The sequence below is a fragment of the Phascolarctos cinereus genome, unplaced genomic scaffold (genome assembly GCF_003287225.1).
Source record: "Phascolarctos cinereus isolate Bilbo 61053 unplaced genomic scaffold, phaCin_HiC Scaffold_5;HRSCAF=322, whole genome shotgun sequence".
NCBI classification, from domain to species: Eukaryota; Metazoa; Chordata; class Mammalia; order Diprotodontia; family Phascolarctidae; genus Phascolarctos; species Phascolarctos cinereus.
This window is the reverse complement of record NW_027555958.1, coordinates 259,676,968-259,749,056: the sequence shown is the minus strand read 5'-3', so window position 1 is coordinate 259,749,056 and position 72,089 is coordinate 259,676,968. Positions and strand designations below refer to the sequence as shown.

Here is a 72,089-nt window from a genome sequence, read left to right as displayed (position 1 = left end):
TGAAAGAGTTCTTCCATTAGGAGCAAGGTAACTCAACTCAATCAAAAGAGAGGGAGTCCCAGATCTCACCCAAGAAGAATTTCCCCAAAATCCCTAGGGTAGCAATCTGTGGATAGGAACATGATAGAAACTGCCAGCTCCTTTCGTATTGGCTTCTTGCCATAGTCTTATTTTCCCTTCAACAACCTGAAGTGGAATTGGCATCATCCATCTTCCCTCTTAAAGCACCCAAAACACAAAGAGATGCTTGAGCTTGAGAAGGGTCTGAAGAAAACTGAAGAACTCTTATCTCTCTCCCTCTCACTAAGAGAAAATAGAGGCTACCCCCACCCCTTAGATGCTCTCCCCAACCCTCACACAGACAAGGGCCATTGATCTCCACCAATAAGAAGAGAGTCCCCTGGCAATGGGCTTTGGGCCTGGGGGTACATTTAGAATCAAAATATGCCTTTCTGCCAACTTCCACCCACTGTTCCTAATACTTCTATCTGAAACCAAGAAAAACTAGCTTAATTCCTCTTTCATCTCACAATTTTTCAAGGCAAAGGGAAGGAAATAAGCATTTATATAGTGCCTATTGTGTGTCAGGCCCTGTGCTAAGTGCTGTACAAATATTATCTCATTTGATCCTCATAACAATCCTACAAGAAAGTGTTTTACAGTTCAGGAAACTGAGGCAAATAGAGGTTAAGTGACTTGCCCATGGTCACATAGCTAAGAGGTATCTGAGGCTGGATTTTAACTCAAGTCTCCCTGACTCCAGGTCCAATTCTGTATTTGCCTTATTTGCTCTATTTGCTGCACCACCTAGATGCCTTAGTTCTTAAAAACATCTGTCTTTTTGTAATCTCAAGGCTGGTCTAGGCATACCCATTTTGCCTTAGTATAGATCTTATGTTCCCTACCATGTGGGTTCAGGTAGCCTCCTTTGATTGGCTTCCTACATCTTTAAAATTGGTGAGACTTAGATATTTTGCTCTTTCTTCTTTTACCATCTTTCAGCTGCACTCTTTCCAGTGACTATCTGGGGTACACAGCACGTATACCATGAACTGAACCAGTAGGAGAGAAGGGTTTTGCCTTCCCTGCTTACCTCTCTTTTACCCCAGCTCTAAGAAACAGGGCTGGGAATGGAGGAAAGGGTTGTTTCTCTCCTGTGTTGTTTGTACTCAGGTGCCCAAGATGAATCTCATGGACTGAAAGTTTGAGCCAAGGAGTTTGACCTTGGAGCCAAGATTGCAGGTAGGGTAGTATAGCCAAATATGCTGGCATGGAAGCCCTGAGAAATCAGAGTGCCTAGGACTCAAATCCAATGTGGGATTTTTGTACTTGGACTTGGACTTGGAACTCTGCTTTGCTAAATCATGAACCTAATCCTCTTCCCCTCCTCAGAGACTGAGCTGGGGGAGATTGACAAGATTATACCTCCTATGCATAGGGGGAGAATCAGTTTGTACGTTCTTATTGCTTATACCTTTTGAAGTAATCCCTCTGTAAAAAGATCTTTTATTACAACCATAAGTTTTTTCTTCTTTGAGGTAAACATCCTCAATTCCTTAAACTTACCTCAACATGGCAAGTTTTCTAGACCCCTCACTACCCTAATTGCCCTTCTCTTCATATACTCCAGCTTGTCAATAACTTTTCTAAAGAGTAGCACTCAAACTGAACAAAATACTCCACAACCAAAAACGATACCACAATCAAGGCAAATATAACTGGAACTATTAAATCCCTTATGCTAGACACTGTGCTTCTTTTAATAGAACCTGTGTACACATTAGTTTTTATTTTCTATTTCACACATTGAATCAAACTGTTTGAAATCCATTTAAACCATTAGATCTTTTCAAACTATTTTCTAAACACTCCACTTATTATTTTGCAGTTGATTTTTAAGATGTTTTTATTAATGAATTTTATTATTTTTACATCACTGTATTTTCCCACAACATCTAACCTTCTTCCCTTCCCAGAGAGTCATTTCATATAACAAACAGCATTTTGAAAGATTAAAAAACAGTTACAAAAGGAAAATCAAGAAGATTCATAAATACCTAAAAAAAATCCTTGAAAATGTGTGCAATGCACAATACTTATGGACCTCCCACCCCTGTAAAGATGTAGGGTGAGTAGGGGTGTCTTTTCATATCTCTTCTTTTGGGCCATGGCTGTTCTTTACAGTTTTGCAAGATTCAGTTTTGATTTTTTCATGGTTGTTATTTACATTGTTGTAGGCATTGTGTATATTTTTCTAGCTCTGTTTATTTCACTTTGCATTGGTTCATGTAGATATTTGCACGCTTTTCTGTATACATTTTTCGCTTCTCACAGCATGGTCATATTCCATAACATTCATGGACCAAATTTTGTTTACCCATTCTCCAATCCATGAACTTCTGTTTTGTTTCTAATTCTTTGCTATCACAAAAGTGCTAGTATATTTTCGCATATATATGGGGACTTTCTCCTTATCAATGATCTTCTTGGGGTACTAGTAATAGAATCTCTGTGTCAAACAGTATGGATGTTTTAGTCATTTTATTTGCACAATTTCAAATTAATTTCAAAATGGTTGTTCTGATTCATAGATCCTTCTACAAAGCACTAGTGCTCCTGTCTTCCCACAATACATCCAATGTTAACTATTACCATTTGTTGTCATCTTAGCAATTTGCAGGGCATGAAGTGAAACCTTAAGGTTGTTTTAACACGCACTTCTCATATTATTAGTGATCTAGAGCATTTTTTCATATATTTGTCAATAGTTTGTAACAGGTCTTTTGAGAACTATTTGTTTATATCTTTTTATCATTTATCTTATCTATTGGGAAATGACTTGGTTTTATATGTATTTTTATGGTTCTATGTATATAATATGTGTTTTATGTGTATATGTATATGACAATTTAATGTATGTATTATGTATATACATATGCATCTACATACATATACATGCATACATATATATGTGAGCTATATATTATTAATTGTTTATGTATCTTGGATACCAAACCCTTATCAGAGAAATTTGATACAAAGATGTTTTTTCTCATTTGCTTGTCTTCCTATCCTAGGTGGATTAATTTTGTCTACAAGGGAGGTTTTCATTTTCATGCAATCAGTTATCTATTTTATTTTTTGTAAATGCCTCTATTTCTTATCCGGATAAGAATACATCTCCTACCCATAAGTGTGAAAGATATATGATGTGCTTTTCTTTGGATTTTTTTAATAGTATGATCTTTAACATTAAGGTCACATATTCATTAGGAATGTATTGTGGACTATGGTGTAAGGTTTTGGTCTAAAGACTCAGAGGTTTTCAAAGTCAGGAATATCACCCCCTGGAAAGTGCTGGAATAATCCAGGGGGGGCGGTAGTAACCTCAAGTGAAATAGGGAGGGCACTGAATATAAATAAGGGGGTGGTGGAAGCATAAGGAAAGAAGAGAAGATAGAGAAAGAAGAGAAAATTTTGAAAAACCATTCACACATGTTTTATCTGTGTGTAACAGGGTCTTGGTGATTACATTATTTTCCAAATAAACACACAAAATGCAAGTTATATACAATTAGTGGCCAAGTCCGCTGACAGATCTTAACAAGCAAGTGTCAGCAGGCAAATGTGTTGTACATTGTCAGGAAGTCCAGCATGCATTGGCAGGAATATGTGCATGTAATGACTTGTTTACAATACAATGCTAAATAGTTACATGACACAATATTGCATCATTGAAATTTCAATGCAGGAAAAAACCCACAAATTCACAATAAATTATTAAATTTAAGATGCATCATTTTAAAAAATATTTTATATTTTTTTGAAATGACCCAAATTTTTTTTTAAAAGTTAAAGGGTTAAAGTAGATTTCCAGGATGGTGGGGGGAGGGCACTAAGAAATTTTTTTTTTAAAAAAGGAGTGGTAGGCCAAATAAGTTTGGGAACCTCTGGTCTAAACCTTAATTCTCCCAGACTGGTTTCCAGTTTTCCACTTCATTTTTCTTTAAATCAAATAAGGAGTTCTTTCCTAAGTAATTTGTTTTTCAGTTTACTGAACACTGGTTTATTGAATTCTATTGTTCCTGATTCTCTCTTGTCCAGTCTATTCCATTGATCTGTCTTTCTATTTTTTAACCAATATCAGATAGTTTCAATGATCACTGAGGTCTGGAAAGGCTTTTCCCATTTTATTCCTATCTCTTTTCATCATTTCCATTTGAGAAAATAAAATTGAATATATTTTGTAATTGATTCTATCCTGTACAATTGCCAACATTTTATGTAGCCGCCTGCCAAGTTTTCTTTGTCAGTGACTTAAGTTCAGAAGTTCATGAGTTCAGAAGCTCAGTTTTTCTATCTGAATTAAGTTTAAAAGTTCAGTTTCCCTATAAATCACTTTAATTAAAAGAAAACCTGTTATTTCTATACCAATAGCTGTCCTTGTATAATAAGAAATCTGTTATCTATATGCCACTAGTTATTCTTGTAGGTGAACTAAATCAATCAAAATTTGCTAGACAGAAGGAGGGATTGTTACTAGTCCACATTCTCAATTTCCAGCCAATCATATGGTCCTCCATGTTTGTGATGCTTCAGACTTTGTAACCAATCATTGATTTCCCCACATAAGATGTGGCAGATTTTGTAACCAATTTGTTGTTTTCTCCAGTTATGATACTGCCTTCTAGTTTTGGTATACTCCTCCTTTTGTCCATAAAAATAATCTGTCAGCCCTCTTTAGGATCTTTTGGCTTGCTGAGGACCTGAGAGACCCTTTTTATTGCTAATTGCTAGCCTTACCAATAAATTGATTATGCTCAGAGCATTGTGCTTCAGTCTAAATTAATTTCACTTGCAATACATTGATACTTTAGACCTTTCATTTTTCCAAATGAATTCTATTATTATTTTACCAAGTTTTGTAAAGCATCTCTTTGATGATTGCTATAGAATTAAAATAATAAATTAATTTTGTTTTCATTTTCATTATTCTTGTATTGGCATTGTCTAGCACTGAATATTCCTCTAGCTATTTAAAATGATCTTATTTCTTTAAAGAGCAGCTTATAATTGAATTTATACAAATATTTTGTGTGCTTTGGTAGAATGATCCCCACACACTTTGTGAATTTTATAATTATTTGGAATCAAACTTCTCTATTATTACTTCCTTGGTTTTGTTTTTTGGGTTTTTTTAGAAATGCAACTGATGTTTTGAAAGTTTATTTTGTAGACTGCAACTTTGCTAAAACTATTAATTGTATCAATCAGTACCTTTGCTGATTCCTTAGCATTTCTAAGTAAACCATCATGTCATCAGCAAATAGAAATCTTTATATCTTTATGTTTTTATACATATTTTGTTTTAGTTTTTTATTTTAAAATACATATATTTTAATTTCTTATGTGTGAGAAAATTATCATGGTCAGAAGCTCACTTTCAGATATATTGGATGCCAGGTAAAAGTCTACACTCTTAACAAGTGCAAGAAGAACCAACAAGGTTATTGTACTGTGCTCCAATTTATAGTCATTAATTGAGTCAATAATCCCAACAAATATGGCACCTCTTGAGGTACTTTGTCCTGTGAAGAGGTTTTGTATACCACTCATCATATCAAAAGGGAATTCTCTGTCTTCTTCCATGCTTATTTTGGAAGATTTCCAGATAGCCACTGAGGGTCAGCATTCAGAAGTCATTGATTTTGTACTGCCCACTGAAGACATAGATAGTAATTTGAATAAGAATCTGAACAGAGAACTGAAAATGAGAACAGAAAGGAAGCTGACATAGGACAAGTCCTTCAGGAAATAAGACATAATGAAATTAGTTACAAAACCAGTATTTGGATGCCCCTTAGATATTTTTAACAAAGGTAGTAGAAAAATCAAAAAGAGAAATTGATAATAATATTTTAAATAAACTTGAGCACCACCAAACAATTCTTTCAATCCACAGCCATCTGATTTTCAAAGAAAATGGATTGAAAATTTTAGGAATTATAAAAACAGACCAAACTTTCAAAAGAATCTGTCAGTTTTCTCAAAAAGTGCAGGGTGACTTTAAATGCAATAATTCTCAGATAAAATTTCAGGCTAAAACATTAAAGTATATGGAAGAAGCACCTAATTACAGAGATTAAGACTTTGTACTTACAAAAAAACAACTCATGAGGTGTCATGAGCATATCAGATCACAACAAAAATTTTACATGAAAATTTTGAAGAAGTATTTGGATTCAGTAATGATGGGGTGATGGAACCTAGACCCCTAAAAGGAAAAGACCATGTCTTTGAGAGCAACTAGTCTCTGAATTTTCCCATACATTTCAGCAGCCCAAATCAATGGTGCCTCCACCCAAGGCAACTGACGCACCCAAGCCCACCTAGATCACCAAATTAGTTTACTTGACATTCCTTTCACTGTGCTCTAGATCCACTTCAAACTATTTGCATGTATTTACCACTCCTTAATTTCATCCAGATCCTTTCAAGGTCCTTTTTGTATACAAGCATCAGTCTCACTCCCATTAAGTTGCAGGTTCACCAGGAACACTTCCCACTTTTATAAACCTTGTCATGTGACTGGAAGAAGGTTTGAGTGCATGAATTCATTCCAGACAGATGCTGCCCTGTACCTTGACATTTTGGGGTTCCCAACAACCCCAAACCTCATCAGTGCCACTTTCCCCATAATTTTATATGAAGTAGTACCATGGTATGATACTCCAGCTGATGTAAGAAGTTCATTCCAGGATCCATTTACTCCTACTGAAGTATAAGCTCACCTGAGGCATTGCAATAACACAGCTACTGGACCAGATGGCCCTAGGTATCGGATGTATCAAAAATTGATCCAGAGGGATATACTGTCAACACTTATTACAGAATAAAACTGAAGTTCCTTAGAGATCAAAGGAGCAGTATAAGGTTGGGCAAATAGAGACTGTTTTCAGTTTACAAATTATTCTTTATTCCTATCTTGAAGGAAATCCCTATTATTTTAAGAGATTTCCTGTCCTACCCTCCTGCCTCAGGTGCCAGACCTCCATAACTTCTCAGAATTTTTCCTCACAGAAGCAAAATCCATTCCAATCTATTTTTATTTGTAATTTACCTAGACAGTGTTTAATTATTTACAACAGAAAAGTGAAAGTTTTCCTCTAGAATTAAATTTTGTATACACCAGATAAGAATTTTTTTTTCTTTTCTCTGGAGAGTTTTCTAGAAAAGAATATCTCTGGAGAATGAGAAGTGTCAAAAGAGGGGTATTTTGTATAACAAAAGATCCCCTTGCCCCCAAAATCCCATCAGGATATGTCAGAGTTTTCAAACCAAGTTTTCAGGAGTAATTAATGCATGAGAGACCAATTCTTTTTAGTTAATTTCTACAAAGAGTAAATCTTCCTTTTTTCTCATCCTCACCCCTTACACCACTCCTTGAACTCCAGAATCAGCCACAAGGATGAGAAGAGTCCCAGTCTTTCCTGCCAGTTCTCAAACTATATCTCCTACTAAAAAGTTTAACCAAGGGAACAGTGGAAGTCCCTGTTTTGCAGAAAAGTGAGGTCAGCATTAGATTTGCAATAATCACAGACAATTCCTGCTAATTTGGATATGAAGCTTCAGCAATTAAGTTTATGCAAGATTTCAATTTCAAAAGATCTTCACAGGGCCAAGGATGTTGTATTTTGGCTATTTCTACAGTTTGTACTGGCAACTGGCAACTGACACCAGAGGCTTGTTCAAAAAGAACAAACAGAATGGGGTTCACTCTTAACCAGAGCCTTGAGCAAAGAACAAACAGAATTAGGTTGCATGTATATGGTTATTTCTCTCAAAGCAGGTGATACGTCTGCATCCATACATGGGAGTCATTTGAAACGTATTCAAGGAAAGACAATTGAAGAGGACCTTATATCTTCAGAGCAATTCTGACTCAGGATGCCTGTCAGCCAAAAATATAGTCTTCATATGTGTTAATCATAATATGACAAAGGAATTTCTTAATATGATAGATTCGTAAAACATGGATGTCATAACAGCATATAACATAACAGTGTCCTGGGACAGCTAGGTGGTACAGTGGATAGAGCACCAGCCCTGGAGTCAGGAGGATCTGAATTCAAATGTGGCCTCAGACACTTACTAGCTGTGTGACTCTGGGCAAGTCACTTAACCCCAATTGCTTTTAAAAAAAAAAACCATAAGTGTCCATAAAATACCAAGATAAGAAAAGTCCCATTATTCAAGACAGTGTGTGGTTCAAGGTGCCTATTCCTTGTCAGTCATAAACAGAAGAATGCTCCTGGTCAGCTTCATCTGGCCTTATAGCTATCGACACAAGAGGCATTTTGGGTTCACTCAGAGAACAAAGAAAAGCATGTCTGTTATGCTAGAGGATGCAAAGCATTATGGTAGGTTAAGCTCAGAGTGGGCCAAAAATGTCTTTCTCCTGGCCAATGCAGGTTTTAGGCCTTTCTCAGGTTAGGAGGGCTCAAGCTGGTATGGGGAGGGGGCAAGCTGTTTCATAGTACATTTTTTTTCTTTTTCTCAGAATTAAGCAAGCTGGAGCTTGAGTATCAGGAGTAAATTAAACCGGGAACAATTTTAACTTCCAAATCTGCAGATGATTGCCACAAACCAGAATTATGAAACAACCCAAAGGAGTTTCTTTGGAAGACAGAGACTGACCAGGTCCCTTACTGGGAGTTAATTTAATCAGGAATAATCAGAACAGAAGGCGAAGGATTCAAAAATTATTTTTGGACCAAATTACCAGACCAGAATTACTCAAATTGCCTGAGAAATCCCTCAAAAAATTATTGTTGACTACAAATTTTCTTATCAGTCCCAAAGTAGACCAGAAAAAAAAATGTATGGTCACAGCAACAAATAAATTGACAATCAGATCTGAGAGATTCCCCCCAAATTATGTCTCACACCCAATAAAATTGAGGCTTATGTCAGATTTGTACTATTGTTACCAGACCAGATTAGATTGTAAAGGGATCTTAAAATTGATCACTGACCACTTGAATCAGAGTTTTATATCAGACTTTATCTTTAAACAACAGACCTATAAGTAGCCAAGACAGTACAGTACTGATAAATGACAGGTAAACCAGTCTCTTGCTTATTTGCCTGTCAGAAAATGGGGTGAAAGGGCACAGGGTTTGGAAAATACCCAGTCTCACCTGTTAAGATCCCAGAGTTTCTTAGCTCAAAGCTCGCTTTCCGCTAACAGTGCTCTTGCAATGCCATACTCATCAGAGATTGATGTGGCTGTCAGTCTGAGCACTCTCAAATTCAATAGTTTATAAATAATTAATTATTCAAGTGCAAGAGACAATACAGAGAAGTACACAATTCTCTAACCAGTCTCTGCAATTTTCTAGAAGAAACAGTAACTTTACCAGTTAGTCGTGTTTTCCTGCTCAGAAACTTCCTTAGGTAAATTTTACCTGATGTGCCCTGGAGGACTTCTAGATTGATAAACTCAATCCTTCTGACATATTGGTGACCTTTGTGGCTCAGCAATTTGATATGGAAAGACCTAAGGATTCATTCATAGGTACTACTGGCAATCATATTTCTCAACATGCAGAGACATTTCAATAACAAATTTATTATATGCTTGAAGAATAGAGTTAGGGTATCTAAATAACCAGTGAATAACAAATAGATTTTTTTAGAATTCTTATACAGCCTTTAGCTACATCAGCAAGAAAGATATGGTGGCATTTTACAGTGGCCTGAAAAAAGGTAAAATTTTTATTTCAAAGATAAACTTGTAAATTTTACAGCAGGCAAAGTAGAGAGGAAAGGGGTTTCAAAGTAAACCTAGTATCAAGGATAGCAGGAAGGGAAAATTTACATCAGGTCAATTTGTAAATTGATCATAAAGACAGAGGGATCTGTTCTGGAATATACAACTAGCCAGAAAATGCTCATCATGAATAAAGTTAATAAAGCTGAGCCAGAAATTCTTTTATCCTTAACTTGTTAATCACCTGAGTTAAGCTTCTGAAGGTCCAAAAAGCTTCAGCTAAATATATGACCTGCTGTCTCAGGCAAAATAGCAGCTTTATTAAAATTCTCTTATTACATTGTATTATCTTGTCTGAGGTATTTAAAAAACAAATAATTTTTTCAAATATAGTTTGCTTCCTAGGAGTGTTTTGAATGCTTTTTTGTTGAACTCTATCTTTTTTTAAATTAAGAATTAGGCTCAAATTTTCAAGGTAGGTCACCTTGGGTTGCATATTGAGCACCTTTGCTCTTCAAAATACATTATTCCATTCCTTCCTGCTCTCCATGGTAGGTGAAGAATACACGCATGATATTAAATTTTCCATTTCTTTATATTTGACTCCTACTTGCTTGGCAGATCTGGTATTTATCAACTGAATTCTCAAATTTAACCATCTTGTATATTGATTTTTGCAACAGAGAGTTCTATGTTTCTTTTTTTTTCTCTGAAAAACCTACGGATTTTTATCTACTAGCACTTTGTTTTCTTTGTTCAAAAGTTTTGTGCAGTTTTCTTGTATTATTTCTTGCATTATAGTGTTCAAATTTTTTAAAACCTTTTGTTTTCTTCTGGAAGACATATGATCATTAAGTTGTCTGTACTCATCCTGTCTTCAAAATCAATATGTTTTACCTGTATGGAGACCATATTTTCTTTTAATTAATTTTATTTAATTTTTCTTTTAATGAAGAGGAGCTCTTTGTTTTTCTTCTTCCAGATTGTCCCCTTCCATCTATTTGCATTCCCATTAAGTTATTCTCTCTTTTGTTTCTTTGGTGAGACTTGCCACCATGGTTTCAAATTTTCCTACTCTGGCAATTATATAGGCCATACATTCTGCACTCACAATTCTTACTTCTGTTGTAAACCATTCAGGAATATACTTCTGTGGTTCTATGCTCTCTTGGGAATCCACAGGTGTTCTGCCTCAGTAGGTATTGATTCATTTTCCTTTGTCTTGTAATATTCAGTCATAGATAACTGGACTTTTACCTGATCTGGAAGCCTTACTCCCTTCTAGTTTTAATATGCTGGCTTATCTGCACACACTCAAAGTCTTTAATTGATTTTTCTTCCTCCTTTCGGTAATTACAGTCTTTTCCCCCTTATTGTTCACCTTCTGATTCATTCCATTTGAATGTGGTTTTTCTGGATGCTGAACCTGAAAGTCATCTCAGCCTCTTTCCCACAGGCTTATTGTAGTGCTACACAGTCATATATGTATCACGTCCCAGTTAACAATAATAATTATAATTGTAATAGTTGTATAGAGCTTACTATGCACCAGGCTCTATGCTTTACAGTTATTAATTATCTCATTTGATTCTCACAGCAACCCTGGGAAATAAGTGCTATTATTATCCTCACTTATCAGATGAGGGACAAAAGGCAAATAGAAGTTGTGATTTGCCCAGGATCACACAGCTTGTGTCTGAGGCTCGATTTGATTCCAGACTCCATTGCTGTATCTTCTGCTCCACAGTTCCTTCTATTCCTCAATTCTTTGGCTTAGCTCTGTTGTTGCTGCCATGCCATTGAAGCCTGTGAATTCTTCAGACCTTTGGTTTTTCATGGTCCTGGGGGTAGGCAAGGGGTGGCAAATGTATAGAGTGGAAACCTGTTGGGTATCCAAGAATTGACTTGTACAGCCTTACTGTGAGAGTGCAGTATACATATGGGGAAGAGGAGCTGAGTGGGCACTTTAGGTCTTATCTGTTATTAGCTCATTGGTAGATGGAATGGGAGAAGGTGGTGAACTAGTCAGGATTAAACTGCAAATCAGATTGCATTATGGTCAAAGAGGTTGACCTATTAGAGTTAGAGAAAAGCTAGAAGTTGGATAAAATCCTCCTTTCAAGGAAAGGCAGGATAACAGACATCTCCTTTCTTTTTCCTAGTACTGCTAGGTACAGGAAACAAAAGTAGGATAGCAGAGAGGCAGGGAATCTTTGATCCAAGAAGTTACTTGTCAGGGCTATTGCAGAGGATTTTTTCTCAGGTAAAGGTTAGCTTAGAGAGCCTTAGGTCCTGCCCTACTCAGGGATCCTGTGATACTCCAAATCCTATCACTAACTTGATCTTTGACCTTGAGAACATCACTTCATTTATCTGGACCTCACCTATAAAATGGAGAGTTAGACTAGATGATCCTTATGGTCCCTTCTCATTCTAATAGTCTACAAATCCATGAAAAAGAGCTGATTTTTCCTTAGTAAAGCTCTCAGGTATTTTGTTTTTTTAGTGTACTGGGTTTTTTCTTCCAATTATATAAGAAGACAATTTTTAACATTCATTTTTATAAAATTTTTGGTTCTAAATTTTTCTTCTTCTCTCCCTCCCCTCCCTCTTCCTAAAATGGTAACCAATTTGATATAGGCTATATATGTGCAGTCATGTAAAATATTTACATATTAGTCATAGTTTGATTGGGTTTACCCAACACTAACCTTCAGATAATCATCAGTGATTTGTTGATTGATTAATCAAAAATTAGCATTGTCCTGTAGTAGTTTAAGTTCAAGGCTTGGAATGAAATCTTGTCTGGCATTTAGCTATGTGAACCTGGGCAAGTCACTTAACCAGTGTGTGCCTCAAGCAGCTTCCTAGAACTGATCCTTTCAATCTTTTCAGGTTTTAATCTACTGGTGGCAGTATGTCCTGTGTTTGCACTTATGATTGATTAGTCAAAGTGAAGTAAGAGTGTTGGAAGTGATCTAGAGATCATAGTTCAATGTCCTCATTTTAGAGAAACAGAGAAGCAAGGGGAGAAAGAAAAAGAGGTGAATGTGGTAGGAGAAGATAGAATGATGGCAATAAATATGAAGAAAAAAGCCATTCCATCAATACACAGTTACTGTGCTAAGTGCTGGGGATACAAAAAGAGGCAAAGACAGCCCCTGCCTTTAAGGACCAATCTAAGGAGGAAACAATAAACGCTTTTGTACAAACAAGCTAAATACAGGAAAAACAGGAAATAATTATAAGGGAATACATTAGAATTAGGAGAGATTGGGAAAGATAAGATAAGAAGGTAAGATTTTAATCGGCACTTCAAGGAAGCCAGGGAATTCAGGAGGCAGAGATGAGGCAGAGATGGAGAAAATTGCAGGCATGGAGGATAGTTAGAGAAAATGCCCAGAGCTGAGACATGGAACTTGTTCATGAAACAGCCAGTAGGCCAGTATCATTGCAATAGAAAGTACACGGTGGACTATAGGGTATAAGAAGATTGGAAAAGGGGAGAGGAGTGGTAGGTTATGAAAGACTATGAACACCAAACAGTATATTTTATATTTGATCCTGGAGGTGACAGAGAGTCACTAGAGTTCATTAAGTGGAGGGAGAGGGGGACATGGTTGGATCTGACCTTTAGGAAAATCACTTTAGTGGCTGAATGGAGAATGGATTAGAGTGGGGAGAGATTTAAGGCAGGCCAACCCACCAAAAGAATAATGCAATAGTTCAGGTGTGAGGTGAAGATGGCTTGCATCAAAGTAGTGGCAGTATCAGAGTAGAGAAGGGGGAACATTCAAGAGATGTTGCAAAGGTGAAATTGACAGTCCTTGGCAACTGATTGGATCTGGAGGGTGAGAAATAGTGAGGAGTCCAGAAAGACACCTAAGTTGCAAGCCTAAAGTAGGAGGGTAGTTTGGTCCTCTACAGCAATAGGAAAGTTAGGAGGTGGGGGAGAATTTAGGTGGAAAGACAATGTTTTGGACACCCTTAATTTAAAATGTCTACTAGATGCCCAGTTTAAGATGTCTGAAAGGCAGTCAGAGATAGAAGATTGGAGGTCAGAAATGAGGTTAGGGCAAGATAGGTAGATTTGGAAATCATCAGCTTAGAATAATTAAAATAAATGTAATTAAATACATGGGAGCTTATGAGATCACCAGGCAACATAGTAGAAAGATGAGAAAAGGGTCCAGGACCTGTGACTGGAGGGTATATCTGGAGGGCAATCCAGCAAAGGGACAGTGAAGGAGTAGTCAGATATATTGGAAGAGAACCAAGAGAGAGTGATATTCTCAAAACCTAGAGAGAAGAGAATACCAAGGAGAAGAGGGTGTTCAAGAATGTCAAAGGCTGCAGAGGACAAGGAAAATGAGGACTGAGAAAAGGCCATTGGATATGACAATTAAGAGATCACTAGTAACTGGGGAGAGAGCAGTTTTGGTGTAATGATGAGGTCTAAAGCCAGAATGCAAAGGGTTAAGAAGTGAGTAAGAGGAGAGAAAATAGAGGCATTTACCCAGATGGATTTTTCAAAGAGTTTAGCCACAAAAGGGCTGGTTGATACGCCAGTTATTTGTCACCCCTTCATGTGAATTAGTGGAGATATCCTGATTAAAGCTAATACTTTCATAGACAGAGACCTGAATCCTGTACTTCAATCAATAAATATTTATTAAGTATCTATTATGTGCCAAGCATTGTGCTAAGCACTGTGGATACAAAAAGAGTTGAAACATAGTCCCTACCTTCAAAGAGCTCATAATCTAATGGGGGAGACAACATTAAAGCAAACATATATAAATAAGGTATATACAGGAAAAATAGGGGGGAAAAATAAGTAAGAGAGAAGACATTAGAATTAAGAGAGCTAGGAAAAAGTTTGTGGTAGCAGATGAAATTTTAGCTGGAACTTAAAGGAAGCCAGGGAAGTCAGGAAGCAGAGTTGAGAAGGGAGAGCCTTCCAGACATAGGGGAGAACCAGAGAAAATGCCTGGAGCTGAGAGATGGAGTGTCTTGTTCATGGAACAGTCACAAGGCCAGTGACACTGGAATCGAAGAGTATGTGGTGGGGAGTAAGATATAAGAAGACTGAAAAGGTAGGAGGAAGCTAAATAATACAGGGAATTTTGTATTTGATCCTGGAGGTGATGGGGCCTCCTTATCATTGAAGTTTGTTGAGTAGGGAATGATATGGTCAGACTAATACTTTAGGAAAATCATATTAGTGGCTGAATGGAGAATGAATTGGAGTAGGGAGAGACTTGAGGCATGCCAACCCACTAACAGGATATTGCAGCAGTCAAGTTATGAGGTAGTAAGAGCCTACACTAGGTGGCAGTCTCGGAGAAGAGAAGGGGCCATATTCAAAAAATGCTGCAAAGGTTAAATCTACAGACCTTGGCAACAGATTGTACCTGGAGGGTAAGAGATTGTAAGGAGTCAAGAATGACATTCAGGTTGTGAGTCTGAGGGATTGGGAGGATGATGTGGCCCTCTAAAGTAATAGAGAAGGTAGTAGGATTTAGGGGGAAAGATAATGAGTTCTAGTTTGGACATGTTGAATTTAAGATGTCTACTAGACATTCAGTTTGAGATGTCTGAAAGGAAGTTGTAGATACAAGATTGGAAGTCAGCAGAGAGTTTGGGCAGAAGAAGTAGAACTGAAAATCATCAGCATAGAGATTGGAATTAAATCCATTGGATTTTATGAGATAACCAAGAGAAGTTGTATAGAAGAAGAGAGTTCAGGACAGAACCCTGAGGAACATCTACAGTTAGAGGACATGATGTGGAAGAGGATCCTGCAAAGGAGACAGAGGAGTTGTCAGGTAAGAGAAGAAGCAGAAGAGAGTGACATCCTGAAAACCTAGAGATAAGAGAGTATCAAGGAGGAGAATGAGGACTGAGAAAAAGCCATCGGATTTGGTACCAAAGAGATCATTAGTAACTTTGGAAAGAACAGTTTTGGTGAAGTGATAAGGTTGGAAGCCAGATAATAAGTCATTAAGAAGAGAGTAAGAGGAGAGAGAGTAGAGTAGAGGCATCTATTGTAGACAGCCTTTTTAAGAAGTTTAGCTACAAATGGCAGAGGAGATATAGGATGATAGTAGGGATAGAAGGGTCAGGCGAGGATTTTGGGGGAAAAAAAACATGGGCATGTTTGTAGGCAATGGGAAATGAGCCAAAAGAAAGATTGAAAATAAGTTAAAAAGTGGGATGACAGAGGGGGAGGAGATAGGATGGAATGGGATCACTTGAGCAAATAGAGGGGTTAAGAGTAAGGCTACCCCATAATGTAGAGGGACAGGTAGGTGACACAGTGGATACAGTGTCAGGCATGGAGTCAGGAAAATTCATCTTCCTGAATTCAAATCTGGCTTAAGACTATTAACTAGCTGTGTGACCCTGTGCAAGTCACTTAACCCTTTTTGCATCAGTTTCTCATCTGTAAAATGAAATGGAGGAATGGCAAACCACTCCAGGATCTTTGCCAAGAAAATCTCAAATAGAGTCACAAAGAGTTGGATACAACTGAGTAACATCACGTAACACTGGGGTGAAGGAGGAGATAATGGCAGAAGGCATTTGACTGACAGATCACTGAGTGATAGGAAGAAGAAGGGAGAAGAGGGAGCTCACAGCAAAGGGCCTCAACTTTTTCTGTAAAATATGAAGCAAGGTTCTTGGTTGAGAGGATGGGAGAAGGGAGAACCATAGGAGGCTTGAGGAGGAATAAAAAGATTTGGAAGAGCTACTGTGGAGAGTGGGATAGTGAGTTGATAAGGCAGGCAAAGAAGGATTGTCTAGCAACAGCGAAGACCCTGTTGAGGTTATTTAACATAAATTGGTAGTGTGCCCAGTCAGAATGGTTATGTGATTTTCTACATCTTTGTTCAGCAGTACATGTGTAGCATTGCAGGTGATGAATGGTGGGAAAAACTGAGAATTTGGCAGGGTTTAGTTGGCAAAATAAGCAAGCTAGGTATTCAAGAGAAGAAGACAGTATAGAGTTGAATTGGTTCACCAAGGGGTCAAGATGTGGGGAGAGTGGCTAGTTCAGGGGAGATAGCCTGAGAGAGAATTGAGGGATCAAGGGACTGGAGGTTACAGTGAAGATGAAAAATAGGTTTTTGCAAGCGAAAGCAGAGGGACAGGTGAAAAGCCAATTCATTATGGTTGGATGAGGTGATTTCAGAATTCTTGAACATGGAAGTGCTATATATACACAACATTTCCATGTTCAAGAATACATATATATATATATACATATATATGTATATATACATATATATGTATATATATATACGTGTATATATATGTATATACATATATATATACGTGTATATATACATACGTATATATATACATATATATATGTATATACATATATATATGTATATACATATATATGTATATACATATATATATGTGTATATATATACGTATGTATATATACACGTATATATATATGTATATACATATATATACACGTATATATATACATATATATATGTATATACATATATATGTATATACATATATATATACGTATATATACATATATATACGTATATACATATATATACGTATATATATACGTATTTTTATATATATATATATATATATATGTATATATATATATATATATATATGATGTCCTAGTAGGAGGGCAGGTGAGGATGAAGGAAAAATGCCATGTACCAAATACCAAACCCATTGAGGAAGAAAGAGGAGTGACTGGGGGGTAGAGTATAGCTACCAAGATTTTGATTGGACCATAAATATGAATAACATGAATCCCAAAGGAGAAGTTACTGAGTGATAGAGGTAGGGGAAGAATCTAGAAGTGGCAATAGGGAGCAAGTAGTATTTCAACTCTGCCATCTCAACCAGTGAGCCAAGGAGAGTTAGTGAAGGTATAAGTATAGTCAGTATTAGAAAGGCATCCAAGGAGGTTGTGTCATCTAAAGCAGCCATGTTTCAGTAATAGCTAATTCAAGAAAGGAGAGTAAAAGATTTAGGATGAAGGGAAGTTTGTTGCCTATGTCATTCCACATGGTGCAGAGGAAGGACTAGGTGGTGTCTGGTTGAAACTTTATTTCTATCCTACCAAGCAAGTGCTCAATAAATGTTAGTGGCATGAAGAAGAGGATGGAAAAAATTTAAATATAAATATGGACAAGGGATATTTTCAGGAGTGGAAGGCATGGGTAAGATGTCACAGTGAAGTATGGTTGGTAGGGAGCTTTCAACATCTAACTACTCAAATCTAGGCCCAAGAGATGAGTAAACCTACTTGAAAATTTTCCTGGAATTATTTTTAGGAGATTAATGTGGCAGAGCGTACAAAATAATTTGGGTAGATTAAAGTGGGTGTGTCCACAGGCTCCCACTCCATCTGAGTCATCTCAAAGTAGGCCTTCTAGTGAATGGATCCTTGAAATGCATAGCCACCACTCTAACTGGTCATTAGTGGGGAATAAGTAGTAAATAATACCTCACTGGGACTGGGGAAAAGGAGGAAAGAAATCTTAAACAACTCTCACAAATCCAGGGAGCTTTATTTCTCTGAAATGGAAATAATTTACCAGCCTAAAGATGATGGTGACTGTCAATCATAGTTAAAAAATTAAAATTAAAAAAAGGAAACATGAAAAAAATAAATCAAAATGTTTGACTCCATAAACTTCTCTCATAAGAAATTACTTCAAAATATACACTAAGCTTTTTACAAAGCATCGTTGTTAAAGTTTTATATCAGACCAAATACTACATCTTATGTTTTTTTAATGGTATTAAAAGATACAAAAGTAGTTTATCTAAAATATTCGAGTCTGTTTCTAATTAAAAATGCTTTAAAATATAATAACTTAGTTTGCATTTTTCAAGACTTCCAATTGGTTAAGCAAAACATTTGGGGTACATAGCATCCAATTTGGCTCGTACCTTTATTAGTATAACAGCTCCTGGTATTATAAAGAAATCCCATGGGACCTGCCTTCCAATTGTTAGTTCTTCTGGAAGCTGCTTTCCAATAAATTAATAGTATTCACTATGACAGTCAATTTGTCAGGCATAAGTGCAGGTGGAATGAGGTTTTCTTGGGAGGCAAAGGAGGATTTCTAATCTAACCGTTCATCTTCAGGCTGTGCCTATTTCACATGGATTCAGGCCCCTGTTCTCAGCATCTTTATACATCCTTAGGAAATCTTTGAAACGAGGAGCACAGCTTAATCTGGCCTCCCCAAAGTACATTCGGCCTGTGAAGAGGAAATCCCCATTTCCTGGTTTCACTCCACATTCTAATAGTGTCTTGATCTGTCCTTGCCAGCTCTCACTGCTTTCCATAAGCTGAAAGACTTTATTCTTCTGCCTGTACAGTTTGCTGACATGGATATCAATGATAGACTCTTGTTGTTCTGGCTCATTTGTTACATTCCGGATGGATCCCCTTACCACTAGAAGAGAAAAGGGAGAAAGGAGTCAAAAACATTAGAAACTCCTATAAGTAGGAACAATGACTTTATACCTGTTTGAAGACAAATCAAAAGTAAGTAAGACCTGGAAACTTGCATTGATAAAATCACTCATTTAGAACTGGAAGAGATCTTAGATAAAAGGCTATTAAGTCCAGCCAGCATTTTACAGATAAAGAAACTAAGGTGTAGAGTGGTTAAATGATTTGTCTAGAATGATATTATTAAGTGTTTGAGGTGGGATTTGAATCTAGGCCTGCCTGATTCCAAGTCCAGTATCCTGTCCACCATTAACTTTGTCTCATTCCAGAAATTTTCATGTAAAAGGGGTCTGGAACATGTGAAGATTGCCTCAGATATTGTCTTCACCTGCAGAATGCAAGGGAGAACATGGTGCCTCTTCAGATGAAGAATGCTAGGGAATTGCTTTCAGGAAAATAATGTACCTTGAAGAGACCAACTGAACAGCATATCTAGACATTTTATAACTTTAAACTGTTTAGGAGTTTTGGAAGGTCAGGAAAACTGCATGAATCTGGGAATCTGAGCCCAGGGTATTAAACATTTTATAAAACAACAAATGCAACATTCTGCAAAATCACCTCAGTAGAATTGACGTGTTAGGGAATACACACCAGAAAAAATGACTGGACTATTATAGCCTAAGTCCCCACCCCCATTTTTTTTTGGTATTTCTCAATGATCTCCAAAATTAGGGTAACACAAACTGAAAGTTCCAGATTGAGTGTCTCTCTTTTGTAAAGGCAAATGGCCCAATTTTATCTTGGATAAGCCCTCACATGTAGTGAGTATACGTTGGTCCTCTCTCTCAAGCTCAGGTGGGACATATTTTTTTCATGGTTCTAGAGTACCTTAAGAGGCTTGACCCATAATTTTCTCTACTGCCACTGGCTTGAGCTCCCACTGGTTGGGTCCCCTCCATAGTCAGAAGGCCAATGACTCAGTTCCATTTAACCACTCAACGTTGATTAGCGTTTACAAAAGAATATTTACTTTAAAGGTATAGTCAGAACAAATATACAAAGTCTAGGGATAGGGAACTTGCAGCCTCAAGGCCACATGTTGCCCACCACTGATACAAACATTTGTCCCAATACTTCCAGGGTATTTGTTTTTGTTGTTCACTCATTCATTCATGTATGACTGACTCTATGTGACCCTATGATTTTTGTCCATAAGGCTTTCTTGACAAAGATACCGGAGTAGTTTGCCATTTCCCTCTCCAGTGTGTCCCCATTTTACAGATGAGTAACTGAGGCAAAGAGAGGTTAAGTGACTTGCCCAGGGTCACATTGCTAGTAAGTGTCTGAAACAGATTTTTAACTCGGATCTTCCTGACTCCAGGCCCTGCTCTATTTACTGCACCACCTAGGTGCTCCAAGGTATATTTTCTCCTAAATCACATTAGTCTCTGCAGGCAAACAAGCTCAACTTAGCTCATTTCTACATAGCACAGGTCCCATTAAGTTCCCATCTATAAGTAGAATGTATGCTAGAAAAGTCCTCATCTCAGCTTCCATGGAGGGAGGGAGGAAGGGAGGTAAGAAGGAAGGAAGAAAGGAAGGAAGGAAGGAAGGAAGGAAGGAAGGAAGGAAGGAAGGAAGGAAGGAAGGAAGGAAGGAAGGAAGGATTCCTACTCACAAGAAGCTTACATTATAATGGGGGAGTAAACAAATATATATAAAAGTATTTGCAGAATAAATATAAAGCAATAAATACAACATTGTTAATTGGGAGAGAACATGCTAGTAGTTTAGGCAGATCAGGAAAAGCTTCATGTAGAAGGTAGTGCAGCTTAAGCTGCATCTTTACATGAGGCAGAGGTGAAGAGGAAGTGCATTCCAATTATGGAGGATGGTCAATGCAAAGACACAAGAAATGGATGACAATATGCATGGAATAGAAAGAAGGCTAGTTTGGCTATACTTTAAAGTGGAGAGAGGGTAGTGGGAGATAAAGTTAATGTTTAATGTGGCTGGCAAAGTAGGTTGAAGCAATATTTTGAAATATTTAAGAGCTAAACAGAGAAATTTATGTCTGATCCTGGAGGCAATGGAGTTGATTGAGTAATAGAGTAACATGATAAGACCTGCATTTAAAGAAAATTACTTTGGCAACAGTGTATAGGAGGTACTAGTGTTTGGAAAGACTTTGGGTAAGGTGACAAAGTTAGAAGGCTAGTGCAATAATCTATGTAAGAGATGATGAGCTTGAACTAATGTCATAGCTTTGTGAGTGCAGAGAAGCGGTTAGATGCATGCACTGTTATGAAGGCAGAAACAAGACTTAGCAACTGACTGGATATGTGAGGTGAAGGAGAGGAGAAGTCATAGGTAATGAAAAAGTTACAGACCTGGAAGCCTGGAAAAATGGTTCAACAGAAATAGGAAATTTGGGAATAGCAAAGGGGGAGGGATAATAAATTTGATTTTGGACATTTTGAGTTTGAGATGTCTCCAGGGTATCCAGTTCAAACTATCTAATAATCAGATGCAGGAATGAAATTTAGGGAAGAGACTGGAGCTGGTTATATAGATCTGTAAGTCATCTACACAGAAATGATAATTAAACCTATAAGAGCTGATGAGGTTATCAAGAAAGTATAAAAAGAGAAGAGAAGATGGTCTGGGATAGAAGCTTAGGGAACCACAGTTAGGGTATATGTGACATTTATAATGAAACAGTAAAGGAGATGGAGAAGAAGTTAAACAGTGTGTAAGAGAGAAATGAAGAGAAAGACAGTGTCAAAAAAAACAGAGGAAAGATTATGCAGGAGGGTAGTATAACCAACAGTGTCAAATGTGGCAGATAGGTCTTTGGGGACCGAGAAAACACTATAAGACTAGGCAATTGAGAGATCATTGATAATTTTGGAGAGAACAGTTTCAGTTGACTCATAATATGAGAAGATAGTTTTTAAAGGGTTGAGTGAGAAGAGAGGAGATAACATTTTTTAAAAATATATTTTTCATTGATTATTTAACATTCTTTTCTTTTTAAATTTTGAGTTCCAAATTCTATATCCCTCCCACACCCTTCTCTTCCCACTGAGAAGGCAAGCAATATTATATCAATTATTCATGTGAAATCATGCAAAACATATTTCTACACTAGCCAATTTTTTTTAAAAGCAAGAAAAATAAAATCAGAAAATTATACTTCAATTTGCACACAGAGGTCATTAGTTCTTCTGAGATGGAAAGCATTTATTCATCATGAGTCCTCTGGAATTGTCTTGGATCATTGTATTAATCAGAATAGCCAAGTTTTTCATAGTTGAACATCATTACATTACTGTTACAACACTGCACAATGATCTCCCAGTTCTTCTCACTTTACTTTGCATCAGTTCATATAGGTCTTTCTATGTTTTTCTGAACCTCCTTCCTCATCATTTCCAATAGCACGATTCCATCACAATCGTATGTCACAACTTTTTTAGTGTTTCTTTTTTTATTTATTTTTAGTTTTCAACATTCACTTTTGATAAATTTCATTTTTTTCAACATTAACTTTTATAAGATTTTGAGTTCTAAATTTTCATCCTTCCTCCCCATCCTCCTCCCCAAGATGGCATGCAATGTGATATTACATGTACAATCGTATTAAACATATTCCCACATTATTAATATTGTGAAAGAAGACTCAGAACAAATGGGAAAAACCAGAAGAAAAAAGAGAGAAAGAGAGAGAGAGAGAATAGTATGCTTCTATCTGCACTCAGACTCTATAGTTCCTTCTCTGGATGTGGATAGCATTTTCCATCATAAGTCTTTTGGAATTGCTTAGATCACTGTATCATTGAGAAGAGCTAAGTCTATCAAAGTTGGTCATTGCACAATGTTGCTGTTACTGTGTACAATGTTCTCCTGATTCTGTTCATTTCACTCAGCACCAGTTCATATAAGTCTTTCCAGGTTTTTCTGAAATCTGACTGCCCATCATTTCTTTTTTTTTTCTTTTTGCTAGGCAACTGGGGTTAAGTGACTTGCCCAGGGTCACATAGCTAGTACATGTTGTGTGTTGTGTGTCTGAGACCAGATTTGAACTCACGTCCTCCTGACTTCAAGGCCAGAGCTCCACCCACTGCACCACCTAGCTGCCCCCTCATCATTTCTTAATGTAACAATAGTATTCCATTACATTCATATACCACAACTTGTTCAGCCATTCACCAATTGATGGGTATCCCTTCAATTTCCAATTCCTTGTCACCACAAAAACAGCTGCTATAAATATTTTTGTACATGTGGGTCCTTTTCCTTTTTTATGATTTCTTTGGGATATAGACCTAGTAGTGGTATTGCTAGATCAAAAAGTATGCACAATTTTACGGCCCTTTGGGCATAGTTCCAAATTGCTCTCCAGAATGGTTGGATCAGTTCACAACTCCACAACAATGTATCAGTGTTCCATTTTTCCCTCATCTTCTCTAGCATTTATCATTTTCCAGTTTCACCATGTTAGCCAATCTGATAGTTATGATGTGGTATCTTAGGTACCACATTTTAATTTGCATTTCTCTAATCAAGAGTGATTTAGATCCTTTTTCATATGACTATAGATAGCTTTAATTTCTCCATCTGAAAACTTCCTGTTAATATCCTTTGACCATTTATCAATTGGGGAATAGCTCTTATTTTTATAATAAGCTTAGTTAGCATTTTTCAAGACCTCTGCTCCAAAATTTGAATTGAAGTATTAATTTAAGTCATTTGGAGGGGAATATTGAGAGAGTTCAGCTGGGTTGCTACTAGTCTGCCACGTAGGAGACAACATTTTCATGGAATTTGGCTGAGAATGGGAGAAGATACGTAGGATGATAATTTTAGGGGATTATAGGGCCAAAGGAAAATTTTTTAAGGATAGCAGCAACTTGGAAATGTTTGAAGGCTACTGCCTTCAAAGAGAAACAAGTAGACAGAGAAAGGTTGAAAATTCTACAGACAGAGGGCATGATTGAGATTACAATCTACTGGATAAGCCAGTAAATGGAATCAAGTGTACATGTGGCAGGATTGTCCTTGGCAAGAAGGACCATTTTATGGCCAGAGACTCCGAGAAAGGAGAAGTGGATCAGGGATAATGTCCAGGGGTTCTGAGATGAAGAGAAAGGGAGAAAACCAATCTCACATCAAATGCCCTAAATTTTCTCAGTAAAGTCAATGGTAAGGTCCACAGCTGAAAAAGAAGGAGAAGGGACAGGTCTGGGAGGCTTAAAGAGGAAAAAGAAGGTTTAGAATAGGAAGGAAGGAAACCAGAAAACAAACATTTATTGAGTACTTACTAATATGCCAGGCACTGTGCTAAGCCTCATTTGGTGTTCACAAAAACCCTGGGAGATAAGTGCTATTAGTATCTCCATTTTACAGTTGAAGTAACTGAGTCAGATAGCCACTTGTGACTCACCAGGATCATACAGTGTCTGAGTTTGGATTTGAATTCAAGACTTCTTAACTCCAGGCCCAGTGTTCTATCCACAGTACTATCTAGCTACTTAGCCTAGAATAGCTTCTGTGGGAAGTGAAATGAAAAATCAATTAAGTAGCACTAAATCTACAATCCTATAACTTCAACATTTGAAATACCTATTATTTTATTGTTGTGGATTCTCACCTCCAATGATGCAGATCACAGGATCATAGAATTGTATGATAGGATCACTTCCCTATGACTTAGTAAATGATTTTCCAAAGTTGCTATGACTCAAACTATCAATCATCCTGCCACCAACCTTGTGATAAGCTTCTCCAATTTAGCTAGCCTGATTCTTAGACAACAGATCATGTGCTTGGATAGACAGATACAGTATATTACTGAATCTATACTCAGATTTTTTTCCAGCTTGCTAGGATTTACCAGAGCTTGTGCTCTACTAGCATCATTTTCAAGAACTCTAGGCCACCTCCAAGCCATAACAAAGAGTTAAGACCTCAGTAGAGTACTAATTAGAACAAATACTATACATACACACATACATACATACACACACATAGAGAGAGAGAGAAATATGACCAGTTAAGGAAGAAGTAAAACCAGAGTGAAATACCTTGACCAAGAAATAACAGAAACAGGAAAAAAAATCTCACACTCAAAAATACTATTGCTTCAGAGAAGCATGGGAAGATATATGAACTGATGCAGAGAAAAGTAAGCATAACCAGGAAAACAATATCGATTATAAATACAAAGATGTAAACAGAAAAAAACCTTAAAACTTAAAAAAAACCACTAAACACTGTATAAACTAAATATTAACCAAACATCCCCAGAAAAGGACTGAGAAAATGCACTTCCCTCTCTTCATTTCAGAGATATAAGAATAAACCAGTCTTATTTCTTAAAGTGTAAGTTAGTTCCTTGACAACTAGAGCTAGATATATTATCAATGGATGCCACAATTCAACACTGGGTCAAATAATGCTTTTGAATTCTGTATAAATAACTTTGATACAAAGAAGTGACATCCATTCTATGCACCATGGGATGACTAAGATACAAAATCTTTTCTTAAGAACATTCATACAAATGTCACAAAAGTATGGTAAGAGAGTATGCTAGGAACAATATTTCCTAGAGCCTTGCCATGTAGAGTGATCTAGTTTTTTCCTAACACCCTACCTGACACAGGAAAGGCTAGCTTTTTCCTTAAAAGCTGTTGAAACTATTAGATTGGCTAACATGATGAAACAGGAAAATGATAAATGTTGGAAAAGATGTGAGGAAATTGAAATACTAATGCATTGTTGGTGAAGTTGTGAACTGATCCAACCATTCTGGAGAGCAATTTGGAACTATGCCCAAAGGGCTATAAAAATGTGCATACTCTTTGACCCAGCAATACTTCTTCTAGGGCTGTACCCCAAAGAGATCACAAAAACAGGAAAAGGACCCACATGTCCAAAATAATTTATAGCAGCTCTTTCTGTGGTGGCAAAGAATTGAAAATTGAGGGGATGCCCATCAATTGGGAAAAGGCTAAACAAGTTGTGGTGTATGAATGTAATGGAATACTATCATGCTATTTAAGAAATGATGAACAGGTTGACTTCAGAAAAACCTGGAGAGACTTGCATGGACTGATGCTGAGTGAAGTGAGCAGAACCAGGAGAATGTTGTATACAGAAACAGCCACATTGGACAATGACTAACTTTGATAGACTTAGCTCTTCTCAGCAATGCAAGTATCTAAGATATCTCCAAAAGTCTCATGATGGAAAATGTTATCCACATCCAGAAAAAGAATTATGGAGTCTGAATGCAGATCAAAGTATACTATTTGCTCTTTTTTTTCTTCTCTTTTGTTTCTTCTTTCTTGTGGTTCCTCCTATTTGTTCTAATTCTTCTTTACAACATGACTGATGTGAAACTATGTTTAATAGGAATGTATATGTAAAGCCTATATCAGATTGCATGCCATTTTGGGGAGGGAGGGGGAGAAAATTTAAAATTCAAAAGCTTATGGAATTGAATGTTGAAAACCAAAAATAAATTAATTTAAAAAATAAATTTTTTAAAAGTTACTGAAACTGCCCCCAAGACTTAATTGATTGGCTCAGGCAATTAAGGCTTGGACCAATGAAGTACTTCCCTGGTGACTAGGGAGCCAAAGAAAACTGCTCCACCCTCAAGATTTTAATCTGCAGGTCAGCATGGACTTGGACAATAGCAGGAAAGCTTCAATGCTATATCCTTACTGAATATCCTTTCTTTGCTGATAGTCAATCAGTCAACAGCATTGATTAAACACTTACTAGCCACTCTAAATAAACATACTTTTTTTAAAAACCTGGTAAAATTGTTAACAAAACTGGACAAAATGTTAACAAAATGGACAACTCTCATTTTGTTTTTTTTAAATAAGTCTTATTGTTTAAAATTAAAAACAAATCTTCTCTTTCTTATATCACCATGGTGTCTCATATATCCCTCTCCCTCCCAGAGAGGCATCCCATATGACAATTACTATTTTTTAGATAAGAAAAAGAAAAAAAATGTCACCACAACTGACTGATACATGTGCAATGTTTAACACCTGTGGACCTCCCACCTCCAAGAAGGGGTAGGGTTGGGTATGTCTTCTCATTTCTCTTCATTTGAGTCCTGATTGATCTTTATAATTTTGTTACATTTACTTTTGATTTTTTTTTTTTTGGTGTGTAGCTCTTTTCATGACATTGTTGTAACTACTGTGTATAACCTTGTCTTGACTCGGCTTACTTCACTTTGCATAGTTCACACAGAACTTTCCATGCTTCTTTGTATTCATCACACATCATTTCTTGATATTCCATTATGTTCATATACTACAATTTATTTAGCCATTCCTCAATTGATAGAGGTCTACTTTATTTCCAGTTTTCAGCTATCACAAAAAATGCTGCTATAAATAGACTTTAGTATATGGGGACTTTTTTCTTATCAAGGGCTTCCTTGAGGGATAAACTCAGTAATGGAATCTCTAGTTCAAAAGGTATGGACAGTTTAGTCACTTTATGTGCAATTCTCAATTGCTTTCGAAAATGGTTGTACTATTTCACAGTTCCACCAACAATGTATTGGTGTGCTTCTCTTTCTACAACCTCTCTAACATTGACTGTTGCCATTTTTGGGGGGGTCATTTTTGTCAATTTGCAGGCTGTGAGCTGAAACCTCAGGATTGTTTTGATTTGCACTTATCTTTACTATTGGCAATTTAGAGCATTTTTTTTCATGTGGTTGTGAGTACTTTGAAGTTCTTTTGAGAATTGTTTGCATTCTTAGACTATTTATCTATTGGGGCATGGCTATTAGTCATATGTGTGTATACACATACATACATATCAGATATAAAACTCTTATCAGGCAAATTTGATACAAATTTTTTTCCACATTCAACCACTTTACTCATTATCCTAGATGTATTTCTGCTATAAACTTTTCTGTTGAAAACACAGTGTTATGTTCCTTTAGTTACTTGAATTTTTTTAAAGATTATTCCTATTCCACCTGGCTCTTCTCCCCACACTCCTGGTCCCTCTTCTCGTTTGATATTCGCTCTTCCTCTGCTACCCTTCAGATAGTCCTGTTCCTTAGTTTTTAAAGTTCATTTTTTGTGCCCCTTTCCAATAAGGATTTCTTTCACCCTCTTCATTATCCATTTTCTCTTTCTGTTTACTCTAGAACCTAATTTTCTGATTCATGATCCCTCTTTTCTCTGTATTCACTTAATCAAAGCTTCCAAGGTATCCATTCTAGGCTCTTCCTGCCACTGACTGGTAGGGCTTGCTCTATGGATTCCCCTTTTCCACTGTGCCTCCTTTCCAGAACAATATTAATTATTACAGTTGTTACAGAAGGCACTGCTCCACTGTAGGGCTCCTCTCCCACCAAACCCCTGATTATGCCACTGATCTATAGCCTTTCTTGTTGATTTTTTCTCTACATTTGCCTGGAAATCTCCCTGTGTCTATGCCCTCCCAGTCCTCCAGGTGCCAAATGCCCCCACAGGTTCCAACTCCCCCCTGCCCAATACAAGTAGACTTTTCAAGCACTAAATCCCCCATGCTTCAGCCAGTGCAGGTCTTCATGTCCGTTTACCAACCATGTCTCTTCACTCTTAGGAGCATTTGTGAGTGGAATCATGTCCTACCTTCAAAGTAATGCCTCCTTCCTTTCCCCTCCCTTTGCAGTCTTTCCTTCCTCCTCATTACCCACTCCCCGGAAGTCTCTTTCTGAGACCACAGAAGTCATCTTCCTCTCATTGCTAGCCCTTAATTTGACCCTGATGCATCACTCATTTATCTCTATCACCTTGTTCTCTCTCTTCCCTTTTCTGTACTTTCCCATGTAATGCTGTCCTGAAAAAAGCAGTATTCCCCTATAGGCAGGGTGTCACCAATTTCTATCCATAACATAGCCTGCCTCTCCACAGTTACCTCTACCAGACTTCCTTCTTCACCCCATCATCCTGCATACATTTAGGAAGAAGTTTCTTATTGGTTTCCCTGTTGTTACTCTGTTACTGTTACTGGTTTTGCTGCTGCATTTATCCATTCCTCCTATATTTTTATTGCTTGGGGTGTTTGAGAAATAAATAACATCCACTTCTGATGTTGTTTCTAAAAATGTTTTAAACTCTTCTCTATTGTTGAATGTCCATCTTTTTCCTGTATGATTAAGCTCAGATTTGCAGGATAGGTCACTCTGGGCTACATCCTGAGCTTCACTGCTCTTCAGAACACATTATTCCATTCCGTATTATGTTTTCTAGTGGATGTAGAACAGTCTTGTGTTGTTCAAATGTCCTTTCTTTTGTATTTGAAGTTGTTTTCCCTGATGGCTTGTAGAACTTGTTCCTGAATTGAATTGTTCAATCAACCATTACATGTCTTGGAGTTTGCACTTTTAGTTTTTGATTTTGGTTGTTTTTGTTTGTTTTCTTCTGGAGGTTATCTGTGAATTCCTTTAATTGGAATTTCATTTTCTACGTTTAGAAGATTCTGGGAAGTTCTCTTCTGTTGTTTCCTTCATCATGTTGTTAAGGATTTTTGTCCTATCATATTGTTCTGGGAGACTTATGATACTTAGGTTGTCTCTGCATATCCTATCTTTCAGATGAGCATGTTTTGCGTGTATAATGAACATATTTTCATTTAATGTTATACTGTTCTTCTACTCTTCTAGGTTGTCTTTTCATTCCTCTGTATTTACATTCCCAATCCATTGTACCCTCTTGTCTCTTTGGTAAGATTCACCATTACAGATTCCAGTTTTTCTATTCTATTCATTATTTTTGCTCTGCAGGACATAAATTCTGCACTCATAATCCTTATCTCTCTTTTAAACCACTCAGGAATAGTGTGTTGTAGTTCCACGTTGTTCTCAGATTCTACTGAGTCCTCTGTCTCATCAAGTGCTGGATCATTTTGCGTTATTGCATAGTATTTATTCACAGATGCCTGGTCTCCTTTACTGACTACATTTCTTTCTGTTGTTACTGTTTTCTTGTAGGTTTGTCTTTATCTTCAAGGGCTGTGTATATTCTTCTTCCTGAAATATTTTGTATTTATTTTCCCCCCTTGTTTTTCCTACACCCACTTTCTGCCTCCCTTCCCTCCTTTTCCTTGGGGCATAGATCTCAATTCATCTCAGTCTCCTCCAACAATGGACCTTTCATAGTTCACTAGCCTAGGTCTCTGCCCCAAATTACTTTTGGGTGGCCAAAATGGAGCCCAGTTGAATGCTGTACTCTTTCCCCACCCCACTCACACACAGTGTCCTGTTTTGGTGATCTGACTTACTCCCTCTGTTCCTCAGTTCTCTGGCCCAGCACAGGCAGTACTGAGACTATTTATTCACTCTGATACTGGTAATTCAGAATTTTGAAGCACTGGTGCTTCCAGGTTGCACCCCCTGGCAGGATTTTGCTCCTGAAGGGTTGTGGCCAAGCTGTCTGTGAAGGCATAGGTAAACTTCCACAGCCTGGAGCCAGGTTTTCCACGTACTCCATACCAAATACTGTGGGAGGGTAGGAGAGAAGTGCTGAGTGAGCCCAGGGTAAGTGAGCCTCATTCTTGATTCTTTTCTGGTGAGGGCAGAGGGCAGTTCTTTACCTTCTTTTGGATTCTGGGTGTCCTAGACCATGAAGACAGCTGAAGTTGTTTTATATTTGGCACATAATTTCTGTTTTGAAGAGGTTTGAGAAGTTGTCAGGATTGGAGAAAATGTCTAGTCCACCATCTTGTTGCTCAGAAGGCCTGTCTAGTTTATTCTAATCTTGAACTTTAACTGTATAAGACCATCCTGAATACAGTGAGGCCACAGCTACATTTGATGTCTCTCTAGTTTTTTTTTTTATCCAGACCTGTGATTTCATTTAAACACGGAATCCATAGTGAGAAAACTCCATCAATGCAGGTGATCAACTGTTCTGTAATTGTAAGTCTTAGATAGTTGCATGGGAGCAGTAAGAGGTTAAATTTTTTGAGGGTCACTTAGTATTTATCAGAGATAAACCCAGGTCATCCTGCCCCTAAGACCAGCCCTCTAAGCACCACATTATGCTGTCTCTCTGTGCCCTTGAAGCCTCAAAATTTCAATCCTAGTTCTGTTATATGGTATTATAAGCACCTGGGTTATCTGGATAAGTAAGTAAGTAAGTGCCCTGAAGAGGTAGGAGCAATGCTAATATTTCATAAACACTAGCAAAGTCAGTGTTTACTTACCAAAGTCACTAGTGCAGACAGCTAAGAGGACTTCTGTGTCACTGCAAGGGCGACACGGAACTGTAAAAGAAAATAAATTAAGTAAACCCAAATAAAGCAATTTTAAGTTATCTAAAGGTATTTTCTGCATCAAGAGATTAGAAAGGGAAAGAAGAGTCTTAAGGACAACATAGTATACAAATCCTTCTTGGTTTTCTCCCAATTACCTTTAGAACAACCAGCAACATACTGCTAACTCCCTTCAATGTTTTTATGTTAATATTCATAGCTGAACAGATTGCAGAAATTAAATCCAAGTGAATATTTTGAAGATAAGGAGCAGTCAACAAAGTTGCAGAAAAACTAACAGTTTTTCTGGCCCTGTATCTCTAACAAAATATCAAAGATAGTTCAAAGGGATATATTCTAAAGGACGTCAAGGGGCAGCTAGGTGCCGCAGTGGATAGAGCATAGGTACTGGAGTCAGGAGGACCTGAGTTCAAATCTGGCCTCAGACACATAAACACTTACTTGCTGTATGACTCTGGGCAAGTCACTTAACCCCAATTGCCTCACCAAAAAAAAAAAAATGTGGGGGAAAAAAAGGATGTCAAGGCCCAGTGGGAAGCCTACAACAGCCATGACAAGTACAAGAATCTCATTTAACCAAAGGTACAACTTTTGGCAACTTCAATCATCCAGAATAGAGTCCAAATATGGAAGTGAAACAAATACTATAGGCTGTCAATGTCCTTCTAAAAACATGGCATCTCAAGTGTATTCTGATTTGGGCAGAGTAGTATAATTTAAGAACTTTATAAAGATCACGTATGGTCTTTATGAACACTACTTCTCTTAATATGGTCTAAGGTAATTTTAGCTTTTTTTGGATGCAGTGTTGCACTGTTATTTCATATCAAGCAATACATTTAATCCCCAGATCTAGAGCTATTGTCTAAACATGCCTTCCCAAGCTAAACTTTTTGAACCCAAGTGTAAGACTTTATATTTACCCCTATTAAGTTTTAACTGTGATTTAAGCTAGGCCCAATATTTTAGCCTGTCAAGGTCTTTTTAGATCTGAATCCTGTCATTTAACATCTTAGATATCCTTCCCAACTTCCTGTCATCTGAAACTGATAAGCATTTCTATGACTTCATCCAAATTGCTAATAAAAATGATTAAATATCACAAGGCCAAGCAGCACAGGTGTAGATGCCTGGGATACTTCACTATACACCCTTATCCAAGTTGACATCAACTCAGGGACTACTCTTATGATCTAATCATTGAACAAGTTCTGAGACCTTCAAACTATATTATTATCCAGAGCACACATCATATCTTGTCTAAAATATAAGATCTTTATTAAATGCTTACTGAAATCTACATATGCTACTGACTGCTGCAGTGGTGTCAAACTCAAATAAAAATGGGGGAAGCTGTCACATGTGAAATTTAACAAAAAAGGTAAACTGAGGCAATTCTCCAAGCAAGATAACAGCTTATTAAAATGGCACAAAACCTATTAATAAAGGCTTGCCTCCTTTTATGCCAAAGACCCAGAATTGAAACATCTCATCTTTATAAGCATAGAACAAAGAACAGCCAGCATCAAAGAGGTGAGGGATCATGATTGGTTACATTAAAGAAAGTAGACATATCCCCACATGGCATGAAGACCACCTCTCTCTATCTTTTGTAAATTTTGAGTCCCAGCCATATATGTATGCAGGTATGTAGACTCATTGGCAACTAGAGGGTAAGACTTCCTTTTAATTGCTAAAGATGGGAAAGTGTCCAGCTTCTCAAGGATAACACACAAACCTATGCTGAGGTAATGTTTTGTGAGAGTATTGAGAACAGAGTTTTTCTTTAACCAACAGTCAATGTGGGAAAGTTTAAGCCTTTGGTGTCTAATTTCAGAAAGAGGGATTCTGAACTTTTGCATACATGAGCTTCTTCACTCAAAGACAGAGAAGAGGCTCTAGGTCTATTACATAAAATACAAAATATGGTTACAGAATACAATCACTTACAAAATAAAAACAAATATAAAATCAATATTAATTTTCACAGAGCCATTATTCCATACATAAGGATCCCTGTGGGCTGCATATTGACTTTGTTTTAAAATGTAGTATTATCTATTTTTATTGATTTTGTTAAATATTTCTCAATTACATTTTAATCTGGTTCAGGCAAAATTTGAGAGTATTGTGGGCTATGTATTTGACACCTCTGGTCTATAGCATTGTCATAATCTCAGTTTCATTACTTCTCTTTACCTGCCACCCACCCCACTCATTTCTGGCTTCAATATGTGTTGTTTTTCCCCATTAGAAAGTAAGTTCCTTAAGGGTAGGGACTGTCTTGTTAGCTTGCATTTGTATCACCAGTGCTTAGCATGATATCTTGCACATAGAAAGCACTTAATAAATTTTATACATATATATATATATGTATATATATACACACACACACACATATACATATACATATATACATATATACATACACACACACACACACACATATATATATAATGTATATATATACACACACACACATATACATATACATATATACATATATACATACACACACACACACACACACACACACATATATATACATATATATCTTTGTGACAACAGATGCACGGAGTAAAGTGCTTCCAGGACTAAAAGTAAGACTAGGAATGTTCTTTGGCAAATAGAGACCTATCCCTGATAGGTAAATCCCAGATCAATCTGTGGAGACAAATATGAATGAGAGGTACTTAATCTACATATATTTCTTGGTTTTCTCTTTAATATCTGGGATAGTTCAATTTTCTTTTCAAGGCTTTTTTTTTCCTGATCACCTGTTCTCCCCTCAAACAGATCTTATTTAAGGGTATCCTATATTCCCAAATCCGGTACTTCCAAGTGATTACAGAATAATGAACACATGGGTAGTTTTGTCATGTTTCATTTAAAATGCCTACCACAAACCCAACTTACATTTTTGTAAATAGTAGGCATTTCATTATCTATCTTACCAAGTCCATCCTTGCAGGCCTGACAAATCAAAAAATTTCCAACTTCTTTTCTTAATTTGGGGCTATAGGGATAGGAGGGGAGAAGAAAAGAAGGAAGTTTATGTTTTGCTTTGTGTATGTGTGGGTTTTTTAAAGTGCTTTCTTAATGTAGGAGAACAAAGATCTGATGGAAAGCAATGATCTAACATGATGCAACCTGAATTTCCTGTTAGGGATGTGGCCTTAGTACAACAAGTATATTGCCTAACAGTCAGACTTACTGGGTGGAACATCAGCAAGTTTGCCATGACTCACTAGTTAGTTTTGCTTACTCATTGACTTCTATTAAGTTAGTAGGAAAAGGAAAAACACAAAATGTGAGTAACTTATTTGATTGCTTTCAACTTCAACAAGCAACATTTTACTGGATTACTCCAAAGCTCAAAAATCTTTAACTAGCCTAGTATTTTCATCTAGTATTCCTCTGAGCTAGATATTCAACTCTGCATTGAACTAATAAGTATATGAGGTTTCATAAAATACTCTGTCTATTGCCCTAAAGATGATGAAAGTTAGGGCCACTAGTCCAATCTCCTCCAAGATACTGAGTATTTCTTCTGTGGGGAGCTTGATGTCCATTCCACTGCAGTATTGGTTTGTCCATTGGTAAAATGAAAAAACTTTAATCATTAGTATAATTCTTCCTTCCCTCCCTCAATCAAAAAATGAAATATAATCTCAATTTACCCAGGAATCATTATAGACCATTCAACAAACATATTCCAAAAAATAGCGCTGAAGCCGCCAACACAACCTGGGTTGACTCACAAAATAAATACTGTCTTTTTAAAATTATCTTTAATAATTCACTGAATCTAATGAAAGGTTGCATAACCTTCAAACAGATTTCAGTATTCTATAATGGCAAATGAAGGCAAGAGGAGGAAAGTTATCTGCCCCATAAAATGATGATTGAAGATCTAAACAGGTGGAGAAAAAGGTTTCATAAGGGTGTGGCTGACTGTCGAACTAAGCAGACACAGACAAGAAGCTGCCCAAGATTAAGATTTCCATTGTTTCCTTTTCCCAGCATTCCCCAGAACTTTGTTCTACTGGCTATTAGTATACAATGTCAACTAGCCATTTTGAGAATCATCTCAGCTTTTTGAGTGGAGAAACTCGAAAAGTCATAGAAGAAATGGTTTACAGTCATTTACTCTGCCCTGCAATATTCAATTTTTCATAGGCTCAAAACTAGTCTGGTTATATAAAGGAGGGGATAAAAATGCAACACACTAGTGATAGAGTCATACATAGAAAATAGTTGTTAGCCAGGAGGTCATTCCTTCCAAGAGTCTACCAAATAAGATCTTTCCCTAACCATGGAGTTAATATTTTAAAATTGAGATTTAATAAATGAAAAATCTTTAGCCTTACATATAGCATACTCATCTGGGTATAAGTTACATTTTCTTCCCAAATGAAGCAGCCAAAATGAATAGAGTCCAGGATTCAAGGTTCAACCTCCCATACATACTGGCAATCATAGTGGCTAGGCAAGCCACACAATTTTTCAGTGCTTTAGTGCTTTTCTAAGACTACAACTTCCAGAGATGGTGTGACCTTTATTGGTAGAGGGAGTACATATGGGAGTTCCTCATATCAATAAAATCACAGTTTCAGACCGTATTCTGTTCCTCTTCTCTCCCTACACAATAAAACTTGCACAAAACCCAACTGTGGGTTTTTAAAGTGCTTACCTACATATATTTTTCTTTTCAAAAAGATCTCATTTTAGGAAGGTGCCCTATATTCAAATTAATACTGTAGTTTACTACTATATTCCTTATTTTTAAATTTCTTGCCACATAAAAGTGCAATTCCCAACTCTTAAAAGCCTAGTAGTTGCTATTTATGCTCCTATTTCTATTCTCAGAATATCTGCACATCTACTGAAGCAAGGAAATGAAAAATAGTTGCTCAGGACAGACAGACAGACATTGCCTCAACATCAACAGCATGATTATTGAGCAATAGGTGAAAAAGAGGCAAAATAAGTTGGTATTATGAAGAGGTATACTGGGCACTAAGAATGAAGCCACCTTGAAATCTCACCTATTAAGAGAAAGTTTCTGAGCAGCTTCTGAATAACCATTTCTAAGGAAATTAATGACAGTTATGAGGTATTTACTCCTCATGATAACATCACCAGAACAATCATATTAGCACATTTATGTATTATATCAGGACCCATTACATCATCCATCCCAATAGCTAGTGAGGGAATTGGTCCTCAACCAATGAAACTTTGTCATCATGTCTTCCATGACCTTCTCCCTTCCAAACTCATAACTAAGCCCATATGTATTTGATTGTCCCATGCTGCCAACTGTAATGCTAGATTTGACAGCAAGACCAACCTTCATCCAATTCTCCAGAATGTCTTTAATCAGTGCTCCAGGATTCTCTATAGGTTCCACATGAAAAGCGTATTGATTTGCTCCTACTATAGCTATTGACTTTGCCCATTGTTCTGGTCTAGAAACCATCAGGTGAATGTCAAAGAAAGAATCTTTCTACCATAGTGATCAAAGGTGATACTGGGAGCAAAATACACATAATGAATTTCATACGGGTAGCATTCAGGAAATAATTACTTATCAAAAACTAAGCTTACAAAGGTAAATAGAATAGTCCTTGCTTTGGCAATATATGTACTAAAAATTTTAACAATTAGCAAAACTCTTGTGCTAGGATGACACAAAAACTGATGAAGCATTCCATATTTTTTAAAAGTGGAGGGTGAGGGGACCTAGCAGTACATGTTCTCAAACTATTCTACAAAGTAATAATCATCAAAACAACTTGGTATCGGTTAAGAAATAGGGAAGCTGATCAGAGTGGAATAGATTAGATAAAAAATACATAGAAACAAATAAGCATATCAAATCAACAAAACATCAAACCATCAAAGGTGATGTCATAAACAATTTAGAGGAGCAAGAAATTATCTGGTAGCTCTATGGACAGGGAAAGAGTTCATGACCAAACAGGAGAAAGGGAAAAAACAAAAAGTAAAATGGACAGTTTTGACTACTAATAAAATTAAGAAGTTTTTATACAGGGCAGCTAGATGGCACAGTGAATAGAGCTCTGGCTTTGGAATCAGGAGGACTTGAGTTCAATCAGCCTCAGACACTTAACACTTACTAGCTGTGTGACTCTGGGCAAGTCACTTAACCCGATCACCTCACCAAAAAAAAAAGTTTTTGTACAAACAAAACCAATAAAATTAAAAGAGAAGCAAGCACCTGGGGGGAAATATTTGCAATAAGTTTCTCTGATAAACATTTCATTTCTAAGATATAGGTATAGAGAACTAATTTCTAAGATAAGATATAAGGAACTAATTCTAATTTATAAGAATATGAGCCATCCCCAAATGTTGTCAGAGGACATTGTGGTAGGAGGGCAGTTTCCTGACTCAGTTCTTCTTACTCTGACACAGCTTTCTCCCCAAACAACTTCCTTCTGCTCCAGCTCCTCTAGCAGTTTCCCTGGTAAAGCTTCCTCCTCTCACAAAACCTGATTTGCCTCAACTTCTCTGATGCAGCTTCCTCACCTAAAAACAATAAAAAGCCCAAGGCAGGTAGGCTTAGGGCCTCCTGAACTTGGTAGGTGCCAGAGACTGCATGAGTCACTATATCCTAATAACTGCCAGACATTTCCAAATGGAGATGATGGGAGGTGATATCCAGAGAAGCTAAGTGCCACTGTATCCTTCTTGTGTGTCTTTGTTGCATGTCTTTGCTGTGCGTCAGGGCCAAGTATATCTCTTTTGTTAAATGTTCAGTGTTTCTTTTCATCTCAATAGCAAACCTGAACTTTGGTGCAGATTAGACAAACAACTGGACAAACCTGTGGCTTTAAAGCCACATCTGTAACAGATATGAATAAATATTTTTAGAGGAAAAAATCCAAGCTGTATAAAAAAACACCTAAGCCAAATAGAAAAAAATGCTTGAAATCACTAATAAATAGAAGAACACAAGTAAAAATAATTGAGGTTCTACCTTCTGCTTCTCATACTGAAAGAGCTGTCCAAAAGAAAAGAAAATGACAAATTCTGGAGAGATTGTGGGAAAACAAGTATATTATACACTATTGGTGGAGTTATGAAATGGTCCAACTATTCTGGAAAAAGAATTTGGAACTATTTCCTCCAAAGCTAATAAATCATGTATATTTTTTTACCCAGATACACACACACACACACACACACACACACACACACACACACACACACACACCCCTATGTATGTATGTATGTATGTGTATATATGTGTGTATATATGTATGTGCATGTGTGTGTGTGTATACAATCTATACAATTACATCAATACTGTCATGACAAACAGCTTTGAAAGACTTAGGAACTCTGCTCAATACAAAGAACAACCACAATTCCAGAGGACTCAAGCTGAAACATGCTATCTGCCTCCTGAAAGAGAAGTGATGGACTCAGTATTGAGACTTTTTTTTTGGACATGGCCACTGGGGGAATTTATTTGTAACAGGGCTTTTGTTTGTTTGTACTTCATCAGCTGTTTGGTGAGGGAGGAGGGAAGGAAGAAAATAATACAGATGTGAAAATAAAACATAATTTTAAAATTGTTAAGATAATGAAAAATAAGTAAATAAAGATTATTAAATACTCCAGGCTTTGAGAATAAGATCAATTCCATTTCCTCCTTTACATGAGAGTGGGTAAAAGCTCTTAAACAGGGGTTTAGCATGTTGAAAAGGACATTTTAGGGGGATGAATCTGGCTACAATTTGCAGGACTGGAGGAAGAGTTCAGAAGCAGGGAAACCAATAAGGAGGTTATCAGAATATTCCGAGGCTAAAAGAACAGAGTAGGTTACTAGCAATGGTATTATGAGGATAAAAGGAGACAGCAATGGAATAATGGAAAGAATGCTATACCAGAAAAGCTGAGTTTTAATCTTATATCTGCCACTAAATAGCTAGGTAATCTTGGGCAAATTGTTTCACTATCTCTACCCTTGATTTCTTGTGCCATTACAGATTACACTTTCCCAAGCCCTAACCTTAGATTGCTGGCACCATCCACTTCCTTTGTACTCATTCACATGCTGCTGAATGAAGCTCCTGTAAATCACAAAAACATGCTGACTGGGCTCACTGCAAGTTTACATTATCTAATCTCAACTGGGTTCTCATTGCAGTAAAGCAAACATTCTATTCTCCAACTGATTTGCTACACAACTCTCCAAAGCAGCTATTCTAAACCTTCTCATCTCTCCTCAAGCCTCCCATCGCATTCCCTTGGGTTTACTCTCTTGGCTGAAAACTTTGCCTCACATTTCACTGAAAAAAAAATTGAAACCATTCACTGAGATATCTCTTTTTTCTTTCTTCTACATTTCACACCACTCAGACATTTTCCTCCACTATCTCCTCTCTCACTCCAGTTTGCTTTTTTAAATTCATAATTAAAGAAAATGCTATATTATTTTGGACTTCTGGGTCACATTACTAACAAGATGGAAGGCTAGACATTTTCTCTGATCTTCAAAACCTCTCAGACCTCTCCAAAATAGGAATTATGCACCAGAGACAAAGGAATTTCAGCTCTCTCCATGACCAAGGCCATCAAGAACCCAAACAAAGTAAAAAAAATAATAATGAACTAAGAACAAAGAAGGCTAATCCCTAACCTCTAAAATGCTTGCTTAGGACTCCTTCACCCAGCACCCACAATAACAATCCCACAATCTGATTGAAAAGCTTGAGACAGAGCCAAACCTCACCTCCACTCACCCAGTGCTTTGGAGATCCAAATAGCAGAAATTTGCTCAAGTTACTACCGCAGCAAGGATTACAACAGCAGCTGAGAGTTTAGTAACACTGTGCTTCAACAGAGCTCAGCGAAGAAGAGAATAATGGAGGGAACAAGAGTAGCACTCATGTCTACAACTGCAACAGAACTCAACTTGACACCTTGACCCTCTTCCCTCCTCCCACAATGCCTCCAATATCCAAACTGCAAATAGCAGAAATTTGCTGAAGCTGTAATAGCAGCACGGCAGCACTCTGTGCTATTCAGCCAGAGAATTCAGAAACAGGAGGAACTGGAAGAGGCTACATGTGTCTGGCTATGTGGCACTCCACTAAGCCTTGGAAAATTGTCCAACATCTAGCTAGGGTAAGTTCTGTCCATCCAGAAGTTACCTGACGTTCAGATCAAGGATGGGGAAGCATGAATTGTCCAGCAAAGGAAGAGGCTGAGATTCTTTGAAATCTAGCCCATAGGAAAATGGTCATCAAAGTGCAGGGAGTCAGAAAGTGAATGAGAGGGGAACATAAGTGGGGGGGGGGGAGCTGAAATTAGCAAAGATCTCAGCAGAAAGAAAACTCATCTAACCTTGAGCATATGCAGAGCAACCAACATTGAACATATTAAAAGCAGGAGAAATAAGACCTCCAGATTAGGTAAAACACTTCAGGTATTTGAATAAATACTGCAAGACAAATGAAAATGAATCAATACCTAAAGAGGCAAAAGAATCAAACAAAATCAAAAGAATGAAAAAAAATAGAAGAAAATGTGAAATATCTCATTGGAAAAACAACTGACAGGGAAATTCTACCAAAAATTTAAGGAATAATTAGTCCCAATACTATAGAAACCATTTTTTAAAATTGATAGTATATGGTTTCGATACATAAAGCAGGAAGAGCAAAAAGAGAGAAAAAAGCAATTTCCCTAATGAATACTGATACAAAAAATTTAAATAAAATACTTGCAAGGAGATGACAGCAATATATCACTATGACCAGGTGAGATTTGTATCAGGAATGTAGGGCTGGTTCAATATTAGAAAAACTATAAGCACAAATGACCATATCAACAACAAAAATGATATTATTATATCATCAGATGCAGCAAAAGTTTTTGACAAAATACAATACCCATTCATATTAAAAACACTGGAAAGCAAATGGAGACTTTCTTAAAATGATAAGGAGTATCTATCCAAAACCAAGGGCAAGCATTATTGGTAATGGGGATGAACTAGAAACCTTCCTAATAGTATGCATATCATCACCATTATTATTTGATGTTGTATTAGAAATGCTAGCTATAGCAATAAGACAAGAAAAAGAAATTGAAGAACCCTAGAGAATCAACTAAAAAACAAGTTGAAACAATTAACTTTAGCAAAGTGGCAGGATATAAAATAAACCTACATAAATCATCAGCATTTCTATATATTACCAACAAAACCCAGGAAGAAGAGCTACAAAGAGAAATTCTATTTAAAATAACTGGAGACAATATAAAATACTTTGAAGTCTGTCTGCCAAGACAAGCTATATGAACACAATTACAAAACATTTTTCACACAAATAAAGACAGATCTAAACAGGTAGAGCAATAATAATTGCTCAAGTAGGCTTGAGCCAATAAAATAAAAATGAAAATTCTACCTAAGCTAATTTACTTATTTAGTGCTATACAAATCAAACTGCCACAGAATTATTTTACAGAGCTAGAAAAAAATGACAATGAAAGTTACCTGGAAGAACAAAAGGTCAAGAATATCAAGGTAATGAATGAAAAAAATGTGAAGGAAGATGATTGAGAATTACCAGATCTCTAATTATACTACAAAATTATAATAATTGTCAAAACAATCTGGTACTGACTAAGAAATAGAATGGCGGATCAGTGGAACAGACAAAGTACACAATACACAGAAGTAAATGACCAAGTAAATTCCAAAGGATTCATGATGAAAAATGCTATACACCTCTAGAGAGAGGACTGATTGAAGTATAATTTTTTTCACTTTCTTTATTTTCCTTGCTTTTTTCCCCCACAACATAGCTAACATGGAAATATATTTTGCATGACTTCACATGTATAATTGATATCATATTGTTTGCCTTCTCAATGGGTGGAGTAGAGATGGGAGGATGAGAGAAGTGGGAACTCAAATTTTTTTTAAAAATGAATGTTAAAAATAAATTTTAAATTACAAAAAAAACCATTGAACAGAATTAAGCCCCAAATCCCACTTGGCTTATTGAATTATTGGCAAGACCTAGACATAAGTGGAAAAACATGACTGAAAATTCATAAAATTATGAATTTTCAAATTAAGTTTCTGGCTAGTATGAATGGATTGTTGATGTATTCTGCTCTGTTTCCCTTATTTCTGTGAAAATTTCCTCCTCTTCTGGGATCATGGAGCATCATTAACTCATTGAACAAATTTGTTGGGACTTTATAAATGTAGGAATGTTTAATTATTAAATTAGAATAAATTAGACAGTAATAATATTGCCAGGAAACAAAGACACAGGTTAGGGGAAACCTACCTGTGATTGTTCCTGCAGTTGAGAACAAGAATGCAATACCTATTGTCAACCAATTCGCAAATGTTTATTAAGCACCTACTCTGTGCAAGGCACCGTAGGATTACTAGATACTGGGGATACAAAGACAAAAAAGATCCCTGCTTTCAAGATTTCATTCTATTGGGGAGATAACATATATCATATATAATATATGCAGATTAAATATAAGGTACTTGTGTCAAGGCAGTTTCACAGAACAGACACTGTTGAGAAGATGAGGAAAGGCCTCATGAAGAAAATATTGCTTGAATTGTATCTTAAAGGAAGTGAAGGACTCTGTGGTAAAGAGGAAGTGAATTTCAAGAATGTGGATATTCTAGAGAATAAAATAAATGAATGGATAGGAAATTATTGGTTTTCATCAAATCCTGTGTTGGAATCTTCCATGAAAATCACTCTTTCCTCATATTTTAAAATATCTGAATTAGAAAAGTGAAAACATCATATAATCAAATGCAATGAGATAAAAATGCTTGTCCCTCTGTACACAATCTTCTTCAGGCCTCCTCTCATGGCTGCTCCATTATCACCAGCCCTCAAATCTTCAAACAGCTTTTCCTAATCAATGATATACATACCCCATCATATTTTTTCAGGCTTATAAAAGATTAATTTAAATGAAATTTCTCTCTTGGAGGACTTCAATATAGGATCTAATTTAGGATCTTTTAATAGCAAGAGATTTGCAGTTTTATACAAGGTCATACAATCACTAGTTCAGCACACTAAATAAATGTGCTCCAGACCACTACTCTCAGTACACTTGCTAATCCCACCCAAGCTCTTCTATCAGGGTAATCATCTCTTCCACACAATCCTTACCACTCTTTACTGTGCCCAGAACCCACATCCATTTTAGGCAACCACACCTTATTCTAAACCTATTTCTCATCTTTTTCCCTACCTTTTGGCCTCAACAGAAACCTAGCTCCCATTTGACACTACCACATCCCCTATTGCCCTTTATGCTTCTTCCATGAATGTTTCCACTTACAGAAATGTAGTGGCCTCTTCCACACACATCCACAATGCAAGGTCACTCAATTGATAAATTCAATCCACTCCTCTTTATTTGAAGTTTATGGATCCCATCGGTATTTGCTACCTAAAATCATTAGTCACTGCTGTCAGACTCAAAGTAGGTATTCATTTCAATCCTTCTAAGTGATTTAACCACTTTCTTTCCTACATTTTACTTCTTCTCCAGCATTGTGAATCTCTCTTACACCACTCTCTCTCCTCTTGCATTCTAAGAAGCAAAGATTTCTCTATTGTGAAAAGAAGTTTCATTTTTTCTGCTGCTTCTGTCCTATCTCTAGTTCTTTTAACTGTAAAACAATAACTGCAACTTCCTCTAATCATCTTTACTCAACACTACTTTATAGAGTTAACTAAGCACAGAGTCAGGAAGACCAGAGTTCAAATCACCTCAGGCACTTACTGCCTATGTGACTCTGGACAAGTTTCCTCAGCTACAAAATAAGGGTATTGGACTTTATTGCCTCTAAAGTCCTTTCCAGCTCAAAATTCATGATCCTATAATGACCTTCAGTTTACCTTGGGTCCCTACCACTATAAGATTATTTCCTCATAAGATTACTACAGATTTCCAAGTGCTGAATTCAAATCTTTTCTTCTGTCCTTACTATTACTGACCTCCTCGAATTTGAAGTTATTGACCACCACTTCTCCTTGAAATACTTTCCAGACTTGGCCTCTGTGACAATGCATTAATCCTGGTTCTTCTGCTTCCTTTTCAGACTCCTGTGGCTCAATAGGGGTTATTCCCCAAGGTTTGGTCCTTAGCTTTATTTATGTTTATTTAGTCTTTCCTTGGAGATTTCAATCATTCTCATGACTTCAGCTGTCACTTTGTGTTGATGAGAAGAGGGGCCAAGAGTTCCTCTGATGCTACACCTTGTGCCTTCCATTTCTTGCTAAGCATAGTGTTTCTCCTGAGGGAAGAAAGCAAGGGGCTGGACTGGGTATTTTCTATCTCCCCAAAAGATTTCTCCTTTCCCCAAAACAACGACTCCCATCTATGCCAACATAAGGCAACTTCCACCTCCTACTGCCATCCCAAGCACCTAACTGGGAGTTGAAGAACCTTTGGTACAAAAGGGAACTACCTTTTGACTTCAGGAACCTGTTCTTTGAGAGAAGAGAAAAGTTGGTGGGAAAATGGGACTTCCATCTCCTGCTGTGCACTTTTCTTGCCTAATCTCCACACTTAAGAGGGAAAAGGAATAGTAAAACAAGGCCTTTCATCTGATCTTATCATTTCACCAAATTACTCTTTCTAAAATTGCTAATAATCTCTTAGTTGTCAAATACAATGGTTGTTTTTCTCAATCCTCAGTCTCCTTGACCTCTCTGCAGCCTTTGACACTATTGATCACTTTCCCCTCCTTGACCTTCTTTTCTCTCTAGGCTTTTAAGATTTTCTCCTGGTTCTCATTCTGCCTATCTGACCACTCCTTCTCAGTCTCCTTTGTTGGATCCCTATCCAGATAACGACCTCTAACCACAGATGTACCTCAGTGTACTGCCCTGGAGCCTTTTCTCCCTCCACAGATATTAGTGCAATAGGACCCTTTTTACTCTACATTAGTCATGTATAACACCTGACACCTCAGCAACTATGTTGAAGGGACCAGCAGTTGGCATTAGTCTTGGCACCACTTATTCCTATGTGGAAATCTTCCAACATGGGAAAGTGGAGATCATTGCTAATGACCACAAAAACAAGACCACCCCAAGCGACGTCACCTTTACTGACACAGAATGTTCAATTGGTGATGCTACAAATAACCAAGTTGCAATGAATGCCACCACAGTGTTTGATGTCAAATATTTAGTCACAAATCTGATGATACAGTTGTACAGTCAGACATGAAGCATTGGCCTTTCACAATGGTGCATTCACTCAGGCAGGCCCAAGGTCCAAGTGGAATACAAAGAGGAGACCAAAAGTTTCTATCCAGAAGAATGTATCTTCTATAGTCTTGACAAAGATGAAAGAAGTTGCCAAAGCTTACCTTGGGAAGATTGTCACAAATGCTGTCACCACAATATCAGCCTACTTTAATGACTGTCAGCATCAGGTCACCAAAGATGCTAGAATCATCACTGGTCTCAATGTGCTCTGAATCATTGATGAGCCAACTGCTGCTACTTTGCTTATGGTTTGAACAAAAAAGTTGTTGCTGCAAGTGCTTTCCTCAAAGGACAAATGCCTGAAGTCAAAGGGTAGTTCTCCTTTTACCAGAGGTTCTCCAAAGACCAGTTAGGTAACTGGGTTGGCAGCAGGAGGTGGAAGTTGCCTTGTGATGGCATAGATAGAAGTTGTTGCTTTGGGAAAAGAAGAAGTCCTTTGGGGCAGATAGAAGATACCCAGTCCAGCCCCTTGCTTCCTTCCCTCAAGAGAAACACTGCATTCACTTGGCACTTTTTGATGTTTCCATTCTTTTTGAATTTTTAACTGAATTGAATCTTTCAATTGATACCATTGAAGATGTCATTTTTGAAGTCAAGTTCACAGTTAGAGATACCCACTTGGGTGGAGAGGACTTTGACTACTACACTGTCAACCATTTCATTGCTGAGTTCAAGCAGCAGCACAAGAAAGGCATTAGTGAGAACAAAAGAGCCATCTGCCATCTATACACTACTTGTAGACATGCAAAATGCACCCTCTCTTCTAATACCCAGGGCAGTATTAAAATTGTCTCCCTCTATGAAGGTAATGACTTCTATGCCTCTATTACCTTTGCCTGTTTTGAAAAGCTGAATGCCGATTTCTTCCATGGCACACTGGACCCTATAGAAAAGGTTCTAAGGGATGCTAAGCTAGATAAAGCACAGATTCATGGTATCACTTTAATGGGTGGTTTCCCTAGGATCCCCCAAATCCAGACATTCCTGCAGGGCTTCTTCAGTGGCAAGGAGCTCAACAAGAGTATCGTTCCTCATGAGGCTGATGCCTATAGTGTAGCTGTCCAGGCTGCCATCTTGTCTGGAAATAAATCTGAGAATATGTAGGACTTACTGCTGTTGTATGTCACTCCTCTTTACATTGAAATGGCATTGAAACTGCTGGTGAAGTTATGACAGTTCTGATTAAACACATTACCACCAAACCCACCAAGTAGACCCAGACCTTTACCAACAATTCAGACAACTAGCCTAGTGTGATGATTCAGGTTTATAAAAAGAGACAGCAATTACAAAAGGACAACCTGTTTGGCAAATTTGAACTCATAGGAATTGTCCCTGTGCCCAGGTATGTTCCTCAGATTGAAGTAACATTTGACATTAATACAAATGGTATCCTCAATGTTTCTACTGTGGAAAAGAGCACAGACAAGGAGAATAAGATCACCACCACCAAGACAAAGGTCCTCTGAGCAAAGAAGACATTGAGCATATGGTCCTGGAGGCTGAGAAACACAAAGCTGAAGGTGAGAAGCACAGCGACAAGGTGCCTTCCAAGAAGACTCTTGATTTTTATGCTTTCAACAGCAAGGTTACAATAGAGAATGAGAAATGCCAGGGCAAAATTAGTGATGGAAGACAAACATTTCTTCCTCTATATTACTTCACTTGGTGATCTCATGAGTTCCCATGGATTTAATTACCACCTCTATGCTGCAGAACAGCTAAGCAGTGCAGTGGATAGAGAACTCAGTCTGGAGTCAGGAAGATTCAAGTTCAAATCCAGCCTCAGACACTTACTAGCTGTGTGACCCTGGGTAAGTCACTTAACCCTGTTTGCCTCAGTTCTTCATCTATAAAATGAGCTGGAGAAGGAAATGGCAAACTACTCCAGCATTTTGCCAAGAAAGCATTAAATGGGGTCACTAAAAGTTAGACACAATTGAAACACCTCAACAACAACAAATGCTGATGATTCTCAAATCAACTTATCTTGCCCCAGCTTCTCTGCTTACCTTCAATCTCCCATCTCCAACTTCCTTTCAGATATGTCAGATTGGATGTTCAGTAGATATCTTAAACTCAACATATCTAAAACAGAACTCATTATCTTTCTCCCTAAATCCTCCTACCACTTCTATACTCCCTGAGAGTAACAACATCCTCCCAGTCCCTCAGGCTTACAAGCTAGTAGTTATCCTTGATGCCTCACTGTCTCTCACCTTCCATTTCCAAGCTGTTGCCAAGGCCTGTCAATTTCACCTCTTCAATATATCTCATATACACTCCCTTCTCTCTTTTGATACTGCCACCATTCTAACGCAGGCTCTCATTACTTCATATCTGGACTATTGCAATAGCCTACTAGTGGTTCTGCCTGTCTCAAATCTCTCCCTGCTTCATTCAGCCACCAAAATGATTTTCCTAAAGCACAGGTCCAATCATGGCCCTCCTCTATCTACTCAACAAACTCCAGTGGCTCCCTATTGCCTCCAGGATAAAATAAAAAATGTTCTGTTTGGCATTCAAAATCTTCATAACCTAGCTTCCCGCCTACCTTTCCAGTCTTCTTATAACTTACTCCCCCAACATATACCCTTTGATCTAGTGTCAGTGGCTTCCTGGCTATTCCACGAACAAGACACTTCATGTTTCAGTTCTGGGCACTTTCTCTGGTTGTCTCTCATGCCTGGAATGCTCTCCTTCCTCAACTCTATCTACAAATTTCCCTGACTTCCTTTAGATCCCAGCTGAAATCCTCACTTTTACGGGAAGCCTTTCCCAACCTCTCTCAATTCTAGTGCCTTCCCTCTGTTAATTATTTTCTTTTTATCCTGTATATACCTTGCTTTATATTTACCTGCATATACCTTTGCACCTTTGATACTTGTAAAATAGCATTCTGACAATTCCTAATTAGGTTACATGCTTTAAAAAAAAAAAGAGGAATAGGCAAAGAACAAAGCTATCACTCTTTGCAGATGATACAATGATATACTTAGAGAATCCTAGAGAATCAAGGAAAAAACTACTTGAAATAATAAACAACTTTAGCAAAGTTGCAGGCTATAAAATAAGCCCACATAAAACATTAGCATTTCTATATATTACTAACAAAGCCCAACAGCAAGAGATAGAAAGAGAAATTCCATTTAAAGTTACTGGAGACATTATAAAATATTTAGGAGTCTACCTACTGAAACAAACCCAGGAACTATATGAACACAACTACAAAACACTTTTCACACAAATAAAGTCACATCTAAATAATTGGAAAAACATCAGTTGCTTATGGGTAGGCCAAGGTAATATAATAAAAATGACAATTCTACCTAAGCTAATTTACTTATTCAGTGCCATACCAATCAAACTACCAACAAATTATTATAGGAGTTAAAAAATAATAATAAGATTCATTTGGAATAATAAAAGGTCCAGAATATCAGGGAACTAATGAAAAGAAATGCCTAGCTGTTTCAGATCTTAAGTTGATTTATAAAGCAGCAATCATCAAAACTACTTGGTACTGGCTAAGATATAGAGTGGTGGATCAGTGGAATAAGTTAAGTATGCAAGACACAGTAGTCAATGATTCTAGTAATCTACTATTTGATAAACCCAAAGACCCCAGCTTCTGGGATAAGAACTCACTATTTGACAAAAACTTCTGGGAAAACTGGAATGATAGTATGATGGTATGGCAGAAACTAGGCATAGATCAAAATGTTACACCATATACCAAAATAAAGTCAAAATGGGTTCATGATTTAGATATAAAAGCTGATACTGTAAGCAAAGTGGGAGAGCAAGGAATAGTTCACCTGTCAGATTTATGGAGAACAGAAGAATTTATGACCAAACAGGAGATAGAGAACATTACAAAATGCAAAATGGATAATTTTGATTACATTATATTGAAAAGTGTTTGCACAAACAAAACCAATGCAACCAAGATTAGGAAGGAAGCAGAAAATTGGGAAAGAATTTTTACGACTAGTATCTCTGATAAGAGCCTCATTTCTAAAGTATATAGAGAACTAAGTCAAATTTATAAGACTACAAGTCATTCCCCCAGTTGATAAATGGTCAAAGGATATGAGCAGGCAGTTTTCAGATGAAGAAATTAAAGCCATCTACAGTCATATGAAAAAATGCTCTAAATCACTATTGATTAGAGAAATGCAAATCAAAACAATTCTGAGGTACCACCTCACACCTATCAGATTGGCCAACATGACAAAACAGGAAAATGATAAATGCTGGAGGAGATGTGGGAAAATTGGAATACTAATGCATTGTTGGTGGAGTTATAAAATGATCTAACCATTTTGGAGAGTAATTTGGAACTATGCCCAAAGACCTGTAAAAATGTGCATACCCTTTGACCCAGCAATACCTCTTCTAGAGCTGTATCCCAAAGAGATCATAAAAATGGGAAAAGGACCCACATATACATGAATATTTATAGCATCTCTTTTTGTGGTGGCAAAGAATTGGAAATTGAAGGGATACCCATCAATTGGGGAAATGGATGAACAAGTTGTAATATATGAAGGTAATGGAATACTATTGTTCCATAAAAAATGATGAGCAAGCAGACTTCAGAAAAACCTGGAAAGACTTGTATGGACTGATGCTGAGTGAAGTGAGCAGAGTCAGGAGAATGTTGTACACAGAAACAGCCACATTGGACAATGACTAACTCTGATAGACTTAACCCTTCTCAGCAATGCAAGTATCTAAGATATCTCTAAAAGTCTCATGATGGAAAATGCTATCCATATCCAGAGAAAGAACTATGGAGTCTGAATGCAGATCAAAGCATACTATTTGCTCTTTTTTTTCTTCTGTTTTGTTTTGTTTCCTCTTTCTTACAGTTCCTCCTTTGGTTCTAATTCTTCCTTACAATAAGACTAATGTGAAAATACGCTTAATAGGAATGTATATATAGAGCCTATATCAGACTGCACACCATCTTGGGGAGGAAGGGGGAATGCAAAAGTTTATGGAAGTGATTGTTGAAAACTAAAAATAAATTAATCAAAAAAAGAAAGAAAAAGATGTAAAAAATTCTTTTGATATGCCAAAAATAATCTGAAAGCAAAAGGATTCAATGAGCTAGATGCAGCAAGATTAAATAAGTAAGCCTGGGTGGGGAAACAACCTTATTTTACCTGATTTTTTTCATTAACAAAAAAAACCTATCAGTTAACATGGGTTATAACACCTAAATATCACTTGCCATAAAACTAGCAATCAACATCATTTCATTTAGCCCTGCAGAGGTGCCTGACCTGTGGCAAAATTTCAGCATTGCTAACACCTGAGCACCATGACATTTAAATAGAGGGAAGGAAGAAACACCAGGCAGAAAAAGAAAACTAACATGTTTAACAAATACTGAATTAAACTGATTTTATAAAGGAATCTTCTAAAAAGGAATATTAAGATTAAAAAAAATAAAAGATTATATATAAACTTTAAAATAAGCTGTCAGCCTAGGTCTTAACTATGTATGATTCTCTCAGCTCTGTCCATCACTCACTATGCAGCAATAAATATTAGTAATATACATATATTCCCAAGGTCCATTGTTCTAAAGATAGATATAGCTATAGACATATGACACAAGAAATAGATATATTTTTAAACAAAGTAGTACTAATTTTTTTTAAAGGCAACAATTCAAAGCATGAGAAGTGCTTCCCTTTTTTGGCTTTCAAAATTGTGTCTGATTTTTAAAATGAATATATTTCAGGAACTAGTTTTAAATTGGAATATAATACTTAAATTTATCAAGTTTATATGGGCTTCCATGTAGTTTTTCTTCTGAATACACTAGAACTCTTTTATGATGTGAGGGAGGGGTAACAATTTAGATCCTGCTTTACAGATTAATCACTAATAAAGCTTTTACTTTTTTACTTCTTACAGCTTTTAAAATGTTTGCAGGCGGGGGAGAGATAGGATTTATTATTGTTACCATTTGTTAGGATCATAAGATCATAAATTTAGAGCCACATAATCTAACTCTCATTTTACGCAGGCTTAGAGAGATTTAGTGACTTGCCCAGGGTCAACACAGCTAGTCCTGATCTAAATTCAACTCCTCCAAATCAAGTTAGTGCTCTTTCCACTGTACTATGATATTAATATTAAAAATATTGGTATCAACCCACTTTCTACAGTGCTTTATGATTTACAAAGCTCTTTCCTTATAATAGTTTATAAGTTAGATAATCTGTTATTAGCCCTATTGAGAAGTAATAAAACCAAGGTACAGAGAGACTTATTTGCTCCTAGTCACAGAGTCAGAGCTAGAAATTAAAAGCAAGTTTTAGCTCTTGAGCCCATACAACACTGATTGTTTGAACTATGATGTACCAGATTCCATCCAATAATGAATTCTGGTATATAATGGTGTTCAAATTGCTTATTATGGTAATGCCATGAAGAAGAGTGCTAGTTGTTTGCATGGCCTTGTTACCATTCAATATGTACTACTCACCAGAAACTGTGTGCAAATCAGAGACTTCCCTTTTGTTTGTCAGTTCATACTGAAAACCTGTAATCTTCCTGCTAATGTCCTGTTGAGGGGTAGCTTCAACAAACAAAGCCCCTTGGTCAAATCTGAAACAATAGATCTTTCTGGGGCTATGTTCTCCATCTCCAACCAATACCTTCAGTTCTCCATTTTTTTCCAAATAAATATTTGCTCCCATAGAGTCCTTGAATGGTTTGATGCAAATTGTTAAGTGTTTGTTAGACAATGATACTATGTTTGGCTGAAGATTAATTATTAGTGCTCCAGTAGGATACATCCATTCAAAGGATCCTTCAGAACATCGGAGGTAAACCTGTTCAACATCCTTCTTGTGTGCCTCATGAGTCAACCCACTAAAGAAAACAAAAGAAGTGTTGTCACTGGAATTGTCACATAGAATCAGACACACTGTTCATGCAAATCAATAGCTGTTTGTCAAGGTGGTCTCAATTTAAAGATTGGGTATATTCCAACTTCTCTTAGCAGTTATTCATCATTCATTATCTGTCATACTTCATATTTTCTGCCTGTGCCATTTCTTGGGTTTATGAGTTCCATAAGATTAACTGATAACTGATAATAATATTCTTTTATTTGTACTAATCTTAATTGGCTGAAGTTGCAATACTCCTATGCTCTAGTTTTTGGTGATTTGGTGAACACATGTGTATTCATATCATCTTGGGTTTTTTGTGATTTTACCAATTTAAATTATTTGTGTTCCCCTTCAAACACACCCTTAGACTTCAACCTTCCAGACTGAAGTCCTCTCCCATCTTTTGAATTTCTCTTCCTATAGCAGTATCCTTTTCATTTCTTCAGTGATTTGAATTGCCATTCTCCAGTTCTATTAGGTTTTTTCTCAGGGGGTAACAAGAGTACACGTAATATTCTAAGAGTCACTATATCATAACTTTATATGAGTAGGAGAATGTTTTGATAATGATTATAATTTTGTCAGCCTTTTTGTTATCATTATTGTAGCAGAGCACTACACCAAAATCCTCAGCAAAGAATCTATGGATCCCTTTCATCATACAGAGCCCATCTGACAATCAGAGCCAGAAAGACTTGTAATACCCCAGGCTAGAGGTAAGGTAATAAGCCCCAGACTTGGGTGACATTAGAGGGAATGAAGATGGAAAGAGATGATTTAAGACATAGTGATTGATCAGGTTAAGAAGTCCAGAAGATGGTGTTATTTTTAAGTCTTGGCAATAACAGAAGAATGATATCTTTGACAGGAATAGGGAAGTTTGGTGGAGATACAGGGGTAGAAAAGATAGACAGTGATAAACTCAGTGTTGTACATGTTGAATTTGAGGTGGCTAGTTTTCTTTCTGGGGTCAAGACCTCAAGGCCCTTTTTGTTTATTTATTCCCCAGTCATGTGGATAAAAGAAGTTTTTATATTTTCAGGTCCACTCTGAGAACAAGTTCATTTTTCTGTCTTTACAGCTAGCACACAACAAAAATGGTGCTATTGGTCACACAGATTACAAATTTGAGGAGATTTTGAAACCTTTTTCCTCAATTGCTTGGGAAGGGAAGGGGGAGAGAAAAGGGAATGCTTATTCCCTTTTTCTTTATTTATTAAGTACTATATGCCAGGTGCTTTACAAATATTATGTCGTGTGATCTTCACCCTATTATTATCCCCATTATACAGTGAGGAAACTGAGGCAGACAGCAGTTAAGTGACATGCCTAGGGTCCCACAGCTATTAAGTGCCTTGAGGCCAGATTTGACCTCAAGTCTTCCTGACTTCAGGCCCACCTACTGTACCTCCTAGCTGTCATTTAGAAATGTTCTAACCAATCAAAATCGAGTATGAGTAGACATCATAAAGAGTAACCTACTTTCATATTTCACATCAAATAAAAATCAACACTGTCCATCAATGCTTGCTTCTCTTGATTTTAATATGCTGCTTAGGGTGACTTATAGAAAGTTATAAAAGGTGTATTAAATTAAATTTAAGGTTAATTAAAAAACAATTTCAAATTAACAGGTTTCAACAGTATCTGTCAGCTGTTTTATACTCATAGTGATAAATGGAGCAGTATGTACCACAAAATGAGCCATACATTCCTGGCATTTGTCTTGGTAAAGTTTTTAATGATATCATATGCTGCTCTACAAATAACATAGCCTCCAAGTAGTAAGTAGCCTTTTGCTCTCTCATTTATACTACCCTAAGTTGCCTTGACGACAGGCTTCCAGTTTGATTGTCAACTCCAGTTATTCCAGAAAATTTTAAGAAGGTGGCCAACACACTGGCAAGCTTCAAAAGAACCTTCTATTTAAAATGAGTGGGTAATAAAAATTGCAATGAGTCTGGATTATCCATACTGGAAGTTAAAAAAAACTTCTTTTATATTTTCTTTGTTAAGAGTAGAAATGTATTCAGGGGTGTGCTGCTAAATGTTTAACAATCAGCTCTCCCCAAAAAATATTTTTACGTTCAACATTTTAAGTTTAATCTGCATGAACATTTTCTCTGTCACTTTAAGTCTAGAGTTCTAGACAATCAACAAAATAATAAATCAAGTCTTGATTTGTAGTATTTGCTGATTTCCACAGTATATGTGGTCACATTAAAAATTTAACAATTGACTGGTATAAGCTGCCCTAAAATTCTACAGCTACTATGTCAGGACAGGTATAGTGTGAGAAACGATGTCTGTCCTCCCAGTTCTAGCCCAGAAACAGAATACATTTAAGGGTGTGCTAGAACTCAGAGGACAGACATCGTTTCTCACACTACACCTATCCTGACACAGTAGCCATAAGATTTTAGGGCTGGAAAGGGACTTCAGGGATAATTTAGTACCGCCCAGGTTCTCATTTTACAGGTAAAGAAAACAGACTCAGAGTGTTTTGTCCAAGATCATACAGGTAGTAAATGACAGATGCAGAAGTTGGATCCTGGGCTTTTGAAGTTAGGTAATGTAGTGGGTAGAAGAGCTCAAGGCCTGGACCTAAGTTCAAATCCAGCCTCAGATATTTACTAGCTGGGTGACTTTGGGCAAGTCATTTAACCTTTATTAGCCTCAGTTTCTTCAACTGTAAAATGGGAATAATAATAGCAATCTAACCTCACAGAGTTGTTATAAGGAACAAATGAGATGATATTTGTAGACAAATACCTGAACCTGATTCTCTAATAACACAATAGAAACAAGAGAACATCTATAGTTTTGAGCAGCAAATAGGGTTGAAATATAATGGATACATTCCCTATAAAGGTCGCAGCATAAACTAAGTACAGAGTGATAGAGGCAGTCCATAAATTAAAAGTTGAAAAATGGAGAGATGACAAAAGAAGATTGACTGCTTCAGCCCAATCTACTTCAAGTAGCAGTCTCCATTCTTCTCCCATGCAAAAGTCCAGAGACTGGTTTACTCGTGGATCTTCTACTTTACCTAGCCCAAATGTAAGCAGCATCAATTCTGGAAGTGGGGCCAGGGACAAAACCTCATCTGAAAAATGGAGCCTTTTTGGAGCAAGAACCCTCTAGAAATCTGTCTCCAGTTTCAATGTCCAGTTCTACTTTGGTATTCAGAAGTCATCACCAATGAAGCTCATCTAGGTTCAGGCCACTAGAACTGCAGAGGACACAGCAGCCTTCAAGCCACCCAAATGGATCTTCTAGTGATGAAAAGGAAGAAAAAACATCCAAGGGCCTCTAATCTCAATTTGAGGGAGAGAAACCTGTTGACTCCCACAGGATTCTAAAGCCCCTTTTCATATGGACAAAATTGCTCTCCCTTGTGACCTATTGTTGTGCAGTCATAGGCATACTTTTTTTTTTGCTTCCCATCCATTTTGTACTCAAAACAGCAAAACTCACACATTCACAATTCTGCTAAGGATGTCTAGGGTGCTGGTGACTGACTCTTTAAATATTTTTAGCAAAGCCTGAATCTTTCTAATGGGGAAGATCTTCTAAATAACTTCTCAAAGTAGTCAACTACAGCCAACTACTGATCTCTAGAACTAGATTTCAAGGTGTAGGGGAAATATCTATGTAAACTCTGTTCTATACATTTGTCCAAGATTTGTTTTTTTAAAAAGAGCAATAATTTTCCTACACAAACTGAAACTACAGTGTGAGCACATGAAAATGGTTTTAAATTTCTCTAACTGTAAAATCGGTTCTTGTTTAAAAAAATTGGAACAAAAAAAATCCTAAAAATATCAATGGTCAGGTAAGAATCTGAAGGCACCAGTCACTGTGATCCCAGGAACATAGCATTAGCATGACAGGCTTAAGACCAGCTTTACATCTGCACTCCAATATACCAAAAAGGTGCTGGTCTGGAAAAATTCTCATTTTGCGGCATGTAGCACAATCTAAGCCATTCTATTCCCTTCCAAAAGAAACAACAATATTAAATTAAAAGAACCTGAAAAGGTACTAACTTGAACCACTGTGAAAGGGTAGAGTACCTTTCTTCCTTCCCAAAATGGGATCTGCCTTTCCTCTACCCCACACCCCACAAAAAGACTAATTTTGGACATTTACTGCTAATTCCTAATTTTAGCCCTACTCAGTCACTTTAAATTTTAATATATAAGTAACACTGTTATGGGTTATAGTAAGTTTATTAGGAAAAATGCAATATTGCTTATTTTTCAAAATTCTACAACTGTCAGAAATAGCCAGAGGGTATCCTGGTGAACTGGGAAGTTATTTTCTTCAAGGTCATTGTGAGCTTCTTAAAAAAAATATTAAGACTTACCAAAAATCAGTCATATGACACATATATACAAATATATATACAGACACACACAAATGTACATATATTGATCAACACATATTTTCACAAATCTGATCAGAAGAAGAGGTTGACAGGAAGAAATATAGTTGTTCTGGGCTTATTGCATTCTAACACTTTATCTAAGGTTCCTTCCATATATCTAAAATATTAGGGCCCCAGCTTTGATGAATCTGGTAACAAATAAAAATAATAGTTAATATAGTGGTATAATAATACTTTCCTCATAACTACTATCATAGTCATAGATATTATATATGCATATATCATTATATATGCATATACCAAAAAGTCATTCCCTCATTAACTTTTTTTTTAGATTAGAAGAAATGTGAAGGAGCTTTCAAAGAAAATTTCACCCAGCCCATCCCCCATCTCATTCACTGAATCTCAAGCCCATTTGGAACTTGCTAACATATTAGTCAGGTTTCACACTTACTAAATTTTTGCTGGCAGAGGGATGACAAAAGGGAAAGACATGATACTTGAACTAGTGGTTACAGGATCCTAGTTAAATCCGATTATAACAACGACCAAAAACCGCTTTACCCCATCAGACAGTGTAATTAAAGGGCCGAAGCTATTAAAGACTGGAAAAGCTGGCTCTTCAGAGGGAACAAAAAGGTTTTGTTTCTTGTGTGAAACTCACCAATGAAGGGTCAGAGTTCGGGCCGGGCAATGCCGCGTTTAACTCTGCTCTGAAATGGTAATCAGCAAGCCTTCCTCCCCACTCTCCTAGCAAAGTCGTGTGTGTGTGTGTGTGTGTGTGTGTGTGTGTGTGTGTGTGTGTGTGTGTGTGTGTGTGTGTGGGTGGTGTGGGGGGTGTGGGTGTGGGTGTGGTGTGTGTGTGTGTGTGTGGGTGTGTGTGCCTGGAGTTTAAAAGGTCACTCTCCACAAGCTAACAAATTATTTTGGGGGTTACATTGCCGATACGGTGCTGCGCTCAGTATAATGCCCTTACTTTTGTTTGACAAAAGTCACTTTTCCTTCTCACCCCACTCAGCTTTTTAAAAAGTCTTCACATTACCTCAATAAATGCCGCTATTTCTTCGCAGAAATGCATACCTTTATCCCCTATGCCCTATCCTCTCCCAGGAGTCCCAAGCACTGCAATAAACAGAGGCTGGGGAAGCAGGCCAGGACTAGGTGCAGCAGGAAGCTAAGGAACTGAGCACAGCCTCGAGCCCTGAGGGATAGCACAACTGAATAAAACAAGAGGCAGTCCCAGTAATAATAATGATGATGATGAGAAATAATAATAGTAATCGCTAACATTTATATAGCACTTACTATTTACCTGGCACTGCTAAGAGCTTTATAATTATTACATTCACAGAAGGGGCTACCTTTCCCCTCCAATAGACAACCAAGAAGCCCCATTCCCGGAAGGGCTTCTCTCGTTCTAGTTAAAAATGGGGTGGTTGAGGGTCTCCAGGAATTCGCCCACCAAGAGAGCAGGGACCAGCTGATTTGACTCATTGTGTGCGTCCCTGCCACCTCCGTCCCACCGAAATTCCAACCAAACCAACTCATTCCACTCCACACTTAGACTTCACCAAATAGAGGCAAGAAGAGGGGGATACAGGGAGGGAGCAGCTCCAGAACACGGCTGACTAAGCGTCCTTTCCCTCCAGGAAAGGAAAGAAGAAAGCATCCTTCTCCCTCTGCAGTGAAAGGGAGCAGTGTAAATCCTTTTTCCTGTCCCCACTGAAAGGGGGTGAGAAGACAAAGAAGTCGGCAAAGGGTGAATTTAAGAGCGTCATGGGGGCTAGCTCCTTACCTCCCTTTCCAGTTGCACATATTGCTGGAGTACTGCGCTGAGGCCCTTGTGCCCAGCAGCAGCAGCAGCAGCAACAAGAGCAGCAAGAGCAGCAGAAGCGGCGATGAAGGCCACAGTTGCCTTGCTGGTCCTCGGACCGCCAGTACTGCGCCCACCATGCTCCCTCAGCTGCAGGTACAGCTGAGCCTGGAGCTGCCTTACGAGCCCCCAGCCTGGGGCTTGCGCCCTCTTTTCCTCCAGTCCGCCCACCTCCCCTTTAAAAATGACTATGATTCTCAATTCAGGCAGCACAGCCGGGGCTGACAAGGTCAGTACAGGCTGCGGCGTCTGGCAAGAGAAAATAAGTGAAGAATCCACTAGAGTCCAGAAAGGCAGAAAGGGTCCCTACATCGTGGGGCAGAAAGATTGGATCAAGACTTGGAACAGCAGGGCTCCTCCTCCAGTCGGATCTATCTTCTTCCCATCCAGGTTGCAAACCAAGAGCTTCGCTGTCTCCCAGCAGCAAAGTTCCACTGAACTTTTTTAGGTCGTAAAGCCACACTGCTGCTGAGGGGCGGAGGCTCACTGAGAGATCTCCACCCCCTGCGCGTCCTTTTCTCTCTACCTCTCTCTGAATTTCGCCCAGTTTAGTCCCCGGCCTCAGGCAGTCTACACAGCTAAATCTAGTGGCCACTTCACCTCGGCAGCCTGAAGTGGCAGGGAAGATTGGTGACTAACTTCCCTCTTCTGCTTGGTGTCAGAAGGTAGAATTTATCGGAATGCCATTTTTTCCCTTTCTTCCTGTTCCCCACCCCTTTTCCACTATCCTTCTCCACTGAAAACTTCAGGAATTCTCCATTTAAACCTCACTTCAGAGATAGATAGATAGATAGATAGATAGATAGATAGATAGATAGATAGATAGATAGATAGATAGATAGATAGATATCTCGCTAGCGCACTCTTTGGAAAGCCGTGATAATTGGACCACCAATGTGACTGAAGTTATGGAAGAGGAAAGAGTTCTGGATTTAGATTAAGAAGACCTAAGGTTCAAATCCTGTTTTTGCTACTAAATATCTGTATGAACTTGAGCAAGACATTTCGCTTTCTCATTTTCTTCTGTTCTTACAGAAGTTGAACTAGATGATTTCTAATATACCCTATACCTATAATGGCAATGATGGCTATGAATTCAATAATTGCTGATATTTACATATACAAATTTTCAAAGCTCTTTTAGAGAAACCATTTGAAGTAAGTAGCTCAAGTATTATTATTCCCCTTGAAATTTTTTTGGGGAGAGGAGGAATTTAAAGAGCAGAGAACTCCCCTTGTGAAAATCCTCTCCTCCTATACAAATAAAGATCAGACCTCTTTTGTAACTTAAAATCAGAGAAATGCTTGGAATGCTGAGAATTCAAATACTTATAGCTAGTATGTCAGAGTCAGAACTTGAACCCAGGTCCTCCTGACTCCAAGGAAACCTTTTATCTGCTGCCTGCAGATAAACTCCTTGCTGCCTGCCTCTCTTCCTTATTTCACAGATGAGGAAACTGAAGTTAAATTACTTGATCACACACCTTAAGTCCATGGTCACACAACTGAGTGTCAGAGGGGAAATATGAATCTGAGTTGCACCTCACACTCTTTCCATTGCATCATGATGTCTCTCAAGAGAGGAGCAATTCTGGGGAAAATTTAGGGAACTGCAGTTTAAATATTTGACTTCTAATTGGGACTGGTGTTTTTAAAAGGATTCTTCAGTGAGAAGTAAAGACTGCTAGAAGATACAATGGAAATTTATAGAATCAAAGGATGAATATGGAGATGGATACAGACGTCTACCCTGTCCAGTAGGCTCCATGCGTCTGAAACCATGGTGATTTCCATAGTGACATGGAAGGAGCAATGCTCCTAACAAAAAGCTTAGCTAGGAGTTTAGGACTTCCTCTGGAGAATACACCATTAGTAGAAGTAAATGTAGTAGCTTTGAACCAGTTCTTTCTGCTCATATTAACCATCAACTAATGGGGGCAAGGTCAGTTGCAGAATGAGGTTCTGGGAGCAGTGCTACTGACCAAGAAAGATAGGTGTAACTCCTTAGGAATAAGCCTTAACTTCCTTGAGAGTGACAGAAGTCAGAATTTTACCTTAGAGTACCATATAGTAGTATAACCAATTCTATGTTGGGTAAAACAAAACAGTTTTGGCTAAAGCCTTCCTGACTATGGTAGTATGCCACTATGATTCTGGTCATCTGGGCCAGGAAAAAAAAAAGTTTTCCCTGCTAAATTTACCTTCCATCTACTCTGTATTTAGTTTCTATACATTAGTTTGTGTATATATTGTCTTCCCCATCAGAGTATAAACACATAGTTAAGTACTTATAAATATTGATTGATTGGCTTTGATATAGAACAGATACAACTGGCTCTGGATGCAACAGATATATCTATCGATATATAGAGATACGGATATATGAATATGGATATAGACATATGAAGAAAGAAACCTGTGTCTAGTGTGTTCAGCAGAGAGGCAGTGTAATGTAGTAGATGCAGTACTAGATTAGGTATCAGCAAGATAAGGTATCACATCCCACCTGTACCACTTATTGGCTATGTACCCATGAGCAAATCAGTTAACAGCTCCAAGTTCAGCTTCCTCATCTGTAAAATGAGGATAATAAAACCCATAATAGCTACCTCACAGAGCTGTCAGGCTGAAATAAAATAACATAGTAAAGCACACACTTAAAATGACATTTATTCTTCAACAGAAAGTACAAGCTTAATTTAGAGCAGAGATGTCAAACTTGATGCCCTGCCAGGCAAAAGTGGCCCACAACACTCCCTAGTACAGCCAAATAAAAATACAATAAAACATAGATAAAACTAAGTCAATATGTGGCCTGCAGGAATCCTTATGAATCCATTTTTGGCCCCCATTTCTATTTTAAGTTTGACGTTACTGATTTAGAACATAAACAGGAAGCTTTCAGAATTAGTGTGCTGCATAGACTCATTGCCTATAAAAGAGGATAGGAATAACTTCATCCACTACCTATCAAACCAGAAACAAGACTTCCACAGTACAGCGGCATGCTAATTACTTAATAATTTTGATATAGCTCCATATGGTGACAATAGTGGTTGTATGTGTGCTTCTACTGGCACCAGACTTAGAACATCTGACCTTGACCAAATAAAACCAAGATTGAACTGGTTTCCTTAGTTTTCTATCAGTTGTGTGCTGGATTTTGTACCATACACGTGTTTCATTGGAATTTTTTTTGTTGTGTTTTTAATTCTGTCATTTATAAGAATGAATATTACTCCAAGGAAACTTCAAAAGTTGTAGATCTTAAAAAGGACACTTGAGTAGCTCTTAGATATGCTTCACGAATCATTCATCTCCAAGAAAAATCATTTACACCAAGGCACTAAGGTGTAACAAAACACAACAGTAACAAGAACTGATGAACTCTACAAAGTGCCATAGGCTTCTTAAAGTTGGAAACAGTGAGAAGACAAGTAAAAAGACAGCTGCTAACCTGGTATGAGGAAGGAAAAACATTTATCAACAAGATCATACAAAGACTGGTCAGAAAAAGGTAACTTTTACTGATGAAACTCATTTTTTCTTTCAAGGTTTAATGTACAGTACAGTGTTCTGGCAAATTTCCATCAATTAGCACTGCTCTCAAGTGAACATAAAATGTTCAATTCTCCAAGTGTAGGGAACACTTATGACCCAGGAACAGACTGATGAAAGGTACCTCTGGTATGGCTTTGGCTAGAGGTATTTGGTGATGCAGTAGATGGAGCAGTAGGCTCAAATCCATTAAGTTCAAATACAGCTTCAGATACTTACTAGCTGTTTGACCCTGGGCAAGTCACTTAACCTCTATTTGCCTCAGTTTCCTCAATTGAAAAATTAGGATAATAGTGGCACCTACCTTGAATGATTATTTTGAGGATCAAATGAGATAATATTTGTAAAAGTGCCTGGCAGATTGTAGGCACCAAATAAGTGCTTATTCCCTTCCCCTTAGCTAAGTGCATTGACAAGTTACATCTAAGTTCTGATTAGTAACTGATTATTTAGTCTTATGATGAAAGGAAACAATCAAAGTTCTAGTTTCCTAATATCATTAGCAAATGTTTATCAGATTTAAGAAACAAACACATATTATTAGCAATTTTCCAAGTTTGAGGGACACACATACATCAGTAGTTGTTTACCAAAATGGGAGAGTGGGGGTGGGGAGGGTGGACAGAACACATATCATTACCAAACTATACTACTCAAGTCCTTAATAAAGGGAAACAACTTATTTAATTCAGTCACAATAATGAAGGCTTAAAACAAAATGTTGTTGATTATCCCAAATTAGCATTTATTCCCACTGCACAAAATTATATCAAAACTGCTGTCAGAAACATGAGTGAGCTTAGAAGATCTGGATATCCTGATCAGGATGCAAAACATCCACCCAAAAAAATCTCCAAGCCCAGAAAATAGTCCAGATTCTACATTTAGTTTGTAAGAAAAGCAAGACCAAAGACAGTTAAATATAAACATGGATAAAAAATGATTAAGGAAAATAAAGAAGTAATAGAGTAGGTAGTTGACAAGGTAAAGAAAGAAAATGTTAAGTGGAATAGTCAAAGTATTAAACAAATTGATAGAGTGATTTACTAAATGGAGCAAATTGGTGAAATGTACAGGAGGCTGAAATAAGGCTAAAGGGGATATGGGGCTTTGAAGTTGCTTGGATAAAGGAAAGAGATTTGAATGGGGCTGTCAAATTATTAAAAAGTTCTTCTACAATAACCACAAAAAAAAACTGAGTGAGAAACCAAAGAAAAGTCACAGTGAGTCATTTTTCAATCCCAGGCCGGCATAGGAAGATAGACAGTGAGGTCTATGGGTGCTGTCTAGGATGTCAGCAGTCATGATCAGTGAGGAGTAGAACTGGGAAAGCAATTGGCTAAGAAAACTGAGCCTGACTTGGGCTCTGATAAGCCTGCGACCTCTCACTTTCTCCTCTGGAGCCATCTGGGTTGGAGGAAAAATGGGAAAAGAAATGAGAACTATGCAAGAAAATTATGAAAAGAGAATGAACACTTTGGTAAAAGAAGTGCAAAAATACTGAAGAAAACTCCTTAAAAATTAAAATTGGTCAAGTGGAAGCTAATAACTCCATGAGACATCAGCAAAAAATAAAACAACCAGAGGGTAAAATAGAGATTGAAAGAATCCACCGATCACCTCGTGAAAGAGATCCCGAAAGGAAAACTCCCAGGAATATTATAGTCAAATTCCAGAGTTCCCACACTATCAGGATAATATAAGATTTAGCAATTTCTACATTAATGGATTGGAGGGCTTGGAATATGATATTCCAGAGGTCAAAGGAGCTAGGATTAAAACCAAGAATTACCTACCCAGCAAAACTGAGTGTAACCAATGAGGGGAAAAAATTATCATTCAATGACATAGAGGAATTTAATTCATTCTTGAAAAGCCAGAGCTGAACAGAAAAATTGACTTTCAAATACAAGACTCAAGAGAAGCATGAAGGGACAGCTAGATGGCACAGTAGGTAGAGCACCAGCCTGGATTCAGGAAGACTTGAGTACAAATCTGGCCTCAGACACTTGACACTTACTAGCTGTGTGTCCCAGGACAAGTCACTTCACCCCATTGCCTCGCAAAAAAGAGAGAGAGAAAGAGAGAGAGAGAGAGAGAGAGAGAGAGAGAGAGAGAGAGAGACAGAGAGAGAGAGAGTGAGAGAGAGACAGAGAGAGAGAGAGAGTGAGAGAGAGACAGAGAGAGAGAGAGAGAGAGAGAGAGAGAGAGTGAGAGAGAGACAGAGAGAGAGAGAGAGAGACAGAGAGAGAGAGTGAGAGAGAGAGAGAGAGAGAGAGAGAGAGAGAGAGAGAGAGAGAGAGAGAGAGAGAGAAACATGAACAGGTAAACAGGAAAGAGAAATCATAAGGGACTTATTAAAGTTGAACTGTTTACATTAAAAAAAAAACTCAGCTAATGTATCAGATGCCTGGCTTCATGAGAGCATTCTGCTCCAGTGGGATAATGAAGAAATGATTGTCTCTTCAGTGAATCTCTGAAACAGCTGCTCTAAGTTATCCAAACTAACGTGCAGGGTGATGGAGAAGCCAATAGCTAACCACAATAAGTAACATCCACCAACCCACTCCCAGAATTCGAACATGTTTTGAGCATCCACACTCTTGGTAGACAAGGCCACAAAGTGCTTTGTCACAGCTGAAGAATCTTTTGCTATCTGAAGAAACCACTCTTTGGCTGTCTCTGCATTGGTGATGGTTTCCTGGGTGGTGAATGTCTTTGAGTTAAATGATGAAGAGGGAAGTTTCTGGGTTGAGTTCATCAAGGTCTTGGCAATATGGATGCCATCTATATTAGAGACAAACCAGATATAAGGATCTCCTTTGGAGTGGGGCATCAGGGCTTTTGTCACCATCAGAGGACCTAAGTCAGAATCTCCAATGCCAATATTGATCACATCTGTAATTGTCTTACTGTTGTAGCCCTTCTACTTTCCACCACAGATTTGCTGGCAGAATGCCTATATTTGTTCACCTCTGGTACCAGTAGCATGATTGTATTGGAGCAATTCCCACAGTGCCACATGGAACACAGCTTGGTTCTCTGTGACACTGATCTTCTTTCCCTTGGACATTTGTTCCCAAGCATCTTCCAATCTTCAAGACTTAGCCAGCTCAATAAGCATCTTCCTCACATCTTCTATAATGAAGTTCTCAGAATATTCTCCAAGTATGTGTCCATTTTTGGTGTTGAGATTCAGGCTGAAGTGGATGAAGTGGCTATGGTCTACCTAAAGGCTCTGCAGGTTGAGCTCCTCATGGTGCCGCTGAACTATCTTCTTGAAGTTTGGGTCCCTGAGCTCAGCCATGGCAAGGACATGGATGACTTGGAGAGATACAGCCTGAATCTGGATTGCTCTAAGGTTTGCAAATGGCCTTAAATGACTTTTCATCACTATGTAGTAAGCCAACAGCAAACAATAAAGGATACTGGCACATGCTCTGAAATGTCTCTATCATTTTGGAAAATAATCTCACCAAGCCTCCACATGGATAGTGTACATATTCTCTAAAGATTGGGCCTTCTTGACCAATCTCTTCCTTATATGTTTATCTGTGTTATAGTTGTAGTAATATTTTCCACATTGGTGGTTTGTTTGTTTGGTTTTTTTAAAGCAGAACTACATTTTAGAAATCAAGACAGGCCTCAAAATTCTCTGAGAAATGAGTGAATATGAAGACAAGCAAAACAGTCAGAGTGAGTTTCTAAGTTAAAACAGCAAGAACCATGCTGTGAGTGTTCTCTGCGTAACATCAAAAATAAGGAATTAATCTCATGAGTCATATGTTTTGTGAGAATACATCATGGCATCGTATGCCCAAAGAACCTGTAAACTAATGATTTGTTTCACTAAGAATGATATATCGTGCTTTTTTCGCTGAGCTAAGCTATGGAGATGGCCTTGCAGCTCTAATGCACTAATAGAGTCCATTTAAAGCAAAACAAATTATCAGCAGTAACAATGAATGGTGGTAAGACCTGAGCTGCTGGACCAACCAGAAAGTTAACTTCTATAAGGACACTCAATGATGTGTTTTCAGTTCTTCAGCTGGGGATCAGGCTAGTGACAGACATAATTAATTGTAGTTGTTGACCCAAGCTGGATCAAGAGGTAAAAAATGGTTATATCCCATGCCAATTAAAGATTAAGTATAAAAAATCTTAAGAACAAAACCCAGGGATTTTAAGTCATTATTCATAGAATTAAGATGTAATTTCCCAAAGGGCTGAATCTGTTACAATTTTCATCATTATATCACTAGCACCTGGCACAGTACCAGTCACATGGTAGACATTTAATTAAATTATTTTTGAATTGAATGACAGGACCACAGAATGTCAGAGTTAAAAGAGACCTTAAAGATTATCTAGTCCAAATCCTCTCATTTTTATTATAGTAGTAGTAGCAACAGCAGCTAGCATTTAATACTGCTTTAAGGTTGGTAAATGCTTTACAAATATTATTTTATTTTAAACTTCACAATGGCTCTGGGAGGTAAGTGTTATTATTATCTTCATTTTGCAGATGAGACAATGGAGACAGAGGTTAAGTGACTTGACTAGGGTCACATAGCTAGTAAGTGTCTGAGGCTGGATTTGAACTCAGGTCTTCCAGACTATGAGGGCAATGCTTTATCTATCCACATCTCACCTACCTGCCTAGTAATTTTATAGATAGAAAAAGTGAGGTTTAAAGAACTTTTTGTTCAGTTGTTTCAGTCGTGTCCAACTCTTTGTGACCCCATTTGGGGCTTTCTTGGCAAAGATAATGGAGTGGTTTGCCTAGACACTTACTAGCTGTACCACTCATGCTTGTGTAACTAAAACTTAGATAAGATTCCTGAAACTGATGCTCTGGACTCACTGATTTTTTTATTCAGCAATGCCTGCACTCTAACCATTTAAAATAAAATGCAGTTTTCCCGTCTCTGCATTGTTGCCTATGGTTGGCAACAGTACTTAATCAATGGCTCTTTGGGCAATTTTTGTGTTTTTTTAGCTTTTTGGTGAGGCAGTTGGGGGGGAAGGGTTGTTAAGTCACTTGCCCAGGGTCACAAAGCTACTTAAGTGTCAAGTGTCAGAGGCTAGATTTGAACTCAGGCCCTCCTGCCCCAAGGCCAGAGCTCTTTTCACTGTGCTACCTAGTCCCCCCCACCCATTATTTAGGTAATTTTTGTCACAATTATTGGCAAGCCCAGATGGGATTGACTAGATTGGATCAAGATTGAATTTTCTAACCCAGACACCCTCCCTTATGTGCAAGGTATCAACTGACCCTTAAAGTTACTCTTCTATCTAGAAAACCGTTGACACAGGTTAATATTCTGTGTACTTGTCTGTATTGTCTGTCTGTCTCATGCTGAAATAACCTATTAGACATAAACCACTAGACTCTGGAGTGACCAACCTGGCAGTTGCCCCAATTTTCTGATAAGCATGGTACTGTGATTCAGGAGTTGAAAGCAAGGGCTAGGATCTTAACAGGAGGGCCTCTTTTTCCCTGTTTATTCTGAGTGAATACCCAGGCTAGGACTAAGATTCTTGCAAACTTTTTGTCCTTTCTCCTTATTTCCCACGAGCAAATAAGCAAGAAACTTGCTTATCTATCTGATTATGTTAAGGGAAAACAAATTCCAAAAGCCACAGGGAAGATGCTTAACAAATCCCTCAAGCCTGAAGTAACTTAACAAGATTTATTGTTGTACAAGAAGATAGATTTCGAGATTACATGCATAAAGGTAGCCTGGAAGACATCATAAGACCACTACAACTAGTATTCCATTTATACAGGCAACAGATCAGCATCAAACAATCCCCAGAAAAATCACCCAGATGTTTCCTTAATAACAGAATGCTTTGTTTGGAAGTTCATATGATTAGTTCTGGTGGGGCAATCTATGAAACAATCTATTTTGCTCTATCTTGAATTTAATTACATGTGTCAGACTTTGCTGCTGGCCTTGGAATGTTAAGAAACTGTCATTGGGCACCATATATTTAACCCTTTCAAGCCCCACCCCTTTCTTTATAGTATTAACCCTTTCAACACCTTACCTTTTGTTTAAAGTATCACCTACTTAGGGAATGCAAATCTTCTCTAGAACCCTGTTGACTTGTAATTTTGCAGTTCTTAGGCATTTGTATGAGCAACACGTCCAGAGCAGCACTATAACTAAGAAAACTATTATAATAGAAGGAAACAGAAAATTTAGAACAATATTTGCTGTTGGGGAATACTCCTTAAAAATATACCTTTCCTTAACTCTTCAATGAAGTTCAGGTGCTGAATTTAATTTATTAAGGGTTTGAGCAAACACAAATGTGAAACATTCAGTTAATATTCATTTAAACAATGGGTTTCTAATCATTGACTTTGTTTTAGCCATCTACTTCATAAAACTGTCTGCTTCTAGGAAACATTTTCCTTTGGAAATTCTGTGTCAAAGGGTCTGTCCAAACTGTCCAAACTGTCACTGTCCAAACTCAGAGATTATGTATCCCTGTACCAACCTCTCTGCGTCTTTAACTGAGATGTCAGTTGTTAACTGGAATGGGCCTTGTTTCTAGGACAGATTTGCAAGAGTTTTTTCTGATAGATCCATTTTCCAGGTTTCACGCCATTTTAATGCTGCTTACACATGTTACTGATAAGACTTAGTATGATTTAGTAGAGCCTGACAAAACTTAAACATATTGGCTTTCCAGTAATTAGTTCATGTGGTGAAAGCCAGTCAAACCTTATGGAGTTCACCTTAAAAAACATCAGAGCTGTAGGAAGAGCATCAAATTAACTGATCTTATTATTAAAATCATTAATCATGTCTGAACTACTCTAATGGAATACAAGTATAAAGGCCTCCATTGCTTTGATTTTTCTGTTCTGAATTGTGACCATTTCTTGTCTCAACTTTCTTATCTGAGTGACTAAGGAAAATCAGTTCTTAGACTTACCATTACTTTAATAGTTACGTATTTTTGTATAAGATTATGTCCATATTTTATCACATTTTTTCTGAATGATATAAGGATAGCATACACTTAAAGGTGGAACTGTAATAAAGATATAAAGTTTTTAATTTTTAACGGATTAGTGAACTTCACCTGGCACAGCTGGGTGGCACAATGGATAGAATGCTAATCCTAGAGTCAGGAAGACTCAGACACTTATTAGCTGTGTGACACTGGGCAAGTCACAACCCTGTTTGCTTTAGTTTCCTCTTCAGTTAAATGAGCTGGAGAAGGAAATGGCAAACTATTCCATTATCTTTGTCAAGAAAACCCCAAATGGGGTCAGGAAGAGTTGAACACAACTGAAAAATGACTGAACAACCATTAAACTTCAATTTGGGAAAAGCAACAAGATTAGACTGCTTCCACTTGAGAACTAGACTATGATTTGCTTTCAAATGTTTTCTTTGGATAAAAGAATATACTTAAAGGACTCATGGTAGCTGTAATAGTTATATTAGTAGCTTTCAGACTTCTGCTGTTATGCCAGTGGTAAATAAGAAAAGAAAAAGAAATAAAAAGAAAGTTAAGTTTGTCTCATTTTCTATATATTTGAGAACTGAGACCCTTATCAAAGAATCTTGCAATAAAAATCTCCCCCACCTCCCACCCCTCCCTTTCACTTAGATTGTCAGTTTTATTGACTTGTGATTGGGCAAAATAACTCCTGATAATTGCTTTAATCTAGTTTTCATTGGTGATACATTTAATATTTTTCATTTTTGATACTAGTAATTTGGTTTTCTTTTTTAAATCAAATTAACCAATGACATTTTATTTTTTTCATATAATAACCTACTAGTTTTATTTATTAGTTCAATGTCTTTTTTACTTTCAGTTTTATTAATCTCTCCTTTAATTTTCTGGATTTCCATTTTGGCACTTAATTAGGGCTCTTTAATTTGTTCTTTTTCTAGTTTGTTTTTTTTTAGTTGCATGTCAAATTCATTGATATACTCTTTCTCTCTTTTATTGATGTATGTGTTTAGAGACATAAATTTTCTCCTAAGTACTGCTTTTGCTATATCCCCCAAATTTTGATATGTTGTATCATTGCTGTCATTCTCTTTAATGAAATTATGGATTGTTTCTATGATTTTTCCTTTGACCCAATCATTCTTCAGGATTAGATTATTTTGTTTCCAACTTATTTTTAATCTACGCTTCCACTAAACATAATTTTTATCGCACAATGGTCTGAAAAGAGTGCAGTTAATATTTCTGCTTTTCTGCATTTGTTTGTGAGGTTTTTGTGCCCTAACACATGATCAGTTTTTGTGAAAGTGCGATGTACAGCTGAGAAAAAGGTATACTCCTTTGTATTCCCCTTCAATTTTCTACAGAAGTTTGTCATATCTAACTTTTCTAAAATTCTGCTCATCTCTTTAACTTATTTATTTTATACTAGGGTTTATCTAGTTCTGAAGGATAAATTGAGTTCCCTTACATTAGTCCACTTCTGCCTGTAAGTCAGTTAACTTTTTCCTCTAAGAATTTGGATGCTATGTCATTTGTACATATATGTTTATCATTATCATTACTTCATTTTCTATGGTACCTTTTAGCAAAATGTAGTTCTTCTCTCTTTTCATTCAGTCTGTTTTTACTTTTGCTTTATCTGAGGTCATGATTGCTACCCCTGCCTTTTTGACTTCAGCTGAAGTATAATAGATTCTGCTACAACCCCTTATTTTAACTTTGTGTTTTCTGCTTCATGTGTGTTTCTTGTAAACAACATATTGTTGAATTCTGGTTTCTAATCCATTCTGCTTTCCACTTCCATTTTATGGATGAGTTTATCTCATTCACATTCATAGCTATGATTGCTAATTGTATATTTCCCTGCATCATATTTTCTTCTGTTTATCGTTTTCTTTTTTTTTTATCCTGTCCCTCCTTAAAAGTCTGTGCTGCTTCTGACCACTGCCTCCATTAAATTGTTCTTCCTCTTATCCATTTTCTCTTTCTCTTAGCCACTTTCCTTCCTACTTCTCTGTTAAGTAAGATGGATTTCTATAGCCATCTCAGTTGTGTGTATACACATATACATACATACATACATACATACATATATATATATATATATATACACACACATATACGTATATTTATATATACATATGTGTGTGTATATATTCCTCCTCTTTGAACCAGTTCAGATGAGTGTCATTCAAGCATTGCCTGCTCCCTACCTCATTTCTCCTCTATTGTAAAAGCTCTTCCTTCTGAATTTCTTTTATGTGAGATAGTTTTCCCCATTCTTCCTCTCTGTTCCTCCTTCTCCAAGTATATTCCTCTTTCTCAGCCTTCCATTTTTCTATTGAGATCATCCTAACAAAATAGACACATTCATGATGACCCTCTGTCTAAGCAGATTCCTGCCAACTGATAATAATGATAAAGTTCTTGGGGGTTACATATATCATCTTCCCATTTGTTAAGTTCTTCGTGATTTCTCACTCATGTTTACCTTTTTATGTT

General features: G+C 37.3%; 1 protein-coding gene and 2 pseudogenes across 3 annotated transcripts; all 3 read right to left on the bottom strand.

Moving 5' to 3' along the window:
• Positions 1-18,312: 18,312 nt before the first annotated feature.
• On the bottom strand, positions 18,313-59,582 carry METRNL (meteorin like, glial cell differentiation regulator). Of its 3 annotated transcripts, none has more exons than XM_020987526.2 (4): positions 58,965-59,572; positions 52,368-52,756; positions 31,476-31,535; positions 18,313-19,230 (listed from the first exon to the last, which is right to left on the bottom strand). In XM_020987526.2, the coding sequence occupies exons 1-4, from the start codon at positions 59,120-59,122 to the stop codon at positions 18,914-18,916; spliced, it is 924 nt and encodes a 307-aa protein (XP_020843185.1). In that variant the 5' UTR covers positions 59,123-59,572; the 3' UTR covers positions 18,313-18,913. The 3 variants fall into 3 exon arrangements, with proteins under 3 accessions (XP_020843185.1, XP_078011897.1, XP_020843186.1); XM_078155771.1 differs by having other exon boundaries at positions 59,353-59,519; XM_020987527.2 differs by lacking the exon at positions 31,476-31,535 and having other exon boundaries at positions 58,965-59,582.
• LOC144457967 (ribulose-phosphate 3-epimerase pseudogene) lies at positions 36,589-43,775 on the bottom strand (annotated as a pseudogene).
• A 5,420-nt stretch (positions 59,583-65,002) lies between the features above and the next one.
• On the bottom strand, positions 65,003-65,907 carry LOC110209451 (glucose-6-phosphate isomerase pseudogene; annotated as a pseudogene).
• Positions 65,908-72,089: the final 6,182 nt, after the last annotated feature.

Bases quoted from the DNA above. Each gene is read 5' to 3' on its own strand.
- METRNL (XM_020987526.2), bottom strand. From the start codon at position 59,122: ATGGTGGGCGCAGTACTGGCGGTCCGAGGACCAGCAAGGCAACTGTGG. The intron at 52,757-58,964 runs GTAAGGAGCTAG...TGTTTTCTTTAG, and splicing joins ATGTGCAACTGGAAAGGGAG to TGGGTTGACTCATGAGGCAC. The intron at 31,536-52,367 runs GTGAGTAGTACA...TTTCTTTTACAG, and splicing joins TGATTTGCACACAGTTTCTG to TTCCGTGTCGCCCTTGCAGT.